A 72,089-nucleotide genomic window follows, 5' to 3' on the forward strand; every position below is an offset into this window, starting at 1 on the left:
CCTTCGTCTCCACCATTGGATATGGAGTCATCCAACGGTCCAGATCACGCAGAGCCTAGGGTTTCACCCTAAATGTATCAGCCCCAACACCAGCCCAGCTCAGCCACCGCCACTCAAGCCGAACCTCTCCCTCGTCGAATGCCTCTGATGCCGCCGTCGACAGATCTGACCGAACAGTGACATAACAAGCATCCATCAGTCACATAGCAAAGCAAGTCAATTCAAAATCATAAAACCCAATAAAAAATGGAAAAAATCTAAATGATATCCTAAGGTACATCTAGCTTCTGTCGACCCTATGATCTTGGACAGCAAAGCCATCAGTCACGCATCAACATAAAAAAAATAGAGAAGGCAGAACGAAGGGACCATTCGGGAAAGGTTTTGAGAGAGAAAATCAAAGGAAAAACCATAAAAGAGATAGTGAAATACAGAGAAAAGAAAACCCAGAAAAAAAGAAAAACGAGAGAAAAGAAAAAATAACTAAAAGAGAAAAGAGAAAACCGAGATTCACCTTAGATCTGGTGGTCGAGGCCTCACCGGAGTCCGAAGAACCCATCACCGAAGGTATAATAGCCTTTTCTTTTCCTAGATCTAGGGTTTTGAGGGGAGGATTTTTCGGTTGATTTTGGGTAGTAAGGGGCTGTTTTGGAGGATAAGGAGAGAGGGGGAAACAGAACGTCGGGTTTAGTTAAGATTTCTCACGCCATCGCCGTCGGATACGATGGTCGTGGCTTTTATTTCTTTTTCCACGGCGGGATTAAAGGCAGAGTAGAAGTGAGGGTGGAGAGCATTTATGTTCTCTGGTTTGAGGAGAGAGAAGAAAGTGAGAAAATGAGCGATTTGTCGAGTTTAGGCATGTGTTTCGACCTTATATGTGTGGTTCCAAATGACCCCTTTTAGATAGGGGTTGGGGTTATAATTTTATCGTGCGGGTAAACTATGTTATGTGGCCTTTGATTTTTGTAATCTCCTTTTTCAGTCACTGGTTGTAATTTATGAGCTTTAGATTTTATTCCCTACGTTTGTAAAATTTGTATCTTGGTCATTTTGTAGTGTATTATTAATATTGTAAATTTCCACATTGTACTATGCTTTTATAAAGTTTACATTTTGATCACTGTTTCTGTATTTTGGGTTAAATATTGAATATGGCTTGTTTGTTTTTATTTTATTTTATTTTAGTCCTTTATTTGGTACATGAAAATGGAAATTTACATATTTAGTACGTAAGATCTTTCTTAGGTATTTTTTAGTCATTGTTTAAGTTTAGTGTGGGTTATTTGCATTTTGGTCTCTGTATTATTTAATATTTTTTATTTGGGATCTGGTTTATTTTGTAATTAATGTTTAGTCCTTTTAATTTTTGTTAATACCATTTTATACCATTAAGTTTCAATTTTTTTTACTGTTTTAGCCCTTTAAATTTATATTTGTGCCATTTTAGTCCTTTAAGTTTTGGTTTTTTCTATTTTGGTCCTTTAAGTTGTTGTTTTCTCATTTTGGTCCTTGTAATTTTAAATATTTATTTTTTGACCATTATATTTTAGGTTGCAATATTCATTTGTATTTATTTCAATCCGTATGTATATATTTGTATGTTGTGTATTCATTTGTACCATATGTAATTAAATATGCTTATCTATATTTATTGTAAATATTTGTATTTCGCATGTTTCCAATCATCATTATTTTAATATTAGAAAAATGAGAAATTTAATTGTGAGGGAAATCTACGAAGACTTCTCCCAACTAAAGGGAAGATGTCTTTCCGAGGATTTTCCACACAAATGTTTGTTTTATATTCGATAATTTTTTTATTCCACGTTTAGTTATTTCGACTATTTTTCACCGCTTTTCACTTTTATTTTATTTTATATTATCATTGCGAAAATTTCGAAACAATGTCTTTTTGTGAGGGAATTTATGGGAAAGTCTCCTAACTACAAATGAAGTGTTTTTCCCGAAGATTGTTCACACAAAAAAGTATTCGTAATCCGAAAATGAACAATTTTTGAATAAATTCGAATGAATAACAGGAACGTAATTTAAATATATTTTCGAGTTTGCAATTCCCAATATTCAAACATCGTATAATCGTTTAGGTACCAAAGTTTAGAAATTGTGGGGTGTTCATCCTTCCCCACACGTAACCTACTTCCGAACCCTTAAAAATGAATCTTTGGTAAAACGCAAACAGTTTTTTTTCGTTTAAGGTTTTCAACCTACCTAACTTAATGGTTGGTGACGACTCCAAAATCAAACTATTTTCCAAATCATATTTCATCGCTTTCCCTAAAAACTAAATTTTTGTAAGTCTAACAGATCTCCGCGGAAACGTTATGACACTAAGTGCTTGAAATAGGTAGTCACGAAAGTTGACATCGACTGAGATGTATCGATAGTGCATTTCAAATAAAAATATAAAAAAGTCCGGGAGCAAGATGGAACGACATAATCATACTACTGAGGACCCATACTACCGTGAATGAAAACTACGATAGACGGCTGACGACGAATGAACGTCGGGAGTGGTAGAGGTAGCGAGGAACGGGAGTGGTCCTTGATGCTAATCCCGACTGAAAATGGCAGGGTTCAGCGATGAGATTTGGAACAGTCGAAACGAACTCATATGGTTTGAAGAATGAGTGGTGAACAACGAGAAGGCGGTTGCAAGTGGTGGAGGTTTGGATCGATGGTATAAAAGCATTTGACTTGTGAAAAAGGCTCTATGTGAAAAATAAAAAAAAGAAGGGAAGAAGAATGGAGAGTGGCTGAAAAGAAAAAGAGAAAATAACCTCAGTGACCAAAAATGCCTTATAATATACGATTTTAACCAACTTTTTTTGGATTTGCCAAAATAACCAACTAAATCGCAATGCGATCGATAATTCGCAACGCGATCTCCGGTATCGCAAATCAGTTTCCAGATTCACAACGCGAACTTCGACTATCGCATTGCGATTTATATATTCGCAAATCAGTTTCCAGATTCGCAACGCGAACTTCGACTTGTTTCCAATACAATGTGATTATTCAGGAAACAATTAACAATCATGCACCTTAAAACAACTGAATCAACAACCAATTGCATTAGTATTATACGATTAAATATGTCATAATTAAAAGTCAATCTACAATCAATCACGATTATTGCAAATTTAAGCAAAACATTCAAAAATAATATCATTATTTAAGGCTCAATCCCACATAGTATTAGGAACAAGTGTTGGTAATGCTCAATCCCACATAGTATTGGAAACATTATTGGGAATGGTATTTAAGGCTTGGCTTTCCCACTTCCTTGTTGAGTGATAGAGAACAAGGGGGACTCTCGCGCGCCGCCGCCACCGCCGTCCGTCTCGTCTCGTCTCGTCTCGAGTCGTGGTTGTGGTCGTGGTCGTGGTTGTGTTCGTGGTAATACGTGTCTTCGACACGTCCGCGCGAATACTATCTTTTTAGAGAAAATTCTTAAGAAACAAATGCAATACCGTCGTTGCGATTTTGGACTATCGCAATGAATTTGGAATAAATCGCAACGAACTTGGACTATCGCAACGAATTTGGAATAAATCGCAACGAACTTGGACTATCGCAACAAACTTGGAATAAATCGCAACGAATTTGGAATAAATCGCAACGCGAACTTCAACTATTGCAACGAATTTGGAATAAATCGCAATGCGAACTTGGACTATCGCAATGCGAATATGTAAATCGCAATGCGATAGTCGAAGTTCGCGTCGCGATAGTCGAATTTGGAATAAATCACAACGCGAACTTCGACTATCGCAATGCGAACTTGGACTATCGCAATGCGAACTTCGACTATCGCATTGCGATTTACATATTCGCATTGCGATAGTCCAAGTTCGTATTGCGATAGTCGAAGTTCGCGTTGCGAATCTGGAAACTGATTTGCGATACCGGAGATCGCATTGCGATTTAGTTGGTCATTTTGGAAAATCCAAAAAAAGTTGGTTAAAATCGTATATTATAAGGCATTTTTGGTCACTGAGGTTATTTTCTCTAAAATAAAAGAATAAATGGACTACAATGTGGAGTGTTGAGGTGGTCTAACCTGCGCTAGGTTTGCTATCGCGCACCGTTTCATGGTAAAAAGAGGGCTTCATTTTCTCGCTGCTCATGCATCCTGCTATGTTTAGGAAGGAAAATTTTCACTGTTCGACTGAAATTGTTCGATATGACTCCATTTAAGTTCGGTCAAAAATATTTAGGTAACTGAAAAATTCAAAGAAAAATTCAAAGAAAAATAAAATAAATACAAAATTAAAATAAATAGATAAATAAAATTAAAAATTAAACAAATGAAAAAAATAAAAATGAGTTGCCTCTCATTAAAACGTTTTGTTTAACGTCATTAGTTCGATGACTTTATTCAGACTATAAGTTCCGCGAGAGATGATTCCACTTCATACACTTTTTTTGACTAAGAACATTTTTATGAGAATTTCTACTATCAATAGAGTTCCTTCATTTTGTCCTTGTAGATTTGAATATTCTAATAAGCATTTCTTCGGATCTTTTCAATTTTGAAAGTTTATCTGAAATCTATAAATTATCAACTTTACCTAAAAATGTGTTCTTTAAATGTTTCAAAAGCGGGTTTAATTCCAACTTTAATGCCTGCAAAATAGATGAAAAACATTTGATTAAGAAGAACTAAAATTTAAATTCTTACTTAGCTCTTCTCCAGATAAGTACGAGTCCATGTTAGAAGCGATATCAGTTGTAACCTTCGAATTCTTATACAACTCGTAAAAAAAAAGTATGTTCAACGTATTCATTCACTGAAGGTTTAATTATATTGGCAAAACTAACATTAGCTATAAAGTTAGGATGCTTTATCGTCTTATAAATTTTAAATTTAACAACCTTAACGTCGAATTCCATCGTAAGAATTCCACTCATCGCGTCAATTTTAGTATGCGTCGTACTTAGAAAGCGGTAGCTATGAAGGATTTTGGAAGAAGTGTTGGTTCGGTCATTATCCATGTCAATCACAGTAGAATATGCTGGAAAAATTAAATCATTTACATTAAGTAGTACGCTTTCCAAGAGTCCTTTAAGATAGATGACGGATCTGTCGGCGAGTTGGATCGTTACTCTTGTTTCCTTCAAAGTCTCGACACTAAGTAAATTGTAAACAGAAAGTGACATAATATTTATGGAAGCACCAAGATCACACATAGCATGCTTAATTCCAACCTTACTGGTTTTACAAGGTATCGTGAACATACTTTGGTCCTTGTACTTTGGTGGAAGCCTTTGTTGAAAAATAGTTGAGACGTTCTTGCCTAAGTTCATATTCTCATTATCGGTAAGTCTCATTTTATTTGTACAGAGATCTTTTAAGAATCTGGCACACCTCATCATTTTTTGGATTACCTCAAGGAGGTATGTTTATCTCCACTTTTCAAAAAATATCAAGAATTTCCTTCTCTTCGGCTTACTTTTCGCGTTTAACTAACCTCGACGGAAAGGGTTGTGGAACAACATAGGGAGATGGCGTGGAAGGAGCTTGCGATTCATCTTCTTTCTCCCTGTAGGGTCTTACGACAACTTTCTCTGGGACTTCATGTGCGAAAATAGTGCCACTTCAAAGGGTGATGACACTAATATTTTCCCATGGATTCGACTCAGTTTGAGATGGTAACTTTACATGCGACTCCAATCGACTCACAACTTATGCTAGTTGACTCATTTGTTTGTCAAGCTCTTGAAAGTGAGTTTCGGTCTTGATCTAAAATTTCTCCCAGGAAAAAGCCAACTGCTTGACAATAGACTCCAATGAGGATTTCAGTAGGTCTCAAAAAATTGGCCACTGCACTTACTCGTGTGATAGCATCTTCTTGTAACATTGGGCAGCAGTCTATTGGGCGGTTCGACATTGTGTATATTCTGTATAGACTAGCTATTCCGATTTTTCCTAAAACAAGATAATTAACCACATCAGTCAATTTATCGATTTTACTTTTTAAATAAAGGGTTCACTGAGAGGGCAAAACTGTTGAGACTTGGCATCAATTGTGGAAATTAAATATCTGACCGCATTCGAAGTTATGGTCACGAGAGCTCATCCGCTAGTTGCATCGACCATATTTATCTCTAAAGGAAGCAAGACTTTGTAGAAGTATTGGAGAAGAGTCTGCTCGGTTAATCTTTCTTTTGGACAGCTTGCGCAAAGTTTCTTAAATCATTCCCAATAATCGTACAATAAATCTTCATCTTTTTGCCAGATTCCAAGGATGTTTCTTCTTAATTCACTCACATTTTCCGCATGGAAGAACCTGTCAAGAAAAGGATGAGTCATGTTAGCCCATGTTGTGATAGAATTGAGAGGTAAGTAAAATAATCACTCTTTAGCCAAACCGACTAAAGAAAAATGGAAAGTGCAAAGTTTAATCTGACCGTCAAATACTCCATGTGGTTTCATGCTTGAGCAAACCATGTGAAATTCCGTGGGATGCTTGTGCGAATTTTCATTGGGTAATCCATGAAATGTAGGAAGAAGGTGATTAAGTCTCATTTAAGCTAAAACAGAGTTTTTTCGTGATGGAAGATGATGTATAATGGTTTTTGAACGACAAGTGTAGCAGCTAGTTCCAGATCGTTTGATCACCCGTTAGAATCGATTCTTCTATCGTGAAACTTGTATAGGTATTAGAGTTGGTGTCAGGTATCGGTTCTAACTATTGTTCTTGATGTTGTTGCTGCTGTTGTCTCTTTTTTCGAAGCATTTGTTCGTGAATTATATGAGCTAATGCTTCGATCCCCAAGTCACACACTACTAGCTCTCCTGAATTTTTCCTGATCATAAATCCAAACAAATCTTAATTAGTAACTTTGCCAAAGTCCCCAACAACGACGCCAATTTGACAAGCGTCGTATATTGTCAAATAAATAATCCTTATTCTCAAAATAAATAAATAAATGAGCATATTAAAGAGAAGAAGGATTGATCCACAGAGACTAAGGAGCTTATGATGTTGAAAAGTTTTGATTCTAGTTTAAGCAAAAAATAAAGAAAATGGGGGGGGGGAATTTCAACTGAAAGAGTGAAGTAAAAATAAATGTAAAAATAAAATTAATTGTGAAAAATTAAATCTAGAAAAATAACAAAAGTAAAATTTAGAGAGGAAAATCAATTGAATAAAATAGCCTCATACTTCACTTTGACTCAATTCATTTCGATCATTGAAAGAGATTCTATTTCGAGATTCATACCGGTTACATTCTACATGACCCAACCCTTGTAACTTACTTTTCTCTTCGATAAACCGATATTCCCAACTCAATATTTGAAATTCAGTCATTGTTTGGACTAACTACGACAATTGCTCTTAGCACCAAATCAGTTTTAAAGCATTTAAAAATTTCGACTCGGATTATGTTGTCTCAATGAGAATCAAATCCGATATCAATTTCCCTTAGCATATCGCTACTAAGTTTGTTCATAGGAAGTCAAATTTGCTACAAGTCGATCCTTCCTCCCAACTTTAAATCAGAACAAAATCCAAACCAACAAGCTCATTTTGAAATGAAAGTGTTAAGATTTTTTTAAAGGAAAGGCTGATTGTAATCCAAGTTTGCATAAAATTGAGAATAATATCCAAAGATATTAAGTGCTTTTCATTCTCATGAAGTGAATTGAGTCATTGCTAAGACATCGGCTAAATGAGAAACCTAGCTAAGCATGATAGAAATTATACTTATTTTTTTTTTTAAAGAAGATAAGTAAAAACTTAAAGTAAAAACAAAGACGAAAAGAAGAAAAACTTTTATAAAAGTAAAATGAAAAAAAATCTAAATCCAAGTACATTTTAAGCATTACCTTAAGAGGATATTTATAGCTTTCTAAAACCTTAAAGAAAAATGAAATAAATAAAATCCTAAAATATTCAAATAATATAATCCTAAATACATAAGTGATAATCCCCAAATATTCGTTTCAAATTCAAATGCAAACTAAAATCCTAAGAAATTTTCGTACGTCCGTCCTTCTAGAGAATGCTGATTGGATCACCTTCTCGAAGCTAATGTTGACTGGACCGCCAAAATCTACTACGTCGGACATCGTCATGCCCAAAGTCATGCTCATGAGTCCAGTCTTGATTCTAGAAAATAAAAAACTGCAGAAACTTGCTTTTTAATGCTATTTTCCGAAAAATAAAATCATACACATAATCAAATGAAAACAACCCAAATTGACAATATAATGAAACAACGAGTAATTATCAACAAAATAAATCACTCATATTAGTTAGGCTTATAACTCCTTTTAAGAAGTTAATGTTCTGCTCTACGGATTGGGCGATAAAAGAGACTAATAATCATCACAGGTGCACAATTTTCTTTAATTGAGGATGATATATTCATTAATTCAGGGTTGAATTGTAAAATATATGGTTAAATTATGTATTTTATATCTTTTGAGTAAACTATATATTATTCACTCTTTTATTATTGTATTTCTATTTTAATCGCCACTTTATGTTACCTTTTTGTTTTAATTTTTTTCCACTTATACATTGGCTTTGATCGTTGATTTAATGGAATCGATGATGTGATACTGGTATAATAATAATTTTTTCTACAAAACTTACATGGTTTATCATATTGGTTTTGATTTAAAATAATAATAAAAATTCTCAATATTCAAAAATCCTAATTTGATTACACATTTTATCATTCTCCAAGCGACACGTGTAAAACGATTTCATTCCAAATGACAACTGCTTTGGGTGAAGAGATAATAAGGCAAGGACCACTATCAATAGAAACAGATACATAACTTTATGATAAAATTATAAAATTATAAAATGTTAGAGGTCTAAAATAAGATCAACAATAGAAGATACAAAAATTATTTAAATTATATAAAAAATTAAATTTCTAGCTTGTGATCACACCCTCAACATCTGGTCTTTGCATCCCTAATTTTTTTTTTGTTTATCTTGTGCTAGTGTCCATGGCAAGTCTAAGGATTGTAAAGAATTTTATTCTATAATGTACTTTGATTTTTTTTAGTGTGATTTTACGAAATTTTGCATGCATGGTGGCTTATTATGATATCTGCAACTCAATGCCATTAGCATTATATATTATCTTGTCCAAATAGGTTCATATTTTTGGTTCTCTTATTGAAATTCTTTTTTGTTTCTCACCGCAAGCAAGCCAAATAATAAAAATGATAGAAAGTTACCGTCAAAGTAAAAAAAAAAAATCATGAAAACGATAATGTTTATTAGTTGTGGGCTCAAGAAATTATTACATTTAATCTTTAATTTAGAGTGGTCTCAACTTCTTTCTGCACCTGATGGTCTAAGGTACGATGAAATGAAAATCGATATAACATCAAAGCTTTCATTTGTTCAAAAAAATCAACTGATAAGACAACCCCATGGTACAAGTTTAGTCGGTAGTAAAAATCTTCCAATAACAAATTCATCAAATATACGCACACACTTTGTTTATGAAAACTTATTTTCGAACCAAAAATATAGGTAGCAAAGTAGGGAATAGTAAAATAAATAAATTAAAAAGAATAACAAACTCCAAAATAAACAAGGGTGGCTGAAACAATAGGAGGTTGAGAAAAAAAAAACAATTAGAAAAGTCCTGCTTTATCGGAAGCCACCGGGAACGACAGAGAGTCCCCTTTCTCCCATGACAATTTTTACATGCACATTTTTCTCACTTTTCCTTGAGAAGCCTTTCATCTTCTCCTATCAGGTGCCTTTTCTCTCTTCAATTCACTCATTTATCAAAAGAAACTTTTTCTACTTGTCAACTTAAAGATCATTTCCTGAATTTCATCATGCAAGATCAATGCATTAAATATATTTCACTTGTAATATAAATTATTAAAGGTTCTCCAGGAGATCATTTTTTTATTGAATTTGCACATGCAAAATGTATGATATCAGAAAATTTTCTTCCTTTCTTAACCTTGCATTTTTTCAGGGTTTTTCAATTATTTTAGATGAGCCAATAAGGTGAAAAGAGGGTTCCCCGTACCCTTCAGGGATCATTAGAGTTCTTTAAGGGGTTCGTGGTAACCTTGCTTTTCTCGGCTCGAACTTTGGCAAAAGCTAACGCAAAATGGCACGATCCTCTTCACCTAAAAGTTCCCCACTTGGTGAAAATAGATCACCGACACCATCAAATTCATCACAAGTTAACTTTAAATCAACACCAAATAACGCACCACCTCGTCTAGCACCAAAAAGTAAAAGTAATTATTACCCTCCTAATTCACCTGGTCATAGTAGTCGCGGCAACAACCACTCTTCGTCACCTCATCGTAAAAATGGCAGTCATGCATCACCAACCAAAAGTTCATCCTCTAAGAACGACACGGATGGAAAAATGATTATCGGAGTAGCTGCAGGTGTTGGATTATTGGTTGTTGTTGCTATCTTTTTGTAGCTAGATGTGTTTTCCCAAAGAAGAAGAAACGCCAGCAAAATCCACATTTTGAACCTTCAGGTGATATCCCATTGTCATGAAGAAGGATTAATTCCTCTATGAATTATGGCTTATGGATAAATTGTATTATGTGGTTTTTACAGCAGGTGGTGGTGATCCACGTTATAATAACTCTCCTCCTCAGTGGGGCAATGGTTTTCAAGGTGCAGAGCATTCTATCATAGTACCACCGCCTAATAGTGGCGGTAGCGGTGGCAATGGATGGAAGCCATCATCCCAAATGCCAGGACCAATTTATAGTGGTGAGTCAAGCTACAATTTTTCAGGCCTTTACCAACATGGTTTGCCTCCACCACCTCCTCCGGGCATTCCTATTGGATTCAATAAGAACAGTTTCACTTATGAGGATCTGTCGATTGCAACAAATAGATTTTCTGAGTCGAATCTGATAGGCCAAGGCGGGTTTGGATATGTTCATAGGGGTGTGCTATCAGATGGAAAAGAGGTTGCAATCAAGAGCTTAAAAATCGGCAGTGGACAAGGAGAAAGAGAATTCCAGGCTGAAGTTGAAATAATTAGTCGAGTCCATCATCGCCACCTTGTATCAGTTGTCGGTTATTGTGTTGTCGGTGCACAACGGATGTTGGTCTATGACTTTGTTCCGAACAAGACGTTGGAATATCATCTTCATGGTAAAATTTAGTTCCTTTCTTCGTCCTTCATCTATTTTGGAGAGAATATGTTGACATTTTATGGTTTTTTATATGATTTATGCAGTCTTGAAACCATTACAATTGCATATTGCAGGAAATGATGTTCCAGTCATGGATTTTGCCTCTAGACTGCGTATAGCTTTAGGTGCTGCTAAGGGGCTTGCTTATCTCCATGAAGATTGTAAGGATTTTTTAGTCTCTCTTACTTTTTTTTTTCTCTCTTTGGGACTACATTTCTCGTTAATTCGTTATGGTTCTCATTTCTATGTTGAACCATACATGCAGGCCATCCCCGCATTATTCATCGCGATATCAAAGCAGCCAATATTTTCCTCGATGAAAACTTTGAAGCTATGGTATCTTCTCATAAAATTGAATTTTGTTGTTTTAATACACCCCTGAAAGTATTGATATAAAATCTATCAAGTTCTATATTTTCTGTAGGTGGCTGATTTTGGGTTGGCTAGGTTATCCACTGACAACCACACACATGTCTCGACTCGTGTGATGGGAACGTTTGGGTAAAGAACTATTTTTTGCAGTTAGTAAATGGAAATTCGAAATCCTTAAATGATTTTGGTTGTAATGTAGGTACTTGGCTCCAGAGTATGCCTCAAGTGGCAAGTTGACTGAAAAATCAGATGTTTACTCATTTGGGATTATGCTTTTAGAACTGATAACTGGAAAACCTCCTGTTGATAATACAATGGAAGACACTTTAGTAGATTGGGTTTGTAGCCTATTCTCCAACCCGACCTCCCATTAGAGTTCAAATTTGTTCCATTAATTGCCTCAGTCCTTTCAAGCCATCTAATGAATTACTTAACGAAACAGGCTCGACCACTCTTGGAATGTGCATTAGAGACTGGAAACCATATACATCTTGTTGATCCACGCTTGGAGCGTAACTACGACCATACCGAGATGCAACGCATGATAGCCTGCGCTTCAGCCAGCGTCAGGCACTCAGCCAGAAGACGGCCAAAAATGAGTCAGGTTTTCAGTGATCTCCGAATAAATTTTCATGGCTTAGCCTTTAATCCTATAATGTTACATTTTTATCAGTATTTCTCATGTAATATCATCATTGAAAACAGATAGTTCGTGCTCTGCTAGGAGACGCGTCCCTAGATGACCTGAGTGTGTGGTTAAATGCAAGCAACAGCTCGCTTGCAAGCTTAGATAGCAGCAATGCTTCATATGAGACTGACATGAAGTTGAAGCAACAAGTTTTATCAAGTCAGGAATTTTAAAGCAGGGAGCGCTCAAAGGGGATGGCATCTGGACACATGCAAAAGCAACGATTTATTCAACATGTTGGACTAAATCCCCTCAAAAGGAAAAGAAAACCAAAACATTAGAAAACGAAGATTGTTGCCTTTTGCATTAAGGTATTAATTTTGTAAAACATCACTTTTCAGGATAATGTAATGTGTTAATCTCAATCTTTGTTAATATTATACTTGGATAACGTAATTATGCACGATCTAACTAGTCTAGTCAATTACAATATATATATATAATTTTACAAATTCTAAATTCAATCTTAATACGACTTAGAGGGGAGGGGAAGGAAGGGAAATGTTCATAGTAAATTTAAAACTCATAACCTAAAGAAATATGAAAGAATAAATATCTACTTGACAAATGGACTTTCTCTCAATTACAATAGATAAATAAAAATAAATTTGAAAGTTATTATAATTAAAGTATAATTAAAATACTCTAAATATGTTTTATTTAACAAACCCAACAATTATGATATACTTAAACATGCAAGACTGTAACAACTCTGAAAAAAATGAAAAGAAAAAATTATAATTTTGTAAATTGGTAAAATTTTGGGACTAAATTGAAAGTTTTCAAAACTTGTATCATGTTTTAGAGTTGAAGAAAATTCAGGGACCAAGCCCTGAATTTACCCAAAAAATATCGACAACATCTTCTATTAAATGAAACGAATTGGTTTCTGCGTGAAAACACATAAACCAACTCATAAAATTCTCCTCCTACACCTCTGCTTTGAAGCTCGATTCCGACACCGTCCGACCTCCGACCGTTAAATTGAAACCACCATCGTGTTCATCTTCGACTCGTGAACAAAGCCCAGTAAACCAATTATAGCGAAACGCTGCCAAACGCCGTGAATTTCGAGTCAAAGTCTCGACGTTTTTTTAGCACCACCGCAGAGAAAATCATATATTCATCTCCGATCGTTGATCCGTTTTCGACACCTCCCGCACCATCGTGTTCCTTGCATCGTTCCGAGTCCACCGGTGTTCACCGTTTCTCCGTCGTCGCCGGCGAGTGGAGGGGTGAAGCGGTCAAAGTTTCGGATTTGTTGAAATCGAGCTCTCCACCATTCAAAATTTTGAACCAAGCTTTGTAAGTATCTCAAAATCGCTTAAAATAATTTTTGGAAAATTTTCGGGAATTTTTAGGACACCGGGGAGCTTTAAAACAATGGTTGACCGGTTTGGGTGTTAGTTTAGTAAATATTTTAAGAAGATAGCTAGATTGGTAAATAATTATTGTTAGGTGATATTCTGGGAAATATTTCGATAAAGGTTATATTTTGGGAATTATTTTGAAAAAAAAGTGACATTATGAGAAATATTTCGAAAAAGGTAACATATTGGGAATTATTTCGTAAAAGGTGACACTCTGGGAATTATTTTAAAAAGGGTGACATTTTGGGAATTTTCAAATGTTTGACCGTTTGTTGACCTCCTTTGACTAGAACTTTTACTGGCTTTAACCGACTATTAAACGATCGTTAATCTTTTTCAAAAATACCTATCCTGACAGTTTTTGACGTCTCGAATTTGTTTTCGGGGTCCGTTTTACCAAATTCGAACTCGAAAGTCTCTAAATCGACGGTCAAAGTGGTTGACTTTTACTTTGACAAAGAATTTGAATTTTCGAAAAGTCATACTTTATGTTTATCGACGTCCTGATTCCGATTTCGCAATCCGTTTGGCCAAATTCAGACTCGAAATACCCCAAATTGACAGTCGAACCCAGAAAATGCTTATATACTTAAGAAGTCTAGCTTTGAACAATTAAGTAAGATTTGTGACTGATAGATTATTATTATTTGAAGGTACAAGAGACTCTCCGGATCGTTCAACAGCTCGACCCAACTCTTCTAGATCAGTTAAACCACATGTGCCAGTATTCACCCGTAAGACCCGTAATTTTATGATTTTAGAGATCTATTTATGTTACCCATAAGTAATATAGTGTTCTTATAAAATAGGTTCGAAAACTGCAGCAGAGCGTGGTGAAACCAGCAATCAATAGATCTACTATTTGAACCTATTATCGAGGTGTGTTCCCTGTTTACTATATAATTGTTTTATATGTTTTGAAATATGGTATATTGAAATCTATGGTTTATTGTTTATTGGTACACCGATTTACTGGTGATGATTTATGGACTATGATGATTGGTTTATGATTATTGATTTTGGATTGAATTGAATTACGATAGTATAGCTCTGATCAAGCTAATAAACGAGCCTAATGTGATTCTTGAGGGCCCCAAGATGCATTAGGTTGGCTTCCCTTACTGTGTGCTTAGGGTAAGCTATATGGACTTGGACTTGTGGGCCTAAGGATACAAGCTCTAAAGCTTATCCTTAGGTTGGCTTTCTTTTTGCTGTGTGCTCAAAGTAAGCTATATGGAAAATAGTTTTGGAAACTACTGATGGTGTACAAGAAAAGGGTTTAAACTATTTTCAAAAGTTAAACTCTTTTATGAATTTATGAGATTTGCTGGACTATGATTTGTTAAATGTACCCATTGTGATTTTAAGGTAATATTGGGACACACTGAGCCTAGCTCACCTTTCGAAAATGTTTTCCCCCTTTCAGATATTGTTGGTTAGATACCTTGGTTCGAGCACTTGGAGGATCAACATATCTCTTGAAGTATATCTGATTGTAATATTTTATCTTGCAAGTTGACTTTATTTTGGTGACATGGACCTTATTTTAAAGTATTGGATTTTATAGTGATTACACTTTTGCTATTAATATTCGGTTTATCGTGATTTTGATTTTTAAGACATGTTTTAATTTAATTACTTATTGGTATTATATTTATAAGTTGGGTTTTGATAGTATAATATCATATCATTTATAATGTGATTTACATTGATTGAATAACAGTTTTCAGAAAATATCTTTAAGAATCATAATGTAATCCACTAGACTTAGTCGAAACGCATAGGTCGGGTCTAGGGGGTTACATTTATTGGTATCAGAGCTTTTGGTTTTTAACCCTCGGACTGTGTATGAGTCCATATTGAAAATACGGTTTTGAAATATTTTACAAAACAGGTTACTAAGGTCAAGTCACAAAATTATTAAGATTTTTAACCGTGTTCGAGACTCCAAGTACTTATCTAACCTTAAGTTTCATCTTCTAGAGTAAACTTGAGATCCATCAAAATTAGTTCTAGACGTGGTCGTCAAACTAGCCGTGGACGAGGTCGAGTGGCTAGATTTACAGACCCGATCGATGGGATACGAGTAGATCCCCCACCTCGGTTAGGTGATCCTGCTCCTACGACCCCAACGAATCTGCCTTCTGCCGCAGGTATTGGCATGACTACATCGATCATAGGAGCGACTAATATTGAGTCATCAGCACAGTCCGGGAAGAGGACTCATATTTTGGCCCCTCAGAGAAGCAATACACGTTTTAGGCCTGCAGCATCCTCACCGTTAGTTGGCAGTCGAGACGGTTCCTCGTCGTATTATCATGGACTCCTTTGTGAGTATTGTGGTAAACAACACACAGGAGAGTGTCGTAAGAAGATGGGTCTTTGCTATCAGTGTGGATCTAGTGGTCATTATCGGAGGGATTTTCCTCAGCTAGCTTTGTTTGAGTAGACCGCTACTCAGACTCCTGTACGTTCTCAGATTACAGTACAAACCACAATTAGAGATCGTAGTCAAGGAAAGACTCGAGGATCAGCATCCATGACAGACAGTAGAGCCCGACCTCAGTAAAATAGAGGGCCAACAGCTTCTGAGGCTAGACAGCCAGCTTTGGTTTATGCCACTAGACGTCGGGATGACAGAGATGAACCTGAGGTTATTGAATGTACATTTACTATTTATTATATCCCATACTTTGCATTACTGGACAATGGCTCCACTCACTCCTATGTATCGAACTCAGTATCTCGAAACCTTCAGATTCCGATTGAGAACACTGAAAATACTATTACAGTTACGAGTCCAGTAGGACAAGCGGTATTAGTGAATAAAGTATTTCGGCATTGTCCTCTTGAGGTTCAGGGAGAAATTTTTCTCGCTGATCTAATGGAGCTTTCTTTAGAGGAGTTCTATCTAATTCTTGGGATGGATTGGTTGACTAAACACAAAGTAAATCTAGATTGCGAGTACAAGAGAGCTACTCTGAAAACTTCTGATGGCTGGACCGTTGTGTTAATTGGTGAACGTCACGACTATCTCTCTAATATAGTTTCAGCGATAGAAATTGATCATATGATCCGAAAGGGATATGAGACTTTCATTGCATGTATTTTGAACACCAAAGGTGCATTGTCCACGATCGAGGAGATTCGTACAGTTAGCGAGTTTCCAGATGTTTTTCTGGAGGAGTTGCATGGGTTACCTCCTGATAAAGAGGTAGAGTTTGAGATTGAGACTTATCCAGTATCTTCACCTATTTCGATGGCACCTTATCGTATGGCTCCAAAGGAACTTAAGGAGTTGAAGGTCCAATTGCATGAATTATTCGATCGAGGATTTATCCGACATAGTACTTCACCATGGGGAGTTCCAGTTCTGTTCGTGAAAATGAAGGATGGGTCACTAAGATTATGTATTGACTATCGGAAATTGAACAAGATGACGGTCAAGAATAAATACCCACTACCCAGGATTAATGACTTATTTGATCAACTGCGAGGAGCTACTGTATTCTCTAAGATTGATCTTCGTTCGGGGTATTATCAATTGAAAGTTAAAGGATCTGATGTTGCAAAAATGGCCATTCGCACTAGATTGGTCATTATGAATTCTTGGTGATGCCTTTTGGTTTGACGAATGCTCCTGCAACTTTCATGGATTTGATGAATCGAGTGTTCCGACCATATTTGGATCAATTTGTGGTGGTCTTCATTGATGATATTCTGATATATTCTTGTACTGAGGCAGAGCATGACGAGCATTTGAAGATCGTTCTGCGGACTTTGAGAGAGCATCGTCTTTATGCCAAACTAAGCAAGTGTGAGTTTTGGCTTCAAGAAGTGTCGTTTCTAGGGCATATTATTTCTGCGCGAGGTGTTCAGGTCGATCCCAACAAGATAGAGGCTATTATGAATTGGAAACGACCTAAGAACGTATCTGAGATCCGCAGTTTCTTGGGCTTAACTGGTTATTATCGACGTTTTGTTGAGGACTTCTCGATCATTGCTTCTCCTTTGACAAAATTGTTAAGGAAGAATGTGCCGTTTGACTGGGGCGAGGCACAACAGGAGAGCTTTGAGAAATTAAAGGCGGTTTTGACTCAACCACCAGTGTTGATTCAACCAGAGTCCAGGAATGATTTTACAATGTATAGTGATGCGTCACATTCAGTACTTGGTTGTATTCTAATGCAGGAAGGTAAGGTGGTGGCTTATGCATCCCGTCAGCTGCGACCGCATAAGTGTAATTATCCTACTCACGATTTGGAGTTAGCAGCAGTGATTTTTGCCTTGAAGATTTGGAGACACTATCTTTATGGAGTGAAGTGTTACATTATCATGGATCATAAGATTTTAAAGTATCTTTTGACCCAGAAAGAGCTTAATTTGAGACAGCGACACTGGCTAGAGCTTCTAAAGGATTATGATTGCGTGATTGATTATCACCCTGGTAAAGGTAACATTGTAGTGGATGCTTTGAGTCGAAAGACGGTATCGGAGTTGAGGTCTTTAATGGCCAGGATGAATTTATATGACGATGGCACTCTGTTAGCAAAATTGCAAGTTAAGCCAACCTTGGTTGATGAGATCAATGCTAAGCAGCCCCTTGATAGCTCCTTATTTCCCATCATTGAGCAAGTAGAGCAGGGGACAAACTCAGATTACGCAATTGATCAGGATGAAGTTTTATGCTTTAAAGGTTGGTATTATGTGCCTGGTGATGCTGAGTTGAGGAAGACTATCCTTACTGGGGCTCATAGTAGTCCATATGCTATGCACCCCGGTAGAGATAAGATGTATCAGAATTTGAGAGAGAGGTATCATTGGGTCGGCATGAAGAAGGACATCTCGAATTTTGTGGCTAGGTGTTTGACTTGTCAGCAAGTTAAGGCAGGACATTAACATCCATCAGGTTTGTTACAACCTATCAAGATTCCTAAATAGAAATGGGAGCGTATTACTATGGATTTTGTTACTGGTTTACCTATGACTCCTTCGAAAAAGGATTCAGTTTGGGTGATTGTTGATAGACTTACAAAGTCAGCTCACTTCATTCCTGTGCGGGTAAAATATACTTTAGACAAGCTGGCGAGATTGTATATTTCAGAGATTGTCCGATTACATGGTGTTCCAGTGTCTATTATTTCTGATCGAGATCCGAGATTTACTTCGAGATTTTGGAAGGCGCTACATACGGCTTTGGGAACAAGATTGGATTATAGCACATCTTTTCATCCATAAACTGATGGTCAATCTGAGAGAGTGATTCAGATTCTGGAGGATATGTTACGGAGTTGTGTAATGGATTTTCATGGTAACTAGGAGAACTTTTTGCCTTTGGCTGAATTTGCTTACAATAACAGTTACCAGACCAACATTCGTATGGCACCCTATGAAACACTCTATGGGCGTAGATGTCGTACCCCGATTTGTTGGACTGAGTTGCATGATAGGAAGACTTTGGGACCTGAGTTAGTGCGAGAGACGGAGGATACAGTCAGATTGATCCGTGACCGTCTGAAAGAGGCATTTGATAGGAAGAAGTCTTATACAGATCAGAGAAGGAAAGATATACAGTTTGAGGTTGGAGATCATGTCTTTTTAAAAGTTTCACCTTGGAAGAAAGTATTGAGATTCAGGCGTAAGGGTAAATTGAGTCCAAGATTTATTGGACCATTTCGTATCTTGAAGAGGGTAGGACCTGTTGCATATCAGCTTGAGTTGCCTCCTGAGCTCAGTCGTATTCATGATGTCTTTCATGTATCAATGTTGAGGCGATACCGTCCAGATCCAGGTCACATCATTCAGGTTGAGGAAGTAGAGCTGAGACCTGATTTGTCATATGAGGAGGAGCCCATTCAAATCTTAGAAAGAGATGAGCGAGTTCTTCAGAATAGACGTATTCCAATGGTCAAAGTTCAATGGAGTAATCGAGGTCCCTCAGAAGCTACTTGGGAGACGTTGGAGTCAATGGAGGCTCAGTTTCCTCAACTATTCTCATAAGGTAAATTTCGAGGATGAAATTTCTTGTTGAGGGGGAGAATTGTAACAACCCTGAAAAAAAATGAAAAGAAAAAAATTATAATTTTGTAAATTGGTGAAATTTTAGGACTAAATTGAAAGTTTTCAAAACTTGTATCCTATTTTAGAGTTGAAGAAAAATCAGGGACCAAGCCCTGAATTTACCCAAAAAGTGTCGGCAACCTTTTCTATTAAATGAAACGAATTGGTTTCTGCGTGAAAACACAGAAACCAACTCATAAAATTCTCCTCCTGCACCTCTGCTTTGAAGCCCGATTCCGACACCGTTCGACCTCCGACCGTCAAATTGAAACCACCATCGTGTTCATCTTCGACTCGTGAACAAAGCCCAGTAAACCAATTATAGCGAAACGCTGCCAAACGCCATGAATTTCGAGTCAAAGTCTCGACGTTTTTTTAGCACCACCGTCGAGAAAATCATAAATTCATCTCCGATCGTTGATCCGTTTTCGACACCTCCCGCACCATCGTGTTCCTTGCATCGTTCCGAGTCCACCGGTGTTCACCGTTTCTCCGTCGTCGCCGGCGAGTGGAGCGGTGAAGCAGTCAAAGTTTCGGATTTATTGAAATCGAGCTCTCCACCGTTCAAAATTTTGAACCGAGCTTTGTAAGTATCTCAAAATCGCTTAAAATAATTTTTGGAAAATTTTCGGGAATTTTTAGGACACCCGGGAGCTTCAAAACAGTGGTTGACCGGTTTGGGTGTTAGTTTAGTAAATATTTTAAGAAGATGGCTAGATTGGTAAATAATTGTTGTTAGGTGATATTCTGGGAAATATTTCGATAAAGGTGACATTTTGGGAATTATTTTTAAAAAAAAGTGACATTATAAGAAATATTCGAAAAAGGTAACATATTGGGAATTATTTCGTAAAAGGTGACACTCTGGGAATTATTTTAAAAAGGGTGACATTTTGGGAATTTTCAAATGTTTGAGTTGACCTCCTTTGACCAGAACTTTGACCGGCTATTAAACAATCGTTAATCTTTTCTGAAAATACCTATCATGACAGTTTTCGACGTCCCGAATCTATTTTTGGGGTCTGTTTCACCAAATTTGAACTCAATAGTCTCTAAATCGACGATCAAAGTGGTTGACTTTGACAGAATTTGAATTTTCGAAAAGTCATACTTTATGTTTATCGACGTCGTGATTCCGATTCCGCAATCCGTTTAGCCAAATTCAGACTCAAAATACCCCAAATTGATAGTCGAACCCAGAAAATACTTATATACTTAAGAAGTCTAGCTTTGAACAATTAAGTAAGATTTGGAACTGATAGATTATTATTGTTTGAAGGTACAAGAGACTCTCCGGATCGTTCGACAGCTCGACCCAACTCTTCTAGATCAGTTAAACCACGTGTGCCAGTATTCACCCGTAAGACCCGTAATTTTATGATTTTAGAGATCTATTTATGTTACCCATAAGTAATATAGTGTTCTTGTAAAATAGGTTCGAAAACTGTAGTAGAGCGTGGTGAAACCAGCAATCAATAGATCTACTATTTGAACCTATTATCGAGGTGTGTTCCCTGTTTACTATATAATTGTTTTATATGTTTTGAAATATGGTATATTGAAATCTATGGTTTATTGTTTATTGGTACACCGATTTACTGGTGATGATTTATGGACTATGATGATTGGTTTATGATTATTGATTTTGGATTGAATTGAATTACGATAGTATAGCTCTGATCAAGCTAATAAACGAGCCTAATGTGATTCTTGAGGGCCCCAAGATGCATTAGGTTGGCTTCCCTTGCTGTGTGCTTAGGGTAAGCTATATGGACTTGGACTTGTGGGCCTAAGGATACAAGCTCTAAAGCTTATCCTTAGGTTGGCTTTCTTTTTGCTGTGTGCTTAAAGTAAGCTATATGGAAAATAGTTTTGGAAACTACTGATGGTGTACAAGAAAAGGGTTTAAACTATGATTTTCAAAAATTAAACTCTTTTATGAATTTATGAGATTTGCTGGACTATGATTTGTTAAATGTACCTATTGTGATTTTAAGGTAATATTGGGACACACTGAGCCTAGCTCACCTTTCGAAAATGTTTCCCCCCTTTCAGATATTGTTAGTTAGATACCTCGGTTCGAGCACTTGGAGGATCAACATATCTCTTGAAGTATATCTGATTGTAATGTTTTATCTTGCAAGTTGACTTTATTTTGGTGACATGGATCTTATTTTAAAGTATTAGATTTTATAGTGATTACACTTTTGCTATTAATATTCGGTTTATCGTGATTTTGATTTTTAAGACATGTTTTAATTTAATTACTTATTGGTATTATATTTATAAGTTGGGTTTTGATAGTATAATATCATATCATTTATAATGTGATTTACATTGATTGAATAACAGTTTTCAGAAAATATCTTTAAGAATCATAATGTAATCCACTAGACTTAGTCGAAACGCATAGGTCGGGTCTAGGGGGTTACAATAGATAAATAAAAATAAATTTGAAAGTTATTATAATTAAAGTATAATTAAAATACTCTAAATATGTTTTATTTAACAAACCCAACAATTATGATATACTTAAACATGCAAGACAGTCTACACTTACATAATTACAAACAATTATACCCATAAAATTTTTAAATATGTATAAGAAATATGAAAGAATAAATATCTACTTGACAAATGGACTTTCTCTCAATTACAATAGATAAATAAAAATAAATTTGAAAGTTATTATAATTAAAGTATAATTAAACATGCAAGACAGTCTACACTTACATAATTACAAACAATTATACCCATAAAAATTTAAAACTCATAACCTAAAGAAATATGAAAGAATAAATATCTACTTGACAAATGGACTTTCTCTCAATTACAATATATAAATAAAAATAAATTTGAAAGTTATTATAATTAAAGTATAATTAAAATACTCTAAATATGTTTTATTTAACAAACCCAACAATTATGATATACTTAAACATGCAAGACAATCTACACTTACATAATTAAAAACAATTATACCCATAAAAATTTTAAATATGTATAAGATACACTTAAAATTATATGAATCTAGTTTAAAAATGAAAATTTTAAAAAATAAGAATGCAAGAAAATTATTTGAGAATAGATCAAAATTTATAATGTTTGATGAAGTCATTTTTTGATGAATACAAATTTGTTAAAGTTAGCAGTTGTCAACAACTTTGTTGGAATCGTGTGCAATTATGAGTGATTATGAGACAAAACAGACATGGACTAAATTGAATAAACAAAAAATTAAGTAGGGATAAATTAAATAAAAATGAATCAAAATAAAATAAATACATATTTATATATACATTTGTAACAATCTAACAAAGTAACTGCTCTACTACTTAAACAAACTACAACTGCTTATTTCTAACACTCCCCATCAAGTTGGGAACTGAAAAAATATTTTTGATTTCCAGCTTACAAGTCAAGCAGTTATGCTGCTAAGAATCAAGAGCCTTAGTCATTGTGTTTGCAGGCTGCTCAGTTGTCTTCACGTATTTATTATTTATTAGACCTTTTTTATTCTTATCTTGAACGAAGTGATAATCGATCTCAACATACTTAGTTCGCTAGTGAAACACAAAATTGGATGCTATTTGCAGTGCTGCTTTGTTATCGCAAAACAGTATGACAAATTCTTCTTTTCGGATACCAAGATCATGTAGGAAGCCCACCAATCTTACTATTTCAGCAGTAACAGCCGCCATGGTCCTTCCTATACTCAACCTCAGCTTATGATCTAACAACCGTGCATTATTTTTTAGATTTCTAGCATATCAGACTTTCCCATTTTAACACAGAAACCATAGATCGATCTCCTTGTCATGGGACAAGACGCCCAATCAGAGTCATAGAAAGCTGTTAATTGAACTTTGTCTGAAACCTAAACAAAATTCCCTAACGAGGCTCCCTCTTCATATATCTTACAATTCTTAAAGCTACTTCCATGTGAGATTCCTTAGGTTCTTGCATGAACTGACTTAACTAATTCACTATAAAAATAGTATCTGGCCTTGTATGAGTCAGGTAGATTAATTTGCCAACAAGTCTTTGAAACACATATTTATCTTCCAACAAGTGATCTCCAGCACACTACTGTGTTGCCTGGCCATGTTATGCTGTAGTCAGCTTCAAGTTATGCTCAAGAGGTGTTGCAACAGTTTTTGCTCCCACTAAAACAGTATCTTTGATCAACTCTAATGCATAGTTCTTTTTGTTCAACAACACTCCTTCCTTGGACCTCTAAACTTCTATTATGAGAAAATATCTCAATGTACCTAAATCTTTCATTCTAAAATTGTGGTCTAAAATCTTCTTTGAATATGCAATCATCTCTAGTAATCAGCAGGTCATCCACATAAACAAGCAAAACCATCATTTTTCCACCTGGTTTCTTAACAAACAACGAATAGTCGTATTTGCCCTGCTCATATCCTGCAGTAACCAAAGCTTCTGTTAGCTTTGCATTACACTGCCTAGAAGTTACTTGATACCATACAATGATTTGTGCAGTCTACAGGCTAGTCACTTCCCCTGACTGCAAAAACCCTCAAGTAAATCCATGAACACTTCTTCATTCAAATCACCCTACAGGAAGACATTGAATACATCCATCTGATATAAGAGCCAATTAAAAGTAGCAGAAAGAGAAGAATTAACCGTAGGATTACCATCTTTACAACAAGAGAAAATGTGTCACTATAATCAACACCATGTTTCTGATTATAGCCTTTGGCAACTAAACGTGCCTTAAAACGGTCAACTTCCCCCGAAGCATGGTACTTTACCTTATATACCCACTTACAACAGATTGCAACCTTACCTGAAGGAAATAGGACAGGAGACCAAGTTTTATTTAATTCCAAGGCTTTAATTTCATCCTTCAGTACTTGTACCCAACAAGGATTTTAAATGGCTTCATAATAACAATTTGGCTCAATAATGTTCAAAATAGAGGAAATAAAAGCCTTCTTATGAGAAGGCAAATGAGAAATAGAAACTAAAGTCGCTGATGATGGAAAAGATAATCATTGTTATACTACTAAATGTTGATTTTTAGATTTGATTTTTATTATGTTATGAGCTAATTTATTATTCTCTCTTGATGACTTATTATGATGATGTGAAAATTACAACTTTGATATATTTTAAAATTATCTTTTTTATTTATTTTATATTTATCATTTAATAGAATCAATAAAATTAATATATATTTTAGATGTTATCGTTTATATTTTTAAAATAAATAAATAATAAAAATATGTAAAATTTATAACCGTTAAAAAGATTAAATATCTATTAAAATTGAATGCTGGTTTCGTCCGTGTACATAATAATCTTCTTTGTCACCCATCCGTAGGTCAATATTTTCCCAATGCAATACGTGGCAAGATCAGGAAGCATTCTACAATTAGGCTTTATGCCAAAAACACCCCACCAAACTTTAGCGTGGCACTGCGACACTGGATTATAAGAAAAACCAAAAAAGCCAATCAATCAGTAATCAACGCCTTCTTTGGCGAAAAAAAATCAACGCCTTCGATAAGTAGTAAACTTCAAAGCGCTGCCGCTTGTCTCCCGCAGAAACCAGAGTCCAAGAGACGTCGGTGAACCAAAGCCGTACAAACGAAGAAGAAGAATAAGAAGAAGAGGGGGCAAAAATGACTCTGGGCTTGATCAATGCGAACCCAGTGGTTCACGCCAAGAAAGAACGAGTTGCTCGTACTGATGATCCTCACGATAACGATGCCGTTGATCCACTCGAAATATATGATATCCTTCTACAACAATTTTTTTCTCCTTTTTATCTGATCATGAAAGACTTAAATTGGCTAAGCTCTAATTTAGGTTTTAATTACTTATTTTTCAGCAGCCAAATAGTAATTTTCGTAATTGATTTTTTCTCTTCATTTCTTCATCATATGATAATTGGAAAACAAAGTTAATGTAAAAGACGTTGTGATCTTTGACTGGAAATCCAAATTTCGTTAGGGATATAAGAGATCCTGAACATCCGTATTCATTAGAGCAACTTAGCGTTCTTTCGGAGGAATCAATCACAGTTGATGATAAGCTGGGTCGAATTCTGTGAGTATTTTATCACTTCAGTTCTGATATGAAATTCGTGAAATGAAAAAAAGAAGAAGCTTGAAATGTGTAAATTTTATCTTTCAGGTTCAATTTCTGAAACTTTGGTGTTAGATTAATAGTTTAATTTAAGGGTTTTGGGTTGTTGCTTAAAACTAATTCTTCCGATTATGAGGTAATATAGTTGATTAATTGTTTAGGATAACTTTCACTCCCACTATCCAGCATTGCAGCATGGCGACAGTAATCGGTCTATGCCTAAGGGTTAAATTAAAAGATTGTTTTCCTCCACACTTCAAGGTCTGTTTTTGTTTCTTCAGTCAAAGTTTATAATATTTTATTTAATTTTTTTCTGTCAATTAATCTTCTGAAAGTGAAATTATATTGCATTTTTTTATTAGATGTAAAACTGGATTCTGCTCCTTTTCTTTAGCTCTAAACAGATGAAAATATGCTTTTGCTAATTATTTATCTTTGTAGGTTGACATTAAAGTTGCCCCCGGATCTCATGCTGATGAACAATCAGGTCAAGTTCAAAAGCTTGTAGAAGTTTACTTGGCAACAATTTTGAACTTTTTTCTTTTACAAAACGCATTGTTTTTTAGGTGTGAGGGACTGATTTTTTCTAGTTTCAGTGGGGATATAAATGTTAATAAAGGATAACTTGAAGAGCATAACCAACAAATCTTGATTGTTCATCCAATGCCTATGCTCAAGTGATAACTCACTGTGTTGAAATATATCATCTGGGACCCTTACAACTTCTTTATTCATTATTTTTTCCTCTCTCTAAATGGATTTTAGTTTACCTGGCAATGCAGCAAAAAAAAAAAAAAAACCACCATTGGAGATGGATAAGATGTCTATAGATATAGATTCATATAGGTGGTCTCCTTTTAATGGAACGTGTTTGATATGATTTAGACATAATGGGATTTTAATATTTTAACTTGCTCTTTCTTAACAAAACGGATTTTCTATCCTATAAAGATGAGAGATTGAATAAAAGAAGAGAATCTATGTTACTGGAATTTGGGTTTTAGAGTCGGATACTTTGTATGTATTCAAGACGGACATGTTCAAAGTTTTTCATGTAATTGAAGGGTGTTTATAGTATTACAACTGCTGTAGTAGTTTTCCATTCATCAATCTTTCTTGCTCTTGTGAGTCATGTTAGCTATTTCTAGCACGTAATGTGTTATCTCAATAGAAGCAGCTAACTCTTTCACCATTCTCATATCTCTGTTACATTGATCTAATTCTTAAGATGTTCACCACGTTCATTCTTCAGTTAATAAGCTGTTGAATGATAAAGAGAGAGTTGCTGCTGCCTTGGAGAATCCTAACCTTCGCCAACTTGTAGACGAGTGCCTTTACTCCAACGAACTTTGAAAACAATTATGCTCAACTTTTTTAAAGCGCATTGTACAGCTTAAACATCAGCCAGCTCTAAATGCAATAAGAAATAACTTAGTTGCAACACAATTCGCATTTGCAGAATGTATATACCTCATGTTTGTTGTCATTGTACTTTGCAGAATAGTGCATCAGGACATCTCTTTGTTTTGTTTTTGTTTCTGTTTAATTATTATGATTATAGTATTTTTGGCGTTCTTTCTTGTGACGATTTGTAATAATGAAGAGCACGATGGAATAAAGATGAGCATCTTGATCAACAATTAAATATAAAATGATTTTTGTTTTTTAAATCTATCCCACCATAAATCTATTACATACTATAAAGTTCATCGTTTCAGGGGTATTGGATTTTCCTTGGCATTCATTACTTGCGAACTCAACTGTCAAAACTTTGATTTGGGGCAAATATGGAAATCATGTGAAATTATACCAAAATTGAGTAATTACGGGGTTTTTTTTAAAAAAAAAATATGTTTATATTAATTTCTTTTAATATTTGTATTATTTTTGTTATTATTAGGGATGTGATATATTAACATAATTTAATTTTTTTAGTTTTATTTAAATTTAGGATTGTTGGATAAGTGAAAATAAAAAATTACTAAAAAAATGAAATTAACTTTTTGTTTTTCTCTCTAGTGAATATCTTTTTATTTTTTATTGTTAATCCAATAGTCTATTTTCACTTATCTAACGATTCTAAATATTTGTAAAATTAAAACAAAAATTATGTCCTATCCTTTATTATCATCATCATCTATTTAGTGAATTATATATATATTTATGTCTAATGGGTTTTGATTTTTGATAAAAGCTATGTGTTCGTTTTTGTTGTCATAATTTTTTCTTTTATATTATTACATTTTTCTTATAATCTCTATCAAGGCAACGTTGTAAAATAAAATAATAGGAAATTAGGAATAATTGGAAAACAAACAGCGATAAGAGAACTAAGTAGGGAGGATTCTTATCTTTTTCATTTTTGTATATCAATGGTTTAACAATTAGCCCATTTATAGAGTTACATAAAGCTATGATATATCCAAAGACCCATTTATCTAAAGAATTTCATAAGTTTATAATAATAATTTTAGTCTCAAAATTTACCAATTATTTAATTAATATTATCTTAAAATAATTTGATAAATTTATAATTTAAAAATCTTTATCAAATATAATTTAAAAATCTTTATCAATTTGATAGTACTTACATTAATTTTTCCCAACAAAAGCATAAACAACAACTCCAATTCGAGACCCCTCATTCGGAGGATCTGTGTGTAAAATCTCAACATAAACAGTTTCTTGGATTTCTTAAAAAACAAAGTCTCAATTTCCCACCTTCTCAAGTGAGTTATAACGAAAACATTCTTTTTCGTCTCCTGTTGTGTTGAAAGTATTGTTAAAAGTTAAAAGTTTGGTAACCAACTTTGAAAAAATGATTTTCAAAGTTTGGTAAATATTTCTTTGAAAAATAGTTTTTCAAAGTTTGGTAGATGCTTGTTGAAAAATGATAATGGGATAATTACAAATAGTCATTGGACTTTAGGGTATTTACAATATTAGTCCTTAAGCTTCAACTATAAATACCCTAACTCATTTAGCTTCAAGATTATCCCAAAATCATTTCTTTCTCCCAATACTAGAGAGTTTTCTTGTGAGTAGTGAGTGTTTTGTAAACACCTGTAAATTTTCTCTCTTAGTAAAAGATCTGCAGCAGTATGGAGACGTAGGCATAATTGGTTGAACTCCGTTATCAATTTCGGGTATTATTTTTTCGCTTTTATTTCGCATTCTCACTAATCTGGTTATAGGGAAATTATTCGTACTCGTTTATTTCCCAACAACTGGTATCAGAGCTTTTGGTTATGAATTTTGTCAATTTTTTATAAGGTTACTATTCATGTGAATAGTGATTTCGTGAATAGTAAAATTTGGTCGGGGATACGAATTTGTCGACGGAGGTGTTCTTAATACACGGTGGTTCGCAAGAATTTTCAGAAACGATCCAAACGAAGCCAGATTCAAGTAGGAGCGATGGCTGTAGACAAAGGGAAGGTGAAAATTGAAAAGTTAGATGGTGCGGACTTTGGCTTTTGGAAGATGCAGATTGAAGATTTTCTGTACCAGAAAAATCTATATCAACATCTCTCAGGAAAGCAACCAGAGGGCATTAAGAATGAAGACTGGGCTCTTCTCGACAGATAAGCCCTCGGTTATCCGACTGACGTTATCCCGCAATGTTGCTTTCAAAATAGCAAAGGAAAAGACCACGATGGGTCTTATGGCGGTTCTCTCCAGTATGTATGAGAAGCCATCAGCCTCAAACAAAGTTCATTTGATGAGGTGATTATTCAATTTGCGGATTACGGAAGGGGCATCAGTGGCTCAACACAATCATAACCCAGTTGAGTTTCGTGGAAATTGAATTCGATGATGAGGTTCGAGCTTTAATTCTCTTATCATCTCTACCAGACAGTTGAAATGCTACTGTTACAGCAGTCAGTAGCTCATTGGGAAACAACAAATTAAAATTCGATGATGTTCGGGATCTGGTATTGAGTGAAGAAATTCGACGGAGAGAATCGGATGAAGCATCAAGCTCCTCAGCATTGCACACGAAGTCTAGAGGGAGAACTTCAGAAATAATTTTAAATCGTGGCAGATAGAAATCCAGAAGGGAAAAATCAAGAACGAGAAAGAAAGATTTTACCTGTTATAATTGTGGCAAAAAAGGTCACTTTAAAAAGGATTGTTGAGCACTGAAGAAAGATACCGGTGCACAAAAATCTGCCAACATGATAGAGGAAACATGTGATGCCATGATTCTAAGCGTCAACAGTCCGATTGAATCATGTATCTTGGATTCAGGGGCATCTTTCCACTCCACCCCATGCCAAGAAATCATGGAGAACTATGTCAGTTGTGATTTTGGGAAGGTTCATCTAGCTGATGATGAAACATTGAAGATTGTCGGAAAAGGAGAGATCCGATTAAAGTTGTCAAACCAGATCACCTGAAAACTGAAAGGAGTAAGACATATTCATGGCCTCAAAAGAAATCTGATTTCTGTTGGACAGCTTGATGGAGAATGATATTGTATAACCTTTTCAGGCTGTGAATGGAATATTACCAAAGGAGCACTCGTCATTGCTCATGGTAAGAAGACTGGTACTCTCTATGTAACCTCAAACTTAGAGAATATCATTGCAGTAGTAGATACTGATGGAAAATCAAACCTTTGGCACCAAAGGCTTGGCCATATGAGTGAGAAATGGATGAAGACACTTCTGTCAAAAGGGAAGCTGTCGGATCTAAAAAATGTAGATGTCGGACTACGCGAGGATTGTATATTTGACAAAAAAAAAAGAAATTCAGTTTTGCAAAGATTGACAAGACTCCCAAGGCAGAAAAGTTAGAGTTGGTTCATACTGATGTATGGGGACCATCTCCAGTTTCATCTCTTGCAGGCTCACTATATTATGTCACCTTCATCGATGATTCTACAAGGAATGTGTGGGTTTATTTTCTGAAGAAGAAATCAGAAGTCTTTGATACCTTGAAAAAATGGAAGGCCACGGTGGAAAATGAGACTGTTTGAAAGTCAAGCGGTTGAGGTCTGATAATGGAGGAGAGTACAGAAATAGTAGATTCATAGATTTCTGCACAAATAATGGGATCAAGATAGAGACAACAGTTTCCATAACACCGTAGTAGAATGGCGTAGCAGAGCGCATAGACAGAACTCTGAATGAACGTGCCAGAAGCATGAGGATACATGCTGGATTGCCCAAATTGCTATGGGCTGAAGCTATCAACACTGCAGCTTACCTGATCAACCGTGGGCCCTCAGTTCCCTTGGATGGTGGAATACCAGAAGAAGCTTGGAGCAAGAAAGAAATAAACCTTTCACACTTAAGAGTGTTTGTTTGTATTTCTTATGTACACATAAATTCTGCTGAAAGAAGTAAACCTGACGCCAAGTCCAACAAATGTGTATTTGTTGGTTTTGGTGGTGATGAGTTCGGTTACCGGTTTTGGGACTATGAAAATCGGAAGATCATTAGAAGCAAAGATTTCATTTTCAATGAGAATGTGATGTACAAAGACAGGTTAAACATAGAATCAAGTAGCTCCAACATCGAAGCTGAAACAAAGGAATTTGTTGAGTTTGAGGAGATTTTTGGAAATGATGTTCAGATCAATCCTGAAGCAGTTCAAGAAGAACCATGTACACCAGAACTAAGACGCTCCTCCATAATTCCTAAACCAACCCAGCGTTATATGCCTTCTTTGCACTACTTGTTGCTGACTGACAATGGTGAACCAGAGTGCTATGATGAAGTAATGCAGGTGGAGGATTCAGTCAAGTGGGAGTCTTCTATGAAAGATGAGATGGACTCGCTTATGTCAAATCAGACATGAGATTTAGCTGAATTACCACCAGGCAAGAAAGTGCTCCATAAAAAGTGGATTTACAGGATTAAAGAAGAGCATGATGGGAGCAAACGCTACGAAGCAAGATTGGTTATCAAAGGTTTTCAGCAAAAAGAAGGTGTTGACTACAATGAAATTTTCTCTCCAGTTGTGAAACTGTCTACAATCAGACTGGTGTTGAAAATTGTAGCTGCAGAGAATCTACATCTTGAATAGTTAGATGTGAAGACAACTTTCCTTCATGGTGATTTAGAGGAAGAGATATATATGAGGCAGCCAGAAGGCTTCATAGAGGCAGGCAAGAAAAACCTGGTATGCAGGTTGAAGAAGAGCTTGTATGGTTTAAAACAAGCTCCTAGATAGTGGTACAAGAAGTTCGATAGCTTCATGAGTAGTAGTGGATTCACCAGATGCCAAGCAGATCATTGTTGCTACATCAAGAAGTTCAAAAACTACTTCATTATTTTATTGTTGTATATTGATGACATGCTTGTTGCAGGTTCAGGCATGCTTGTTGCAGGTTCAGACATGAAATAGATTATAAACTTGAAGCAAAAATTGTCGAAGCAGTTTGCTATAAAAGATCTGGGTGCAACAAAGCAGATTCTTGGGATGAGGATCAAGAGAGACACAAAGTCGGGTACTTTGATGTTATCACAGGCTGAGTACATCAACAAATACTCTCCAGGTTCAACATGCAAGATGCTAAACCAGTAAGTAAACCTTTATGTGTTCATTTTAGACTCTCCAAAGAACAATCATCAAAGAAGGAGGAAGAACGTGCACACATGGTAAAGGTGTCGTATGCCTCAGTAATTGGAAGTCTGATGTATGCCATGGTTTGTACTAGACCAAATATTGCTCATGCAGTGGGAGCTGTTAGCAGGTACATGAATAATCCAGGCAAAGTACACTGGGAAGCTGTCAAATGGATCCTCAGATATCTACGGGGTACTACAAACAAAGCAATTTGTTTCAAAGGTGGAGATACGATACTGACAGACTATGTAGATGTTGACTTAGCCGGAAATGTTGACATCAGAATGAGCACTACAGGGTATGTCTATACTCTAGGAGTGATACATGCACCAGAGTCCATAATACATGCTTCTTTGGACTAATGTTTCTACTCGAACCTATTAGAAGAACAAAGTCTCGAAGATTCAAAGCATATCTATTCGGTAAGCATAATGTGAATGAATTATTAAACTATTCTAATGTTGCTCCCTTTAATGTTTCAGATTCGAGGTCGAATCTTTTTGAAGAAAGGGAGGATGATACATGCATCACAAGGTTCACATCAAAGGAAGAAGTAATAACTCTTCCAAATGATCCACTCGTCCAAGCTTTGGAAAAGAAGATCAGAACAGCAGCGCACTTGAGACGACTTTTTGAATGGGATCCTGATATTATTTGGTCGACATGTCTTCTGGAGATACAACCGTCTTTCTCTTATCTTTCTAACGGTTCTTGAATCGCATCAATCCGATATCGGGAACTCAAGATATGGTCATTTTACTGAAGACGGTGCATGCAGGAAATCCTATACGGGATTAATACGTTATTTTGTAAATATTACGAATTTTCAATATTTATATTGATTATTTGTAATATAATTTAATATAGGATGATTAATTATCTTTTAGGATCAGATTTATTATTTTATTAGGAATTAAGGTTGGGTTAAAACAATATTTTTAGTTATTATTATTTTATTAGGAATTAGGGTTAAAACATGTTTAGTTTATTAATATTTTATTCTTTAGTTATTTAGGACCTTTAGAATTCAGCCCCTATATAAAGGAGGCTTCATTCAACTTTGTAAATCAGATTTCTTTGATTAATAATACAACGAGAGTTCGTTTTTGCAAGTGCTGATTGCCTTGTGCCTTCGAAGCTTCTTCTCCTTGAGTTCTTTCAAGTTCTTGTGAGGGAGATTAATCTTCACACTCCAATTTGCCTTTTCATCACGACTAGGAGGGTTGGTTAGAGCCATTTATCGTGTTTGCCTTTTCATTGCGACTAGGAGGGCTCGATAGGACACTTATCCATCTATTATCCACAAATCCATTCGCACCATCAATCGTCTTTACCGTTCACCTTCATAAGGGAGATATTTTGATTTCTTTATTATCTTATTTCATCTTCCGTTTATTTATCTTTTGTTTATTTTATTCTAATCTTATTGCCTTGATTCCAGCACATAAAAGAAACTCTAAGAACCCTACTTGCTACCGCCACCTTCCCCTATTCGTTCCCTTTGTTCTTAATCGAGTCTAGAGCTTTCTAGGTTTGATTCTTCAACAAGAGCAACGTTCATCAATCCGCCACCGCTTCCCTATCAAGGAGGTACTGCAGTGAGTTGGATTTCTAAACTTTAGAAGATAGTTGTTCTCTCCACTACTGAAGTAGAATATGTCACTGTTACAGAAGCAAGCAAGGAGATGGTTTGGCTCCAAAGTTTCTTAGAAGAGTTAGGCAAGAAACAAGAAAACAATGTCTTGTATTGCAACAGTCAAAGTGCTATCCATCTAACAAAGAATCCGTCTTTTCATTCCAGGACGAAGCTCATACAATTGCGATATCATTTTATCCGGTCTCTTATGGAAGATGAGATTTTGAAACTTGAAAAGATTAGTGGAGCTCAAAATCCGGCAGACATGTTGACAAAGGCGGTGACCACGGACAAACTGAAGTTGTGTTCAGCTTCAGTTGGCATGCTAGAATAATAAGATTATAAATGTTGTTGCATCGATTGAGGTGTGAAGACAGATTAAAATCAGTCTTCAAGTGGGAGATTGTTGAAAGTATTGTTAAAAGTTCAAAGTTTGGCAACCAACTTTGAAAAAATGGTTTTTAAAGTTTGGTAAATGTTTCTTTGAAAAATAGTTTTTCAAAGTTTGATAGATGTTTGTTGAAAAATGATAATGGGATAATTGCAAATAGTCATTGGACTTTAGGGTATTTACAAGATTAGTCCTTAAGCTTCAACTATAAATACCCTAACCCATTTAGCTTTAAGAACATCATAAAACCATTTCTTTCTCCCAATACTAGAGAGTTTTCTTTTGAGTAGTGAGTGTTTTGTAAACACTTATAAATTTTCTCTCTTAGTAAAAGATCTGCAACATTTCGGAGACGTAGACATAATTGGCTGAACTCCGTTATCAATTTCAAATATTATTTTTCCTCTTTTATTTCGTATTTTCACTAATCTGGTTATAGAAAAATTACTCGTACTCGTTTATTTCCTAACATGTTGTTGCTCCATTCAACAGAAAATGCAGTGTTTGAACCAATGGATAGAACAGGTGATCGTGATAAACCACGTCTGAAGCCAAAACAATATCAAATTCCCGCCCTATAACTCCCATGTCACTATCCTCTCCCCACCTCATAGGTGCCACGTCTCCTGTCCCAGCTCTTCGAGCCACCACGTTAGCATTCGCTTCAACGTTGAATTTGAGGTTGGGGATACCGTGTGGCAAGTCTGTCACCGTCACATTAGCTCCTAACGTGACGGCCGCCACGATTCCTACAAGGCCAGTACTGGAACCAAGCTTCAGGATTTTCAGTTTCCGACCATTACCGCCACCGTTAGGTAAAGCCGTTAGGGCTTTTACGAGGGGGCTTTTGCTAAGGTGACTAAGATAGCCATCAAGAAGATTAACGAGCGTTGTAACAGCTTGCTAGAGCTGGAAAGAAATCCCTCTGGAAGGAAGCTGTCTAATAATAACCGTTGCCTCCATTGAACGGATATAATGTTTCTGCTTCGCTGCACCAACTCCTAGCGTAGTAACTAGTAAGCTTCTTCTCTTTGCCTTCTTCATCAGACAACATCATTTTAACGGGATCTGTACCCACTTCATCGTCTTCTAGAGAAGCCATTTCTTTTGACTCCGTTTTATTCCCGCCGCCAATGTCTCAATGCTGGTATCAGTGGTATGGTATCTTTCTCTAGGGATTGTCCATATAAAAGAAGACCAGGATTATTATTTTAATATTTTTATTATACCGTTTGTCAATTATCCATATTGACAGTATTCTTGAATTGTCAAAGGTATACAAATGTAAGGTTAAAAAATAGCGCAATCGGAAATTTGATTTTTTTTTAATAAAATTAGTTTAGTGGAACTAGAAATGTTAATTTATTTGTAATATATTGGGATATAACTATTTTAAAATAGCTTAAAATGGTGTAACCGATAAACCTGTTTTACCGATTAAAAACAGAACACAAAATATTAAAAAGCGGAACCAGAAAAGTTATAAATGTAGTAACATAATAGTTTACACTTAAAATGTTATAAACGGTAAAAAAATAAGTTATAAACAATAAATATTATGAATATTATTAACATTTTAGGTTCCGTCTAAAATATTACCAAAATTTAAGATGATGAGCACAATAAAAAAATAAGTTAAAAACGGAAAATGTTATGAATATATATAAGAAATATGGTTACGCCTAAAAATATCATGATTCACTAAGAAATAGGTTGTTGTAACACCCTAAACTAGTACGACACACAGTCGACCGATCAAAATGTCACATGGAACCACCAGAGTGGCTAACCAATTTTTTCTTTTAAATTTTTCCATTTTAAAAGTGAATATTTGTAATCACTCGTACTAAAATAAATCAACTACAATTTAAATAAAATAGTTTATATTAGGAGCTCCCAAAATAATATTTAAATCATATAAACCATAGTTTAAAATGATTTACGACTCATACAAAAATATATAAATTGGGGTTTAAAATTATACATGCTCTCTAAAGATGAACTCAAGACGTACTCTACACTATCGGGGTCTGGTTCACTGCTATCAAAAAGTCCTCGGACTGCTCCTCGACTAACCTACTTAAAAAACAAAATTCCAAACGTTGAGCTAACTAGCCCAGTGGCACACTAACAACTAAGCCACACTAACAACTAAGTCATACTAAAAGTGTTCATGTCATGCTCAAGCTAACTGATAATTGCAATAGTGAGATACTCGTATACAACACTCTCTAATCTATGGTAGACATCATGGTGCGACTGAGGGTTCTACATCTCGAAGCTCACACACCCCTTTAGTCTAACGAGGTTGGTAGCCCAAAATCTCTACATCGGTCAACTCCCTAGACTAGCTCACTCCTTGAGTGTCAGACCTTGCGCCCAAGCTAGTTAGTTTTAAGTGCCTCGCTCACTACCTAAGGATATATATGAATTGAATCTATATTTTCGATAATGCTACCATTTTCTAAATGAAGTCGGGTGTCCTGATTGTTTCCCGAGCATCACCCAAGACTATTTTTATGTCATCTTAATTGATCTTGTTTCTAAGTGTAATATTAATATCATTAATATTCTCGCTTGCAGTCTTATTTGATGATAAAAAGAAGTGTTTGGATACCTTGAGTCTAATTCCCTTAAAACTAACATTTTTCTTAAATTTTTATTTGATCAACAAGGGTCATAGTAGAGGCTTTAATCACATTAATAACTCAACAACATGAATTTCACCATGAAAGTGCTTATCATGCTCAACTGAAACATTTAAATTATCTTGAACTTCTAATGACTCATTAAGAGTACAAAAGAGTTGTAAAGGTGTTACTTGCTTCTTTGGTGGCTAAAACTCTCATCAACTCAACCAATGCTCAACTTTTCTTTGTCTTTTGATTTGGAACTCTCTCTAACTTCCTTCACTAAACAAGGTAAGAAAATGGATTATTAATCCATCTAGAGGTTGGATGCATTCTAAATAACTCCTTATAACCCAAAACATAGCTAGAATCCTCACAAATCTTTCAAACCCCATTTTTAGATCTATGTATAAAAACTAATGAAATTGAGCTTATATTGAAGCTTGAAGAATAAAGAGTTGAAATCTTACCTTGGATTCACTCAACTAAGCTTGGATTTCTCTAAATTCTGCACTTTAGAAAAGAATGAAAAAGAAAGAAAGATGAGAAATTAGGAATAATATTTGGCGAGTTATAAGGGGGTTAGTTCGTGTAAAAATCATATATAATGAAAGGGGTTTACAGCTTTCAAAATAACTATGGGTAAACTACACTTTTAGTCCCTTTACTTTTATTTCATAAATTTACTCATCCTCAAACAACAACTCACTTTGGGCCCTAACTCAAGTCCACAATCAACAAATTTGGTCAAATTATAGTATAAGGTCCAAAGGCTCAACTTTGGGCTTTAATTTGACCTGAACTACTAACCCAGGACTCGGGGTGTTACAACTCTCCTCTCCTATTATGAAATTTTGTCCTCCTCAAAATTTACTTGGATAGAAAAGATACGGATACTGAAGCTTCATATCTTCCTCTGTTTCCCAAGTAACTTCCTCGACCCAGTCATTTTTTCAAAATACTTTTACTAAAGAGATCTTTATGTTTCTCAGCTCATTCACTTCATTGGCTAGAATTATGATCGGTTTATCCTCATAAGACATGTCAGGGCTCAACTTGACTTGTTCTAAAGATAGGACATCAATAGGTCGGAATAATATCTTCGGAGTATGGACACATATAACACATTATGAATGCGCCCAACTTTGGTGGTAAGGCTAAACGATAAGCTATTGATCCTATTCTCTCGAGCACCTCGAAGGGATCGATAAAACACAGAATCAACTTTCCTTTGCAACTCAATATCCTTACGTTTCAATTCCGCATACGACCTATGTCTATCTAAAGCCTTTTTAAGTCTATTCTGAATCACCTTGACCTTTTCTTCAGTTTATCGGATCAGTTCTGGCCGTATTATCTTCCTTTCACTAAGCTCGATCCAACAAAGAGGAGTTCTATACTTGCATCCATACAGAGCTTCGTATGGAGCCATCTGGATGCTCGATTGATAATTGTTATTATACGTGAAATCCACTAATGGTAGGTGATCTTCCCAACTACCTTCAAGATCCATAACAACGCATCTAAGCATGTCTTCAAGAATCTGGATTACATGCTCTGAATGACCGTCTGTTTGAGGGTGAAACGCAGTGCTAAAATGAAGCTTGGTACCTAGGGAACTGTGAAGAGTTTCCCAAAACCTATAAGTGAATCTAGGGTCTCTATATGAGATGATCAAAGTTGGGACTCCATTCAACCTCACTATCTCGCGAATATAGAGTTGTGCTAGCCTCTCTAAGGTGAAGTCCATTCTAACAGGTAAAAAGTGAACATACTTGGTTTACCGATCTACTATCACCCACACAAAATTATGCATGGATCTAGTCATTGATATTCCCTTCACAAAATCCATAGTTACTCGGTCCCATTTTCAATGCGATATCTGAATAGACTAGAGTAACCCTAAGGGAACCTGATGTTCTGCCTTAACCTGTTGGCACACCAGACAATTTGCTACAAACTCAAAAACCTCTCTTTTCATGCCCAGCCAGAATACAAAGGTCGAAGCTCTTGATACATCTTATTGCTTCCAGGATGGACAGAAAGCAGACTATAATGAGCTTCATGAAGGATATTGCTATGCAACTGTTCAACATCAGGCATACATAAAAGACCTCTAAAATACAATACATCACTATCTCGTATTTCAAACCTTGGGGCCTTGCCTCGGTAGACTTGCTCCACGCGAGCTCTTATATAACTATCAGAACTTTAAAGTCTCCAGACTTCACCCACTAACTCGAGTTATACTATTAGCTTGGCTAATAAACCTCCATCTCTGGATATACTCAGACGCGTTAATAAGGTTCTAAGCTTTGACTTTGACTTTCGGCTCAGCGCATCAGCCACAACGTTTGCTTTTCTAGGGTGATAATCGATAACACAGTCATAATCCTTAAGAAATTCCCCCACCTATGTTGCCTCAAGTTTAGCTCATTCTAGGTAAACAACTGCTGCAAGCTCTAAATCGTGGGTGGGTTAATTCCACTCATAAGGCTTGAGCTGACGAGATGCATATGCTACTACCTTTCTATCTTACATCAAAACACATCCCAGACCGTTTAGCGAAATTGCTTTCCCGACTCAGGTTGGGTTAAGACTGGGGCTTAGGTCAACAGGGTCTTCAATTTCTCGAAACTATAATGCTGCTTTTTACCCCACACAAATGATACACCTTTTTGGAGTAACTTTTTTATCGGGTCGACTATCATAAAAAACCCTTTATAAAGTGACGATAATAGCTCGTGAGACCTAAGAAACTGCGTACTTCAGTTACATTCTTGGGTGGCTCCCACTCAAGGACTGCTTGAACTTTCTGAGGGTCAATATGGATACCATTTGCTGTTACTACATGCCCCAAAAACAAAACCTCAGACAACCAAAACTTGCACATTCCAAACTTAGCGAATAGTTGACGGTGTCGAAGGGTCTAAAGAACTATGTGGAGGTGTTGGTCGTGCTCATCCTCTGATAGTAAATACACCAGAATATCGTCTATGAAAACCCACCACAAACTGATCCAAATACGGGTGGAAACTCGATTCATGAGATCCATGAATATCATCGGGGCGTTGGTGAGTCCAAACGGCATTATTAGGAACTCACAGTGACCGTATCTTGTTCTAAAATTCATCTTTGCTATATCCACTTCCTTGAGCTTTAACTGATAATATCCATATCTCAAGTCGATCTTGGAGAAAACACACGTGCCCTTGAGCTGGTCAAAGAGGTCACCGATCATGGGTAAGAGATAACGGTTCTTGATGGTCAACTTATTCAACTGTCGGTAATCGATGCAAAATCGTATCGACCCGTCCTTATTCTTAATGAAAAGAACCAGTGCTCCCCATGGTGAGAGACTTGGCCAGATGAAACCTTTCTCCAGCAACTCCTAGATTTGACCATTTAGCTCTATTAGTTCCGTTGGTGCCATACGATAGGGAGCAATGGACACCGGAGCGGATCCTGACATTACCTCAATGCCAAACTATAATTCTCGACCGGACAAAAATTGTTGTCTACATGTTGCTTTTTGGTAACTCTCTTCCAACAAGTGTATCGGTTTTTGACCCATCACGATATTTATATTAGGTGTTTTTTCTCGGCCTTTTCGTTTCGTATGATGTGCCTTTGATTGAATGCTCCATGATAATTTGTTTTGGTTATGTGAATTATTTTTCCCGTTTTTGATTACTTTCCCTTATTGCTTAGGAGTCAGCTGCACCACCAGCCAATTGTTCCCACTTCTTATGATGAAATGTATCAACGTCATTTTCCATCATTGGGAGGATATGCACCTCCTGCCTCGTATCAGCTTCCTGCCAATTTCTTTTGTTCCAAATACTGTTCTTTTTCCTCATGTTTCCCGGGGTATACTTTAATGAGTTCGTTTTTGTTCATAGCATTCTATTTGATTAGACTCTACGCTATGGCTAAGTAGCAATGATGTTTTCTTTTTCTTTTTCTTTTATTCTGTCATGTCCTCTCAACACTTGCAGAAAATTTGGCTCCATGGATATTTTTTATTTCAGGTTTCTCTCTATGAGTCAAACCATCCAAATGTATGCTTTCTTAGGGGGAAAATGGATGTTTGTTTAGAGATTTTCTGAGTGAAAGGTTGCATTTAACTTGGACTTATCTGAGACTCACTAGAGGAGGAGAGCCTGCTATATAATATGGGTCCGTAAGTTTTGTAGTTCTCACTCCCCCGACTATTTGCCCCATGTTGTGGACATCTTTTTCATCCGATGTCTTGAAAAACAGAAGGAGGTGAACTAATTTAGAAATAATGGGATTTGTTCAAACTAAAACTCCATACTATTGAGTAGAGGCATCCATCAAAATTCAAGATTGATATTGTATTGGGATGGAATACCAGGAATCTACACCATTATTCATCTATGACAAATAAAGCAGAAAATGAAGGATATTTTTATATATTGAAGAAGAAAATGTTCTCTTAGATTCATGAATTATAAAAACATTGAAGAATTTTTGTTTGAGGATTTGATTTTATACTAATTTGTAAAAAAATAAAAATAAAAAAAGATAACCCAAAAAAGCTCACACATATAAAAATTAAGTAATTAAAATGCTAGTTTATTTATAATTGAGTTATAGAATTTGTAATTAAATTTTCTTGGAATAATGCATCATAAATTATAGAAAGACCTACTGAAATAGATGTATAAAACCAATAAAAAAAGTATGAACCATCTTCCTGCTATTGTGCTTGTCTCGGAGATTTCATCTTCATACAATCGGCAGCGATAAGAAAATAATGGCTAGTGAGCGGCTAAATACCATTAATTCAGATAGAGCTGTAAATATCAATCCCACTTCATTCACAAAAGGTTTCTACTCCGAATATCTCCTTACTAGGATTAGAGGTTTTGTTCTTCTTGGATCCAGATGAGGTAGGACAAGATTGTTGGACAATCAAAACCGAAGCTGGGGATTCCAAATACATTGAAACTAATGTCTCCCCGAGCGGTCCCAATTCTGGGAATTTCACTCCAGTTTGCTAGCCCTTCTGTCAATGGGGATGTTCTACCATGTCCTCTTCCCACTACATATAAATCGAAATCATTGTAAGCATCACTTATGGCCGACACAATCTGGTCTCCACTGTTAACTTGTTTCTCAATATAGGTTATAGATTGATCATGCATTGTTCTGAACCTAAACTCGTTTATATAATCATCATCAAGCTGCTTCTGCCTCTCTCTCTCAAACCTATCTGTGAAAATCTCTGGCTCATTGTCGTTCTCAACCAACTCAGAAACTTGTTTTCCTGGAACGAATCGGACTAAGGTAAACATTAGTCTTGGATTGCCTGCCATTCTCCAAGCAAGCTAATGCCTCGCGGTCCACGAACAACATGGCAACCCGACACTCCCGCATGCTTTTTTGTGATTCTGAGAAACAAGTTAGGCCACGATCCACAAGTAAACCAATGGAACAGGTTGAAGTTTCCAGCAAGTTTTGGTTCACAATCTCATGCTGAAGGTTTTCATCTGTCCATCCGCCATGGTATTCGCTTGTGAAACGGGATCAAAATGATATTGGCGAACTTGTCTAGGGCAAAATTGTTAACATCCTTGTGCATGGAGACATAAGGAGACACAACTGTTAGTGGCTTAACAGTGGCCCCATGGTTGTCGTCCTCAAAGGATTCAAAGGTACTCACTATTTGCTCCGCCTCAGCTTTTTCTTTGCTGTAATTGTTCCCAGTATCAATGGTCTTATTCTTATCATGGAAAATCAGCATCGCAGAAGTGCGTCCTGCCAACTCAACTAAATGAACAGCAAAGACTGTAATCGGGGATTTTCTTGTGGCATTTGAAATTTGCAAGAGACTAATCAAGCCGGACAAATTTCTGGTGGAGTGAACGCATGCAAGGACACGAAGTGGTGTATCTGGTTTACTTTTCACTAAGTGCCTATCATTGTAAGACTTCAAATGCCTCGCGGACATGTGAGTGTAACTCACAACTGGGCCAATAATGACGGTCATAAGCATTATGGCAACCACAATCCAAGTAAATGTTTGTTGGTCAAAACCCTGAATATGTGTATTTTTCTTAAATAAGATTAGAATATATAAAAGATAAATAGCCATTGATGAAAAGCAACTGTATATACCTTCATGTTTCGCCCTTCATTAAGAATAATGATGGCAAGAACTCCTTTAGTGTTCATGAGGACTCCAAGGGCCAAACCATCCCGCATTGGGCACTTAAAGTAGAGGCAGACAAGAAGAGTAGCTACAATCTTGGCAGAGATAGCCATGAGTATAACTAGGATCACTAGTCCAACAGAATAGTCAGCAAAAATAAACTCGATATTGGTTCTGGTGCCGGTAAGCAAGAATATAGGGGGCAACAAAATTCCCACAACGAACTCTTCAACTTTTTCCTTGATATTGCTCCCAAGCTCTCCTCCAGATATCATCAGTCCAAACATAAAAGCTCCAAAAAAGGAATGTACGCCACATAATTCTGTGATAAATCCTGAAAGGAACACCAGGGATAGAATGAAATGCATGTGTTTTTCTGATGCTGATGTCTCTTTGCCGGCAACACAGATGTGTCTAATTATCTTACGAATGAAGGGACGCAATGAAAACCAAAAGATTGTCATGCACAGCAGCACTGGGATTGCAACGTACAATTCTTTTTCCCCATTGATTAAACATAGAGCTACAACCAGCAGACACGAACATGATAGATCATTGACAACGGCTGCAGTCAAGGCCATTTTACCAAGATCCGTATACATAAGCTTCAGGTCTGAAAGGATTCGAGCTAGGTCGGGAAAGCTCGTAAGGCTAAGGGCAATGGACCAGAAGTAAGCACCCATCTCAGGTGCGCGATCAGTTGACTTTTGTTGCAGCACTATAGAATGTAATCCGACTCCTACTGCGAGGGGAAAAATAATACCAGCAATGGCAACGCTCAAGGCCGTTCTTCCCATTTTTCGAACTGGAGTTAAGTCCATCTCCAGACCCACCAGGAACATATAGAAAGTTACTCCAAGGTTGGCCATTGTCTCCAGAAACAAACTCCCTTCAAAAGGAGTGATTTTCTCTGCTACCCAGCCCGTTATTCCCAGTGCACCTGGGCCCAGCAAAACGGCGGCCTACATAATGAACCAAATTAAGTTCTCTTTAATTTAAACAATAAATAAATATCTTGTAATAACATAAACATACAAGAAGTTCAGAAAGAAGACGAGGTTGACGAAGAGGCCTGAGAAAAATCATAAAAACACGAGAGGTCGCTATGAGGACACTTAATTGCAACAAAAAGATAGGAAGCCTTGTCATCACGGGGTCTACGGATTGCCAGTAACTGTTGGATATAGGTTTGTTTGCGTTATAACATATGGTGAATTCATTGCTCATGCCAAAGCTTATGTTGTACTTTCCTTTGGTATAGAATTTTCGGCTATGACTCATTTTGCTTCTTCCCTGGACCAACAATGTGCAACCAAAAGATTAAATTAATAGTCACATGCATTGTCGCTGCCCATATATTTAGTGAGGAAGTTAACAACTTTTACCTTGTTTTTTCTTTCAAGAAAAAGTTGTTGGAATACGTGAAACTCAAACCATTTATTTATCTTAATCAATCAATTTGGTTGTCAATTCAACAATGAATATTCCGTCTCATTGATAAATTCTAATTTTAGTTTAGTTAAAAATGTATTACTCTATAAAAATAAAAAGTTGTTCAATTATATTGATAAGAATTCTATAAATAGAGTAAGTAATCAGATTTTAATTTAACCAGCATACAATTTATTTTGCACAACACTAAAAACAACAACAACAAAAAAACCTTGTTTTGGTTCAAAAAGATTTGTGATAAAGCCTAAATAGGACAATTCAATCATGTATAGTAGTAAAAATTTTATTTTTCTAGTAGTTCGTTCAGTACCAACAGACTTAAGCAATGTCTTAACTCAGTTTTAACACTAATTTTTCAACCATTATATTTTGATCCTGGTTGATATTAATTCTCAAATGTAACCTTAAATAATAACCCATTGTAATAAATAAATAAAAACTCATCATTTAAATTAATTTTTCTTTACTTTCTATGTTTAAAACTGACATTTTAAATTTCATAATATATTTTAAACGCATAATTTTGTGCCAACGAAACTAACCTTTTATGCATGTCGTTTGCTCAATGATCCATGTCCTTTTTGCACGGGAGCGATTGAGTCAATTGTTCATGTTGTGTGAGATTGTCGTCTGGATCAAGCTCTTTGGGCGATGTTGTTTTTTTAGTGGCCTCTCGAGGGTTTTCAGTGGGATTTCAATTCATGGATGGGTTGGTTATTTTCTAACTATTCGACTAGTAGACATGCAGAGATTATTGTTGTTCTTTTTGGGCATTAGGGTTTTATAGGAACAAATTATTACATGAAGGAAAGTATACAACAGTGCCTTTGTTAAGTCTCAATTTTCAGATTTCTTATCTGCCACAGTTCGTTTTCAAGGCCCGTTTCCGTCCTCTCGTATAAGATGGTTCCCCCCTCCTCAACTCCATGTGAAGGTGAACTTTGATGCTCATTTTGTAGATGCAGATCAAGTTTCTTGGTCAGGTATACTCATTCAAAATGAATATGATTTCATAATAGGCGCATGTAGAAGAAAGGCGATAAGTTTTACCTCGGTTTTTGCAACGGAGGCGATGATGGTGATTCATTCAATTCAGCTAGAATCCAATTTGGGTTTCACACAAGTGGTGTTGGAAGGTGATGCAAGATCTCTGATCCAGAAACTCTCATCTGAAGCTCTTGATTTCTTCGAGATCGGTGTTCTAACTTGCGATACTCAGCGAAAGGTTAGGACTTTTTCTATTGGATTAATATCAATAATTATGGAAACATATTTTTAATATATATTGTTATCATAAAATATAAAATAAATTAAGTGATCAATTATGTTATAAAATCATAAAGTGTTAGAAGTATCATAAAAATAAAAATATAAATATTATTAAAATTGTATTTATAATTTGATGATGGGCAAAGTTATAAGTATAGACAATAATTGATTCTTAAATTAGTCAAGAAATAAATATATCGTATTTTCTCTTATCACGTTAGAGAGTTTATATTTAAGAGAACTTTATCTTCTTAGAATATAACAACCAAATAAATATTTAAGAATTTTAATATATCAATTAATTAAGGTACTCTTTTGCATCTAGTATTTTTTATTCTTGTTGACTTGACGTGATTAAATTTTGATTAAGTTTCGTATTTATTATTGTTTGATTAAGTTCGGGTAGGTACAAGTTTATAATATATATAGTTGTAAAACATAAGTGTAGATATTACTAAATTAACGTTAGAAATGTGCCCTAACATACATCTATTGTATTTTATTTTTGCAAACACAATCGGCTAAATTGTACAATCCTGAAATGTATAGACTAAACCATAAGCCCAAAAGAATCCAGCAAACCCACGTGCCAGTCCAAGGTTAACTAGGATTTCCAACCAAGCACCCGGTGCCGTCTCATCAATTCCACACAATCTGGACCTCATTCAATGGTCCAAATCAAAGCAAATTTAGGTTTTCCCATAACCCTAGTTAGGCATCATGCACAGTCGCCTCCTCACCGTTGGATCTATGCGGGATCCAATGGCCTAGATGAAACATTAATTAGGGTTTCACCCTAATCTACCACCGCCAATACAATCAACCATAGGATCAAGACATCATCCGATGGTCTGTATACACCCGAGAATACCAGTCGTCGATCTGGCGATGTGTGTAGCACATGTTCGATCCCTTAAATCCCTAATGCACTAACTGTATCATCTCTAGCAAAGATACACCTAAATCTGGTACCAACATGATTCTCCTCGCTCGTGTGACTTCTTCTAGATCCCCATGCCATTGTCACAACAGGGAGAGATGCCTCTTTTGTGGTACGAATGTCAGAGGCAGTTATTGAGGGATTTGAGCCCTTGGATGACGTAATGGAGATGGATCAAATGAGAAAGACTTATTCTTTTCCTTTCACACACATAAAAGAGACAAAATGAGAAGAAATAAAAAAAAAGAGAAATAAGAGGCTTTTAGGGTTTTTAAAAAAAGGGGATTTAAGGTTTAGTAACCTCAAAATGGCCATAGATCTTCAGTGGTCGACGGAAGAGTAGGGTCATCTCCACGGTGGATGAAGGAGAGGATTTTGAGAGAAAGAGTTTGCATCTTTTGGCAAAAAAGAAAAGCGAAAATAACCTCAGTGACAAAAAATGCCTTATAATATACGATTTTAACCAACTTTTTTTGGATTTGCCAAAATGACCAACTAAATCGCAATGCGATCGATAATTCGCAACGCGATCTCCGGTATCGCAAATAAGTTTCCAGATTGACAACGCGATTCTGACTATCGCATTGCGATTTTCCAAATTCGCGTTGCGATTTTCCGACTATCGCAATGCGAATATGTAAATCGTAATGCGATTATGACTATCACAACGCGATTCTGACTATCGCAACGAGATTCTAACTATCGCAACGCGATGCTGACTATCGCAATGCGATTTTCAAAGCGCCATTATTATCGTAACGCGTATTTTTTTTTCAAATTCCAACACGAATATTAATATCGAAACACTGAACCGTCCACAGTATCCGTAATCGCAACTTATAACCTAAAAACTATCGCAATGCGAATATGTAAATCGTAATGCGATTATGACTATCACAACGCGATTCTGACTATCGCAACGAGATTCTAACTATCGCAACGCGATGCTGACTATCGCAATGCGATTTTCAAAGCGCCATTATTATCGTAACGCGTATTTTTTTTCAAATTCCAAACACGAATATTAATATATCGAAACACTGAACCGTCCACAGTATATCCCGTAATCGCAACTTATAACCTAAAACCCTAAATCACAACTCAGTCCCATCTCCATCTCTCACTCTCTAAGGCGACATCCGTCCCCATCTCCGGCGAAATCCGTCTATCTCCATCTCTCAGAGCCACCCTCACAATCATTCACGGTCAGAAATGGAAAATCAACCAAATCAACTACCGAGGGTTAGTTTTTTTAATTATTTTTATTTTGAAATTTTGCATTATTATTAGGTTTTTCATATTGAAATTGATGATAAGTTTACTGGTAATTTCAATAATAGATTAACCATTTCATTTAGATTGCTTATTAAATTCATTCGATTGCTGCCAATACTGCTAAACTGTTTAGTCTTTAACCCTGTGAATTTAGTATTTGTCTTTGTTTTGTCTTTTGGTTGAAGTAATGCAATCCATTCAAGTTTCAATTTTAGTATTTGAAACCGAGAATCGCAACGCGAAATGAAAATCGCAACGACATAATCGTAATGCGATTTTAGTTTCGCGTTGCGATAGTCATTTTCGTGTTGCGATTTTCATTTTCGTGTTACGATTTTAAGTTTCAGAAACTATTCTTCTTCTGCAAATTGAAACTTGAATGAATTGCATTACTTCAACAATAAAAAAGACAAATACTAAATTCACAGTGTTGCAAATTTAAGTTTGAAGAATAAACTACTACTCTTTATGTTTATTGTTCTTGGTATATCTTCACAGTGTAGTTTTTGGTATATCTAACTTGGTATCTTTATTGTTTTTGTAGAACTTTTATTCGGCTCAATTGACCTTAAGAAATAAAGTAAGCCAGGCCAAAACAATTGCGTCGAAGCTTTCACCTGCACAAAGAAAAATAATTGAGGATACTGCTTCGGGCCATGGCTGAAAGTACACAATCCGGGTGGAGATGCTATGTTGACCCTTCTGTTTCTTCAAACCATGACTAGCGATTTAAGAAATAAAGTAAGCCAGGCCAAAACAATTGCGTCGAAGCTTTCACCTGCACAAAGAAAAATAATTGAGGATACTTGCTTCGGGCCATGGCTGAAAGTACACAATCCGGGTGGAGATGCTATGTTGACCCTTCTGTTTCTTCAAACCATGACTAGCGATCTACCAGAGACTATACAACGTCGTGATGAAGAGGTATGGTTTGATTTTCCACCGGCGTATACATGTTTTGGGCGGGAGGAGTTTTTCTTTATCACCGGTCTACGCTTCGGACACGATGATGTAGGTCGGTACACTAGACATATTACCCACCTATCATGGTTATCCCGGGTTTTTCCTGAGCTGTCAATGGAGAAGCCGAATTTACACGTGGAAGACCTGACGAGATTATTGAATAAGAAAGATGGTTTTACTCAGATGGATGACGTCGATGTTGTCTGAGTATGCCTTTTAATACTTTTGCATGCCGACTTTTTAGGCAGAGAGGCCAGACAACCTATTCCTAATGATCTAATTAAATTGGTAGAGGACCTAAATGCATGGAACCTGTTTCTGTGGGGTTCGTATCTATGGAAAGCTACATGGAATAAGTTGTCGTCTGCCTTTGATGATCGAAAAAGTTTGCGTGGCGATGATTCCAAATACACTTTGTCAGGCTTTATTTGGGCCTTTAAGGTAAGAATTTTTATATAATGTTTCCAAAATTATAATTAATTATTTAACAATTACTAATGTTTGTTATTATATTGTTTGTAGATTTGGATATTTGAGGCCTTTCCCGCCATGCAGACATATGCATTAAAAACTTCTAATGATATTCCTAGGGCTATTTCCTGGAAGAGGAAACAGACCTTGCAGCAATGGGAAGATTTACTACCGTATACGACAATAAATAATGTAAGTTAACACAAATACTACCATATGTTTATAAACAAGTTATTACTAGTACACGTTTAACTTTGTTTGAGCTTTTATATTGTTAGGAGGCCAACACTCCATTACAGAGGCTGACACCCACGGAAGCTAAGCTTGCCACTGATTGGTGGCAAGCTAGTAAGCGTTTTTTTGATGGCACGGATGATGAGCAGCCTCCACTTCGAGAGCCATCACCTCACCCAGAGCCATCACCTGATCGACCCGACTATACACCTCCACAACGAGAGCCATCACCTATTCTGTCACATCATCGAGCCTCTTCTCCACCATCACCTCATGATAGGCGACCGACAAAGATGCCACGACGTTTATCTCCCTGTTCTCCACCTCCACCTCCACGGGATGAGTTAGGGGAGTTACGTGATGATGTCAATGCCTTGCGTGAGGAGGTCGGTACTTTACGCGATGACAATGGTGCATGGCGTGTTGAGGTGTCTACTTTACGTGGTGAGGTAGCCGCTCTACGTGAGATGGTAGCATCGTTGTAGAATGAGGTTCATACTCTACGCAAAGAGGTAAGTTTAATATTTTTCATATTTAACTTGATGATAAATTTACTCGTAATGTCACTTAGATTAACCATTTCACTTTGATTGCTTAGTAAATTCATTCGGTTGCTGCCAATACTGCTAAACTGTTTATTCTTTAACCCTGTGAAGTTAGTATTTGTTTTTGGTTGTCTTTTGGTTGAAGTAATGCAATCCATTCAAGTTTCAATTTGCAGAAGAAGAATAGTTTACTTTCGCAACGCGAAAATGACTATCGTAACGCGAAAATGACTATCGCAACGCGAATTTGACTATCGCAATGAAAGAATCGCAATGCGAAATGAAAATCGCATTGCGTTTCTTTCGTTGCGATAGTCTTTTTTGCGTTGCGATAGTCATTCGTGTTGCGATTTTAAGTTTCAGATTCTATTCTTCTTCTGCAAATTGAAACTTGAATGAATTGCATTACTTCAACCAAAAGAAAAATAAAAAAATACTTTATGTAATTCACTAATATATGTCTTTTTTTGTAAAACAACATATTGATGCATGGGTGTCACATCTTCTAATAGTAAGGAAATTGAAGAAAAATAAAAAAAATACGCGATATACAATTATGCCGACGTCTTTTCACGTAGTTCACTTGAAGAATCAACGACAGGAATCATATGTGTTGGCTAATGGACAAGCTAAACTTTATCCTGCATGGTGGGAGGTCGATAAGGTTAGTATTTATTTGTTTAAATATTTTAAAGGTGTTTATAAATAAGTGCGCAATTTGAATTATTACATTTCGATGCAGATGTTTATCCCTGTTTTGGAACGTACTCATTGGCTTCTCATTGAGCTTCATCTCCCATCCCTAAAGACAATAATATATGACAGCATGATAAATTACATATAATTGTCTGATTTGAGAGATATTATTAAGGGATGAAGCTCTCATTTGGCTAAATTCTTGGATGCGATTAATTATTGGACTTATTCTGGAAACAAGAAGCCAAAGAAGTTCAATGTTACAGTTATCAGAGACGAGACCGCACCACAACAAACGTCGGAAGCCAGAGGGGATTGTGGTCCTCTCGTATACATGTGCTTGGAGCGTTTGACAACAGGAAGTACACAGTTTCTACCTCCCACCGATAGAGATAGAGGTGCAGTAGGCTTGTGGTTTCGGCATTTTATGGCTAGAGCGATATATGCGAGACGCTGCCTACCTGCATCCGCGTTATGAAAGTGTCCATAAACAATTTGTAAGTCAAATACAAGTGTTGTTAAGTACCTATAATTCAATAATAATTTGTTTTTTGTTGGTTTTAGATGTGTAGAAAGTGTTATTTGAGCAAATGTTTGGTTTCTGCAGGTTAATCCTGAAGTGAGCTGCGTGAAATTGATGTATGGGTGCATAAACAACTGTCTGGGGTACACTTTTTTTGATTGTTTAATTGATTCTTAAAAGTCTGATTTGTTTAATTGATGAGGAAAATAAGAATTATTATCATTTTTTGCTTGTTTAATTGATTTATAAAAATTGATTTGTAAAAGTTGGTTTGTTTAATATTGATGTGTAAATAATTCTTATTTTTGCTTGTTTAATTGATTGAAATGTAAAAAGTTAATTTGTTGATTTCAATTTGCATCATATTGAAGGCAAAAGACCTGTTGAAGGTACACTTTCGCAACGCTAAACTCAAAATCGCAATGCGAAAGCCAAAATCGCAACGCGAAAGTCAATTCGCGTTGCGATAGTCTAATACGCTTTGCAATTTTCTCATTGCGATAGTCAAATACCCGTTACGATAATCAAATTCACGTTGCGATAGTCAAATTCGCGTTGCGATAGTCAAATACCCGTTGCGATAATCAAATTCGCGTTGCGATAGACAAATTCGCGTTGCGATTTTTGCGTTGCGATAGTCATATTCGTGTTGCAATAGTCAAATTCGCGTTGCGGTTTTTGAGTTGCGATAATCAAATTCGCGTTGCGATAGTCAAATTCGCGTTACGATATTCAAATGAATGTGTAATAAGTGATAACAACTGAACATATCATAGCAATGTTCAAACTCAAGTTACTAATACATGCCTAACTGAAAATGTTAAAAGTTTATACATAAAATACACATAATAGTCAAATTCATGTTGCGATATTCAAATGAATGTGTAATAAGTGATAACAACTGAATAGATCATAGCAATGTTCAAACTCAAGTTACTAATACATGCCTAACTGAAAATGTTAAAAGTTTACACATAATACAACGTTTGCATTTAAAAATCACCTAAGTTAATAGTCCCAAAAGGTAAAGCCGGTTGTGATTGAGATTTTGATTTTGATTGCAATTTTGATTGCCTTTTTCTTGACACCATATGAGCTTTGGATTTTGATGAGGATCCATATTTTTGTAAAGGAAAAGATGATTGTGATGGAACTGGTGATCCACATGTCAACCTTGTATGACCACTTTCCTTGCACCAACTACATGTCGATCTCTTCTTCTCTTCACCCTTAGACGGTATACGATCGTGACTTTTTGGTCGGCCAGGTAGCCTTCTATCCATGGCTGGTGGCAAAACTGTTTGTAAGTCATCTGGTATGTCCCACTCAGAAGGATGTGGAATAGGATAGATAATCTCGGCATAAGTCTGTCGATATACTTCTGTAGTGTAGCAATCCATAGCGTATGCGCTTGAATCATCTTGGTTTAGATGAAGAGCAACTTTTATAACATGCCCACACGGATAACCATATGTTTTCTATTTCATACAACTACACGTCTTTGCATTTAGATAGACAAGCCCATTTAAGTTATTATTCAGTACTTCAAACAAAGTGTTTGAACATGGTTCAACTCTCCATGACATTGACTTCACAACACGTTTCGTTATCTTTTTTTCAGTCCATGGTGTAACACGATGTTCCAATGTTCCTGTAAATTTAAATAAATAATACTTAGTAAAATATATGATAAGTTACGAATTTAAAGAAATAATACATGCATGGTTTCTTTTCTTGTAGTACCACTGTTGAATAGAGGCTCGAAAAAACTCCATTTACATAGTAATGGGTAATTTTCGGGAATGTCGACTTAGAGCGTTGATTGATTCTGCACTATTAGACATCATGAAACCATATCTTGCTCCAAGTTGATGTACTCTTGACCATCTTTCAAACCCGACATCTTCTAGTGTTTGAGCACACTGAGGCAAAACACGTCTTAAACAATTTATATGCTTATTAAAATCCACTTCCCGATAAGCTTTTACAGCCTTCCAGTATGTCCATTTGTGATTTTTTATACCAGCAGACCTTGATTTTAGATTTCTATATAAATGAACACCACAAAGTCCATGAAAAGCATTTGGGAAACACCTTCTAACAGCGTTGTCAATTGAGTTTGCCCTATCGTATATGATTGTCAGATTGCTAATAGGACCTATGCAATCCCTAAGATGCCCCATAAACCATGTCCATGAATCAGAGGTTTCAGATTTGCCAACCACGTAAGCTATTGGCAGTATCCCATTGTTAGCATCCATGGCTACTGCTAATAAGTTTACTCCAAGGTATCGACCTTTTAAATGTGCTCCGTCAACTATAATAACTGGGCGCATGCAAGTAATAAACGAACGAATCTAAAAAATCATATACACAAGAAATATAATCATTTAAATGTGAAATGCATGTAACTAACAAAATGAGTCAACAAAATTATATTGATTTACTAACCGCAGCACCAATGGCGAAACATCAACTCAAAGCGTCCATCTCTATCTGTTTTGATATGAGTTACCGACCCAGGATTTTTCAGCTTTAAATTGTGACAATAAGCCGGCAGTTGGGCAAAACATTAACTCAGCCAGAAAACCACCCAACACCTTTTGTTTGCCTGTCTATGGTGAGGAAAAACTTGGGTTCTGAACATGTATGTTTATCAATAAAGTCCTAACTTGAAACATTTCACATCTTTTATCCTCTTTGCAATCATACGCCACGTACAATTTTTGTCAATCATACACCTTGTTTCGAAACGATCTTTGCTTGATTTGTTAACTTTTAGTTGATAGCCATCTTCCACACATTTCGTATACAAAGCTATCTTCAAGTCTTCCTTTGTATCAAAACAATCATCTTTCTTGATATGAATAATTTTTGTGTAACAATCAACTGCTATTTTTACCAACTCTTCTTCCAGTATCTGAGTAATTCTGACATATTCCATTATACTCCCGTGGCATTTCTTCGAGGACTTTTCTTCGGTGATTTCTTCTTCTTCTTTTTCTTCTTCAGGGTTATATGAATTACATAATGGATGTTCAACATGTTCATTCACAGTCGTAACTTCCACCTCATTATCATCAACAACATCTTCCTCGGTAGCGGTTGTTTCATCATCAAAATTCGGGTATTGACCTATATCAAAATCATTACATGCAGGGTCTGTTTCTTCTGAAACATCATCAAAATCCGAGTATTGACCAAGATCAAAGTCCGGGTATTGACCAAGATCAAATTTCGAATACCGACTAATACTCACAATTTTTTCTGTTGGCTCATCATCGTCTAACTGGTTAATACGAAAACTGGAATTTGGTGCTGAAAGTTAATTGGGATTTGGATTAGGGAAAGGTTGTGGGTTTTGAGATTGTGTTTGGTATTGGAAATATGGTGAAAAAAATTTGCTTGGTGATGAAATTGTGGTGGAACCATTAAATTTGGTGCACCATAAACTGGGGTTGAAAAACTTAGTTGATTACTACCCGCTACTGACCCAACTTTACTACTTCTAGGTTCAACAACATACAATGTAACATCATCTTGCGAAACACTAATGTAAGTAATGAATCGTTCAACATCTTCATTGTCGGTTAACAAATAAACTTTACTTTTTCTCTGATAAGATAGCCTAATCCACTTAGGGCTCTAAATTCAATTTATTTGCAACACATACAGTAGTTTCATAAGTTACTTTTTTAATGACAGTTTTAGTTGAAGATTAATGGGTAAAGACATATATTGTAAACACCATGAACATTCTCCCATGACCCTCCAAAACACAAATCTATCCAAACATGATAAACATTAGATGATTTCATTATTGTAAATTAATTTACTAAACAAACGAGCTGCGAAACTAAAACCTGTTGCCGGATGGGGAAGGATGTCGTTGGATATAGGAACGGATGTTGCCTGAGAGTGTGATTGATGGAGATGGAATGAGTTGCGATTTAGGGATTTAGGTTATGAGTTGCTTCTGCTGCGTAGTTATATACCCAAAACATTTGTGTTGCAAAACTAAAACCTGTTGCGAATTTGAAATTCAGTGTTGCGACAGTCAGAATCGCGTTGCGATAGTCAGAATCGCATTGCGATTTACATATTCGCATTGCGAATTCGGAAAATCGCAACGTGAATTTGGAAAATCGCAATGCGATAGTCAGAATCGCGTTGCGAATCTGGAAACTGATTTGCGATACCGGAGATCGCGTTGCGAATTATCGATCGCATTGCGATTTAGTTGGTCATTTTGGCAAATCCAAAAAAAGTTGGTTAAAATCATATATTATAAGGTATTTTTGGTCACTGAGGTTATTTTCTCAAAAGGAAAAAAGAGAAAGAAGAAACAAAAAAGGGAATGACCATTTTCGGCCATGAAGTAAAGGATATATATATGCTCCATACGACACCATTTAAGGGAGGAAAAACCATGCGTTTAGAGTTTGGTTTAATCATGTAAGGAGGGTCTAATGTTTTGTAATATTTTGATTTAGTCCCTAAATACAAGATTTTCGTTTTATGTATTGAGTTTAGATTTCATTGTTTTTACATTTTAATCGCCATATATATTTTTATATGTTTGAGTTAAATGCTTGATTTGCTTTATCAATTTTAGATTTTTCATTTTAGTACTTTGTGTAAGAATGTGTTAGAAATAGCTTTATTCCTATCATAAGCCACCATAATGTGTTAGGTTTACTTTTTAGTCACTGTCTTGGTTTGAATGTCACATGAAATAAAATGCCTTTAATGCAAGATAACCACTGTAATTTCTCATTATTGTCCCTTAATTTAGATTTTCTGAATTTTATAGATTTGGCCTTTATTTTCTTACTTTTTTTTATTGTAGCCTTTATAATATTATATGTATAGTATAATAATGCATATTGTTTCTTAAAATGTCCTTAAAATTTGTTAATAATTTTTGCTAATTTTTATATACTCATATCAATTTTCAAGAACGTCTTTTGTAGAATAGACGTGAAAATTACAACCTATTGGAAGTAGAACGATTCAATACGACATTTAAATAAAAAAATAAACTTAAAAATAATCGAATATTCTTTAATAAAAATGAAATAATAGTGAAATCATTATTTTATTTCAATAATAACAATGTGCTAGTTTTTTTAGTATATTGTTTAATTTAATTTATATACGATTCAAGTTTAATGCGATGTTCTAAATAAATAATAAGGAAATATTCTTGTATAGAGAAGAGATATATAGGATAACATTCCCATTTAAGGACGTACAAATCTCATGATATCTTTCCAAAATAGGAAATATTCTTTTATAGTTTGAAATGAATTAATTAATGAGCAATAAAATAGGTCGCAAGATAATTTTTTATTTAAGCATTTTATTTCCTTTACCCCAACAATATATAAGAGATTAGGTATCAATCTTGGGGTTGTGGGGGTGCTTCTCCTTCCCCATGCGCAACAGACACCGAACCTTTAAAGTGGATCTTTGGTAAAATCAAAACCAGGTTGCCTTTAAAAAATAATTTTTTCTTAAAAATTATTTTAAAAGATATTTTTAGATGTTCGAATTACCTAATCAAAACGTCGATGTCAAATCCAAATCAAATCGATTTTGAAAATTTTAAAATTTTCCTTTAAAAAATAGTTTTCATTTAAAAAAAACGTTATGAAAAGATGTTAATAGAAATTAAAACGAATTGAAATAAACATAAAACATACATAATATAAATTTTCAATCATCTAAACAAAATCACGAATCACAATTCAAATCTTATCATCAGTTTTTTTTTTAATTTATCAGACAAATCACAAATTAATTTTCTTACTTAGGAACAGTATTGTAGCTTTTCGAAAAGAACCTATTCATAAATAATTTTATATTATATCATTTAAAACCTTGAACTTATAATATATATAATGAATACCTTAAACGTTAATCATTTATTAAAGTAATATCCTACTTAATGACCGAACTGAAACTTTCCAAAAGTTTAAGGATATAAGTATAAGTGATCATAAATTAAAAAAAACTATTTTAAGCACATAAAACATATTTCAATATTATATTTAGATAAAAATAATTTAAACATGCAAATTACTACTTTCATAGCACTTGATATACAATATTAAATCATTAGGGACATCCTTAGAAATTAACTTAAAATCAGTACTTATAACCAAAACCATACTATGAAAATGTATAATCAAGTTATTCTTATACGTAATTGATCTTATCAATACATCAATAGCCCTAAGAAAAGATTAGGAACTAGTTTGTAACATTTTAAAAGTTAAGGACTAAATTGGTAATTCTTCAAAAATTAAGGATTTATCCTACGAATCACTTTGCACTTGTTATTCTATTCACTAAGGTGATGTATGTTTTTGCAGAGGTAAAAGGTTTGTAGTATGCGGACCACATTTGCTGGCATCTGCAGCAGAAGAGGTGGACCAAAAGTCTGCAGTCTGCAAGAAGAAGACTGCTTGTTTTTTAACATCTGCAAACTGCTAAAATAAACTGAAATATAAATAAACTGATTTTTTAAACTTAAAAGAGTTTTGCAATAATGAAATTTAAATAATTTTAGTTTTACAATATTGAAATTTAAATAATCAATACAACTATAATAATAAATTTTTTAAAATAAATCAATCCATATTTTGCATTAATTGCTCAGCAAATTCATCTCGTAGTTGAGTCATATATTCTCGATCCACTGCAGAACCATGTTTTTAGGTGAGGGTTTTTGTTTTTAATGTTCTTTGAAGAGGTTGGAAGAGTTTTGAAGACACAAGGCCACGTCTGCGCCAAGAAGAGGACGCGCAGACGTTTTCAGAGCTACTGTCTTCTAAAAAACAAATGATATACGAAGCCCAATGTCTGCGCGGAACAGACATAAGAGCTTTGAAGACATTTTTTTAGAAAAACAAACATCACCTAAATGGATATTTCATACATTAAACATGTTATTTCTATCATATAAGACCTTAAAGTTCATTTTTATTGCTTAATAGTCATACATAGGGATCCATTAGCAAAGTATCATCAATCGAGGGGATAAAAGATCAATTTTTAAACTTTTAATCATGAAGATTCGAAACTAGGGTGTAAGTTGCAAAACTCACCCCCTAAATTTTTGGAACTTTCATAAAAGTTTCTAAACTCCAAAATTTTCAGGAAGGAAAATTTGGAAACTTTCCAAGTTTCGAAACTTCTGGTCTAGATACTCAAGATTTCATATTTTTACATGCAACCTCATTTAACTACTTAATCAATAAGAAACCTTACCTATCGATTCAAATTACATAATAGTTGAATTAACATGTTTTTATCAACCAACCTATAAACAAGGACATGCCTTTATATATTCATATCAACTTGATCACCAACATATAAACAAGAACATGATTTCATACCAAAGAAACTACTTTACATGATAAATTTATAATCCTCACTTGAATTTAATCATATTCAACGCTCAAACAACACTCAAACATTTTACATATAGCTTATTAAATCTTGTAATACAAACATTCATTGCAATCATTTTATTCATACACATACACATGTTATCAATCTTTCATGCAACTTAACTTATCAAAAAGGCATAAACCATGCAATATGAAACAATTACACATGCCTTAAGGCTTCATGGCGTGTTGAACGAACTTATCCTTTAACAACAAGCAATTGAAGGACTCTATCATAACTAATACAAACATATACAACCAAAACAAAACTTTAAAAAATAAACTAATTAACATACAAGCTTATCTAATTATTAATTACGCAACAAGACATATTCCACCATGTAGTAGTTTAGGTAAACATGAAATTACACTAAATTACATTGGATGTGACTTGCAACATCCTAAATACAATCTCGTTCGATCTATGAATACCAAAACCTGTAGAGTCATTTAATACACAAAGTAAGCATAAAGCTTAGTAAGGTAGTTAAACATTATACATGTTAAGAATGATATGTCATGAAGAGAAAATATGCAAGAGCTTGATACTATAATGGACAAAGGCATATTGCGACATACCTTACTTACAAACCTAAATATACCAAGTAATCATATCAAAATATGTATGCATTTGCTTTGCACATTACATTTATCTTAATTATTTCTTTTTTAGACCATTGGAGTAAGAAAATATGGATACACGAATCCCCAATCAAATTGTCACCAATTAACATAGAATGATTTATCCCTCTAAATTATTTCCAATGACCAACAACAACATCCCTCTTATTGTCGTCAAATAAGGATTCTAATACATGGATCGTAATCTAAACCCCAAAATGAGCTCAATAGAATCTTTGGCATACTAGTTGTATCCAAACTAACTTAACATCCAAGGGTGTATTCATTTTAACTTGTCACATATGAAACTTATCTTGGCTTACCAAGTAACATAGTTGAGCAACTACTTATCATGTCATAACATACTTTCATATTGAAACATAGTTTACAAAAATGATTATTTGGACTTTAGCTTGTCACATAACATAAATGGTTCATTGTTCAAAGGAACTTACCTTAACATTGGACTTTGTCTTCCTTTGTTCTAATTGAGTTCAATAAAAAACATTAATACACATTATGTAATCATAGGAATATATCAAGATGTCATTGCAACATTAATCATGCAACTACATTCACCAAACCTTCGAATCACCGACCAAATCTTATAAGTTTGATTCCCTTATCCTATTAGGAGTTCCCATAACCGAATACATGTCCAACATAGAATCAAATATACAATTTATCAATCACAAATTGGTAACACAATATATCAATTTACAAATAAATACGAAAACCTTAATCTTTAAGGAATTAGGCTTTGTGTTTCAAAGCCCTAAAAATCATGGAAAATCACCATGAAGCTTATAATCAATTTTATAACAACTTAGGATTTCTAATTTCATAAACCCTTTAAGTAAGGATTTATGGACCAAGAACACACGTGTTCAAAACTTAATAAAATTAGCATCGAAAGAAAGCTAGGATCATGGACTTTCCAAATATGTACTTGGATTTAAAAATTAGTGGCTAGATTGTGATGAATTTAACTTGAATTTTATGAGTGCTTGAATAATGGTCTTTGATAGTGGAAAGGGGAAAGTTTTGAAGATCAAAGAAAACTCCTCTCTCTCCTCTGAATGGTTTTCACGTGAAAGCCATAAAAATTGTTACAAAATAGGCATTTTCTTAATTAAAAGAAATGTCAAAAATTACATAATTTAGATACTTATTTGATAAGTCATATCTTAAAAACTTTTGGGACAACTATTACCCTAGTCCTTGAACTTTAACATCCAAATGAAAAGGGCTTTCAAACTTTTCTTACATTTAAAATTAATAATTTCACATTTCTTTCATTTTGGTCATTATCCATAGAATTTTGATATTAACCTAATAAATATAGGATTTATTCTAAACCTAAGATTATTTATTCAAAATCTAGATTTGAATATCGAAAGAGAGAAAAAATTTGATCATTGAAAGTCGGAAAAAATACTAGACCGGTTTTAAGGGTGTTATAATTCTCTTCCCCTTAAAGAAAATGCGTCCTCAAATTTCCTAGATGTTAGGATAGGGCTAAATAAAAATATCACACATATGAATCAAAGAAAATTCTTATTTCGAAGTTCTATGATTATCAAGCTAAGATCTGAATAGGTTTTTTTTTTATCAAACTTAGGCTAAACCAAAGAAAAACAATCTGAAAATTTCTTACAAAGCATGAACGTGTGTAACGTATGAGAAGGATCTAAACCATACTTGCGTAATTTAGAGACATGAATTATATAGTGTGTAAAGCCCCGAATACTAGTCTAGTAGTATGTGTCCACCCAAGAATTTATTTAATAGATTTATTATAGCGTGAAGGTTCATTAGATTGAAATTGAGTTTAACTAGGTAAGAAACTAGCCTTGTAAAAGATAAAAAAAAAATGGATTTTTAATCTTATAAAGAATGTATAAAGACCTAGAGTGCGATTTTACCATTGAATAAAAACATGGCTGACTTGGGAAGATTTTTATTTGATATTCACGTGGGGTTGGGGTAGTTGGGCAAACCACTTTTCTCTTTCTCTTCCCCAAAACTTCTCCTTCTTAATTTCATCTCTTCTCTCCATTCTTTTTTCTTCTTTCAAGCTAGAGAAGTAGAAAAGCTTGCACATTTCTTCATCTTATTCTTTAATTCAAAATCTAGAGGTAAGATTTATAATATATAGCCCTTGAGCTTCATGAAAAACTCACAATCTCCATAAATAATGTCCTTGGGTTTTTATGAAGTTTTGGGAAGGGTTTGTGCTCTAAAGGCTTCATCCATTGGTTCCATTTATTTTTCATGTGGTTTAGTTGTTTAGAAACTAGCATCCTTGTGTTTCATGTTGGAATCATTGGTTGGCTTATGGGTGTTGAAAAATGGTCTGAAGAGACCCCCAAAGAGCAAAGACTTCGAAAGGTTAATTCTTGAAGGATCTAAAAAGGTATTTGGGTAGCTAATAATTGAGGTAACACACTATAACTCTTCCTTACTACTTTTATGTCATCTATATAAGTTTTCTTGCTTATTTGGGGTGGAAGAGCTTGTGGGGCTTGGGAGCTTGATTTGTTGAAATATACTTTTTTGTGTTAATTTGGAGTAAAAAAGATGTATAATGACCCCTAATGACTTTCATAAGCTTTAATGATCAACTTATACCTTAAAATAAGTGTTTGGGGTGAGTTTAGGGGTGTTTTTTTTGAGCAAAATAATATGTTTTTGGGTAACAATATTGATATTGGATGAACTGGTAACGATACTATTCATATTTTGGGTGAAAAATGGGTTTTCTAAGTCTCAATATTGATAAAAGATGAATTGGTATCAATATCGATCCCTTGGTAGTGATACTTAGGGTTATCATATCGATACCAGAAGCTTGATATTGATACTGAATGGTCGGTATTGATGTCGCTGATATCCATATTGGATAAACTACTATTCATACCAGAGGATTGATATCCATACCAGATAAGTTGGTATCCATACCGGATGAACTGATATGCATACCGAAGGCTTGATATCAATACCCAAAGTTTTTTCAATAACTTCAAGAGGTCAAATACACTCAAGAGTGAGGATTTTAATATCGTTTGAGATTGAGCATCTAGCTAGAGTTTGGGAGGTTACTAAAATGCACTTAGGGTTAAATAATATCAGGGTTTTTGGATAGGTTGTATCGATACTCTATCATAGATTATCAATATTGTTCGTCGGGTATCGATACCATCATTAAGTTACAAATTCCAATAGCCAGATTTGGTATCGGTACTCAGGATGATATCAATACCCTAACAGAGAAGTATCGATACTCTAAGTATGGGTATTGATATTGTAAGGCCTCCTCAAATCGTAGAACACATATTTGGTATCAGTGCCTAGGTTGGGTATCGATACTAAAGGGTTGGTATTGATACTAAATGGCTTAGTATCGATACCATCATACTGAATTGGACAAGAAACCTAACTTTAGCTTAAAGGCTCGGGAAGGGGTCTAGTACTATAAAAAATCCTCTAATGAACTTACAAGTGAGAACAACGAATGAATATAGTAAAAGTTTGAGAACTTTATATAGTAAGAGGTCATTAAACTTATGCCATTTGTTAGATACTCGGGAAATAACAGGGACACCCAAGTTACTTATGCTTGATGATAGTGTACAAGTCGTCCCTCCAATTCAAGGGTGAATCAAGGGAAACCATGATAAGAGCAACTAGAGTGTTGCCACTAAATAACAAACTTGAGTCAAATGTTAGGCTAGCAGATAATATAACAATTGAATAGTAGTAACAATATTTGTCATAAAATCATCAAACACCCTTTAGTGTTAAATTACCATAACAGAGTTGTTTAATAAGCTAATAGATATAAAAGACTAATAAGTCCTTTTATAATATTCTAGAGGGGAGAGAGAGCGAGATAATAGTGGGTGAGAGGATGACCTCTCCTGTTTATGTTGAATTATGATAATGAGTATTCAAACTACTTTATTTGCCCTTATGTAGCATTGATTAATATGTATGGCTTATGGCCACCCTTGTATACTTGCGTGTACAGGAAGATCATCTTGTTTGTTAGAATATCCAGATATATAGCTCAACTAGTGCGTAAGGCACTTTAGTTATTAATTGGGAGTAGATGCCCTAAGACTCGACGGAGTAAGTTAGTCGGGTGTATGTTTCCCATATAGAAATTTTGGATCTCACCTTAGGTAGGCTAGAGGTGTAACACCCCAAATCCTGAGTTAGAAGTTTTGGTTTAACCCAAGATAGTTTAGACGAGCCCAACTACCTTGTAGGAGAGCTGAACCCCTAGAGTATGGAATGGGATTTGGGTTGGGGCGCATTTGATTTTAAAAAGGCCATTTTAACCTTAGGATGAAAGATGGGGGACTAAAAGAGAAATTATACCAACGTTTGAAACAAAAGCTGAAAATCCTTTATGAGAGATAATATCACGTATGATCTCTTCTCTTTTTCACCAAAATCATACCTTTTTCTTCTTCACTTATTCTTCATCATTCTTTTCCTCTCCGAGAACTAAACAAAGGTCAAAACTTTCTAACCTTACAAGCTTTTTCTAGATTTGCAAGGGTAAGAATCTTCAATTCCATCGTTAGAGCTTTAAATTAAGCCTCCAAACTCAAGTTTTGAACCATGAAAGCTAAAAATGGGTTTTAGTGGGGGTTTAAGAAACCAAACGTTTCCAACTCATTTTTAGTGGATTTAAGTATTAATAAGTGTCCTTAACTTCAATCAAAGCTCCAAGATGAGTTAGTAACTCATTTATCTTGTCTTTGATTAGTGAAAGAGATGGGAGAAAGCTCCAATGCTAAACGGAAGGAGAAATTGACCCTTGGTTGATTTGAGAGAGTTTCTAGCAGCTAGGAAACTATAGAGGTAGTAAACAGGTCATTTTGATCGGGTTTGGGTTGGGTTATTTCGGGTGTAGATTATATTCAGTTTAATTTTGTTTGGGTCGGATCAGATCTTTCGGATCTAGTTCCTGTGTATGGTAACTTGGGTCATGTCAAGTATCGAGTCTAGTTAATTTTGGGTCGGGTGATTAGCGGATTGAGTTTTTTTTCAGTTTGGATCAATATCGAATCAGTTGGTTTTTGGTCGAGTTAATATCGAGTCGATTAATTTTTGGGTCGGGTTAATACCATATCGGTTAGATTTCGAATCGGGTTAATATTAGATCAATTAATTTTTTGTTTGGGTCAACCTTTAGATCATGTCAATTCGGGTTGAATTGGTTATGATTCTATTCAAGTAAATATAGAATTATTGATATATTCTTGTAAACAATATGTCTTCTTATTTGTTAATGTTATCATTTAGGCCTAATTTCAATTATCAATCATTCAATATTTTGAATTAAGCCATCATTTAGAGATGATAAATCGATAGTTTCACATGAATTTGATCTTATAATACGTGTTAGAGCTTGTTATCAAAATTTTATGTTGATCTTGTATGGAAAGTTTATTTATTTGATAAAAATATTTTTTATTAAAAAAATTATTTCCAATTATAAATTTAATATTTTTATTAAATTTTAAAAAAATAATAAATAACTTTATTTGTTAAGTTTTAGTCGTAAAATAAATAAACTTTATATTTATTTTTATTATAAATCTAATATTTTTAGTACAAGTAAGATAAGTAAACTTTATTTGTTACTGTTTTCAATCTTACAATAAGATTTTTACTTTTATACTCCTCTTATGTAACCTAATTCAAATTTATATTATTTTTATTATAAATCTAATATTTTTGTTACAAGTAAGATAAGTAAACTTTATTTGTTATTGTTTTCAATCTTACAATAAGATTCTTACTTTCGGTTCAGATTAATTTTTGTTCGAATTGCTTTTAGGTCGGGTTAAATTTGGTTCGAGTTGCTTTTGGATCGGGTTAAAATTTAGTTTAGGTTTTTTTCAATTTGGGTTAATTTTGGTTGGGGTTGATTTCAATTGGGTTAATATTAGTTCGAGTTCTTTTATTCGGGCTAATTTTGGTTTAGGTTAATTTCGATTTGAATTATTTTCGGTTTCACTAAATTTTGGTTCAAGTATGGTTAGGGTCATGTATGGGTTGGATATCGGATCAAATTTATTATCATGTTCGGGCTAATATCGAGTATTGGGTCGGGTAAATCAGTTCTGGTAATCGGGTTTGGGTCAAGTTTACTAGGTCTAGGAAACTAAGGTAACTCGTTCACAAATCCTTCATAGCATTTGTGAGTCATTAGCATTCATTTAGCTTGAGATTATTGAGTTTGTGACGTATAAATGAGCATTCATGGTAGATTCAAGTAATTAGTGTTTCTAGCATGTTTAAAGACCTATTATGATCCCTTATTTCATACATAAGACTCTAATAACACTTGGGAACCTCAGTAGGGCACATGTGGTAGTTTAAAGAGTCATTTTCGTTCCCAAATGAGGCATTTATAGGTTCGAGTATTGATACTAGAAGAACAATACCAATATTAGTCAGCTAGTTTAGAAACAAAGGGATTTGGGAATGAGAGTATCGATACTTCTCCAAAAGGTATTGATAATAATGGTCGGGTTTCGATAATCATAGAGTAGTATCGATACCGAGTGCACTTATCCGATTCTAATAGGCCATTTTGGTATTGGTACTTATGGGAGTATCAATACCTAAGGAAAGAGTATCGACACCATCGTACATTTTTGGTTAAGAAGTCCAATGGGTTTAGAAGTAATGTTGAGGGATCCAAGAACACTAAAACACCACCGAATAAAACTACAAGTGATAACCAGTGAGAATATGCAATTACAACTAGAAATGATATCAATTAGGATGACATAAAACTAGCCTTTGTTGATGCTAAGGAAATTATCGGGACACTCGATAAATTGTAAAGTACGTCTTGAGTCTTATTTCTTAGAGTGCATGTATTAATCATATACCTTCTTGTAATTGAGTTATAACTTATTTTAATTACTCGTTTGTATTATTTTGGTATACTTATTTCGGGAGCTTCCAATGTAAACTTTATTTAGTTATGTCGATTTATTTTATTTGGAATGGCTTTTAAATTTATGATTTGTAAAGGTATTTAAAGAAAACTTTTGGATTATCCACTCTGGTGGTCCTATGTGGTATTTTAATCATGACGTATCGAATTAGGGTGTTACATTTAATGGTATTAGAGTGTCAGGTTCAGTCGTTCCTAGGACCCATGGGTTAGAGTCAGTAAGAGTTTTTAAGTATACATGCCTCTAGGCAGTCAAGAGTACTCTCATGTCTGGAATGGCAATAATAAATCCTCATTTTTTTTTCTTAATTTTAAAGTTTAGTCATGGATGATAGTACCACTCCAAGCTATGATGGTAGGGATGAGAGTAGAGATTCCCTAGTTGGAGATACCAGTGACGAATTCATCATGAGTTTAAGGTCCCGTGAGACGTGGGGGTCGATGAGGCGAACTTCTTCCAAGACCTGACAATGTCCCTTAGGAATATAATGAGACCTTTTTTTAGGACACCTGCTATGCCACCTACCCAGCCAGCTCCGCTAGCCCCTCTCATTGCAGCACCTAAGGAGTCCCCAATAGAGAGGCTATGAAGGTATAAGACCAAAGAGTTTTTTGGCTTTAGGGATGATGACTCGATAGAGGTCGATCAGTGGTTAAGAGAGACCCTTAGGACCCTCTGTTAATTGCACCTTATGTTGAAGTGTATTCCGCCCTGCTGAAGGGTGACGCTATAGATTTGTGAGAGACAATAGAGTTAGTGATGGAACCTGAGCGACCCATCTAGGAACACTTCTTAGAGGAGTTTTATCATAAATATATAGGCTAGGCTCACATCGATAACTTAAGGGACTAGTTTCTACACCTGACTTAGGGAGATCAGTCTATGTTTGAGTATGAGAGGGAGTTCATCCAATTGAGCTGCTATGCATCAAATTTGGTGGCATAAAAGTACAACATCTACAGGAGGTTCGGAGAAGGCATCTACTTGGACATCCTAACTCATCTAGCTGCTAACCGACTAAGAGTATTTGTTGAGTTGACTCATCAGGCGAAGACGATAGAGAGGGTATTGGGTATGAGGGCTAGAGTGTCGGACACATCTTCTGGTCAGGGCAGGAAAATAGTTGTCTTTGAGACTTTTCCAACCTTCGACCAAGAGGGCCAAAGACTATCAGGGATCGTGGAGGACTTTTTAAGCAAGACAAGTAGGTCGAGGCAGAGTGCAATGAGAGAGGGTAAATCCGAGGATCGTATAAGACCCTTGGTGTTAGCTTTCGTGATGAGTGTCAATGTTTCAATGAGAGCACCGTCTGTGCCTGATTGTTCAATCTATGGTAAGAGGCACTTGAGAGTTTACCAACATGAGTCCAAGGGTTGTTACAACTGTGGTTCCCTGGATCACTTTGTTAGAGATTACCCTAAGACACATAATGTGACTTTAGCATCGACCCATAGGTTATCTCAGTCATTTAGAGGGATAGGGGACCCTCGAGAGAAGGAGGTATTGCATATGGGTAGTTTAGCAGAGGGACATGTAGGTCCATGTTTGGTGCCGAGCCTAGAGTGGCCTCACGCCAGTATGCAGTTAGGGCTCAGGAGGAGTGTGACAAGGCTAATGTGATTATAGGTACTTTTATAGTATTTTTTATTCCAATTAGCGCTTTAGTAGACCCAAGCTCCACACACTCCTATATTTCTTATAACCTAGTGTGATAAAGAAATATCCTATTAGAGGATCATGAGATAGGGGTCTAAGTATCTAACCTTTTAGGATTAGACGTCTTGGTGGATAAGGTTCACCATATGTATCTCACCGTTGAGATTCAAGGTGAGACCTTTCTGGGCGATCTAATAGACCTACCCTTTAGAGATTTTGACATGATCTTGGGCATGGATTATCTTTCAGAGCACGATGCTAGCCTGAGATTTAAAGCTAGACAACTTAAACTTAGGAGAGTTGGTGAAACCAATGTTGTGATGTTTAGCAAGAAGACGAAGTGGACAAGGATTATGTTAACCATTTAGGTATAAAGGATGATGGATAAAGGTTGTTAAGCTTTATTAGCTCACGTAATCAATGTCTGAGCTAAAGTTTCAACATCCGAGGATATTCGGGCAGTTCGAGACTTTCCAAACATATTTTCGGAGGGGTTGCCAAGACTACCACTAAACCAAGAGCTAGATTTTGGTATCAAAGTAATGTTAGGATCCGTTTTATTGTCTATTTCCCCATATTGTATGGCACCAACAAAACTAAAGGAGTTACTGGAGAAAGGTTTCATTAGACCAAGTATTTCTCATTGGGGAGCATCAATTCTCTTTGTTAAAAAGAATGATGGATTAATGAGATTGTGCATCGACTATCGATAACTAAATAAGTTAATTATCAAGAACTTTATCCCCTTCCAAGAATCGATGACCTCTTCGACCAACCTAAAGGAGCGTGCATGTTCTCTAAGATATATTTGAGGTCTGAATACTATCAATTGAAGGTCAAGGATGATGACATAGCTAAGACAACATTTAGGACAAGGTATGGTCACTATGAGTTCCTTGTAATGTTGTTTGGACTCACCAACGACCCGACGACATTTATGGATCTAATGAATAAAGTCTTACACCCGTACTTGGACCATTTCGTAGAGGTCTACATAGATGACATACTTGTGTATTCACGACTAGAAGAAGAGCATGATAGAAACCTTCGTATTGTTCTGCATACTCTTCGAGATATTTAGTTGTTCGCCAAGTTTGGGAAGTGTGAGCTTTGGTTATCCAATGTTTCTTGTTTGGATATAGTGGCAGCAGACAATATCCAAGTTCTTAGAAGATTCAGGCCGTAGAAGAGTGGCTACCACAAAAAATGTGACCGAAGTACATATATTCTTATGTCTTTTCGGGTATTTTTATCATCGGTTTGTAAAGGGTTTCTCGATGATAGTTGTCCCGATAATTAAGTTACTTTTGAAGGGAATACCATTTTTGTGGGGCAAGAACCAGTAAGGGAGTTTTGAATAGTTGAAAACTATAAGACTTGGTTACGTTTTGATGTAAGAAGGGAATGTGGTAGCCTATACATCCCGTTAACTCAAGCCTCGTGAGAGGAATTACCCACCCACAATTTAGATCTTGTAGCAGTAGTTTCACGCTCAAGATTTGGAGACACTACCTTTTTAGTGAGAAGTGTCACATCTTCACTAATCATAAAAGCCTCAAGTACCTACTGAAGTAGAAAGAACTAAATCATTGACAACATAGTGGTTTAAGTTATTGAAAGACTACGACAGTGTTATTGACTACCACCTAGGGAAGGCCAACATAGTTGCTCATACGTTGAGCATGAAGTTGGTGTCATAGTTGAGGGTGTTGTTAACACGTGTGAGTTTATCTAGTGATGGTAGGTTAATTGCCAAGTTACGAGTGGAACCCGAGTTAGTGAGCGAGGTTAAGAGGTTTCAGAGTTCAGACGGTCGCCTAAGGGCTCTTGTGGAGCAAGTCCACTGAGTTAAGGCCCTAGGTTTCGAGTTGTACAATGGAGATAAACTCTTCTTTAAAGGTTGATTACGTGTAATCACAGACAAACATTTACGTAGAAAGATCCTCTACAAAGCACATTATAGTCTACTCTTAGTTTATCTAGGTAGTAATAAGATGTACCAAAAGCTTCGATCATTGTATTGGTGGCCAGCCATAAATAGAGAAGTGTTTGAGTTCGTTGCTAAGTTTTTGGTATGTCAGTAGGCCAAAGAAGAACATCAGGTTCCTTCAAAGTTGCTCCACCCAATTCAGATACCACATTAGAAGTGGGATAGGATGACTATAGACTTTGTGATAGGGTTACTGATGACTAGATAGAGGCACGATGAGTATAGGTTATAGTTGATCGTTTGACTAAGACTGCTCAATTTCTTCCAGTTCAGATGGATTACACCTTAGAGAGGCTAGCACAGTTGTACATCTGTTATCTATTGTAAATGTATATGCTAAGGCAAGCAAATCTATGCAAGTATACACAATCGATGCAAGTAATATAGTAGTGAGTGAGTATAGTCTCCACAGGGATTGGATTAGAAATATAGTTTTACCACAACTAGAACTAATGTCACAAACTAAGTCCTACTAAGTGTTATCCTAATAATTAATATTAATGAACTAAGAAAATAATTCAATGATTTCAGAAAGGTTTGGTTGAGGCAAAATTAATATGCATACTAATAAAATAAGTGATGGTTTAAATATAATGCAAACAACCTCACATATTTAGACGTGTCACAGAGCACTTATGCTAAACCATTGTCTTGACAATAAATATTCTCAGTTTAGATTGTCTTATTATGACTCACTAAAACTGCCCGGCAAGATTACTAGGTATTCTTAGATGGTTGCTACGGTAATACCTCTCGGCGTTAACTATAGACGTAGTCTCTCCTACTCTAGCATCTATCCCTTTTAGTCGTTTGAAACTCACTCTTTATCTCTATGGTAGACAAGTTAGAACTTCACCATCCCAGATTTATTCCATTGTTCACGTTGATCTATCTTAATTCTCACGAATTTAAGAATCACTTATATAGATAAAAGGCTATCTCTGCGATGCTCTTACACTGCCAAGACATGTTTTATCAAAACCCAAGGTAATCTCTCGATGCTCTTACAGTGCTAAGGTAAAATATTTTAAACTATGAACAAAACAGTCATAAGCAAAACATAATTCATCATTCATAAACATAAAAATATTGTTGAGGAAAAACAAAGTTTAACACCAAGTAAAGCATTCATGGTGCTATCAAAGATCATCCAAGATTCAACGTTTAATACAACCCCAAATAGATAAAGAGTTAAAAATTAAGGCCATCTCAGATTTATTCCATTGCTCAAGTTGATCTATCTTAATTCTCTCGAATTTAAGAATTAATTATCTAGACAAAAGGCCATATCTCGATGCTCTTACAATGCCAAGACATGTTTTACCAAAACCTAAGGTTATCTCTCGATGCTCTTACAGTGCTAAGGTAAAATATTTTAAACTATGAACAAACAAAATCATAAGCAAAACATAATTCATCATTCATAAACATAAAATATTGTTCAGGCAAAACAAAGTTTAACACCAAGTAAAGCATTCATGGTGCTATCAAAGATCATCCAAGATTCAACGTTTAATACAACCCCAAATAGATAAAGAGTTAAAAACAAAAGAAGAATGACTCCCAAAACTGGGGGCTCTGTCGCGATAATCCTGATCAGCACCGCGTATTCCTTGGTGATCACCCTATCTCGAGGCCTGATCATCGCTCTGCTATCGTCTGGCTATGGAGGACACCAAGGAAGGTTGGTGGGTAGACGGTGGGAAAACATTGCAGCTGCTTGCTCACGCCTTAGGTAAAACTCTTCTCTCTTCTTCCTTGCCTCCTCTTTTTTGGCGGCCACGGCTGGTTATTTATAAGGAAAG

General features: G+C 35.4%; 1 protein-coding gene and 3 pseudogenes across 1 annotated transcript; 2 read left to right on the forward strand and 2 right to left on the reverse strand.

Annotated features, from left to right (window-relative positions):
• Window positions 1-10,125: 10,125 nt before the first annotated feature.
• LOC120121560 lies at window positions 10,126-12,481 on the forward strand (annotated as a pseudogene).
• A 12,703-nt stretch (window positions 12,482-25,184) lies between these two features.
• On the forward strand, window positions 25,185-27,291 carry LOC120121654 (protein AE7-like 1). Its single transcript, XM_039140971.1, has 5 exons — window positions 25,185-25,441; window positions 25,651-25,756; window positions 25,957-26,056; window positions 26,237-26,282; window positions 27,048-27,291. Exons 1-5 carry the CDS (start codon window positions 25,330-25,332, stop codon window positions 27,146-27,148), a joined length of 465 nt encoding a protein of 154 aa, XP_038996902.1. The 5' UTR covers window positions 25,185-25,329; the 3' UTR covers window positions 27,149-27,291.
• A 1,096-nt stretch (window positions 27,292-28,387) lies between these two features.
• On the reverse strand, window positions 28,388-35,500 carry LOC120121642 (annotated as a pseudogene).
• A 6,322-nt stretch (window positions 35,501-41,822) lies between these two features.
• Window positions 41,823-44,487, reverse strand: LOC120121648 (annotated as a pseudogene).
• Window positions 44,488-72,089: the final 27,602 nt, after the last annotated feature.

The sequence above is a fragment of the Hibiscus syriacus genome, unplaced genomic scaffold, assembly GCF_006381635.1.
Source record: "Hibiscus syriacus cultivar Baekdansim isolate YM2019G1 unplaced genomic scaffold, ASM638163v2 tig00110377_pilon, whole genome shotgun sequence".
NCBI classification, from domain to species: domain Eukaryota; kingdom Viridiplantae; phylum Streptophyta; class Magnoliopsida; order Malvales; family Malvaceae; genus Hibiscus; species Hibiscus syriacus.

Coding starts and splice junctions, on each gene's coding strand:
- LOC120121654 (XM_039140971.1), top strand. CDS start 25,330: ATGACTCTGGGCTTGATCAATGCGAACCCAGTGGTTCACGCCAAGAAA. Junction 25,442..25,650: donor TGATCCACTCGAAATATATG/ATATCCTTCTAC, acceptor CTGGAAATCCAA/ATTTCGTTAGGGATATAAGA. Junction 25,757..25,956: donor GATAAGCTGGGTCGAATTCT/GTGAGTATTTTA, acceptor TTAATTGTTTAG/GATAACTTTCACTCCCACTA.